The sequence below is a fragment of the Moschus berezovskii genome, chromosome 3 (assembly GCF_049115385.1).
Source record: "Moschus berezovskii isolate FMDL1 chromosome 3, NW_MosBer_1.0, whole genome shotgun sequence".
NCBI classification, from domain to species: domain Eukaryota; kingdom Metazoa; phylum Chordata; class Mammalia; order Artiodactyla; family Moschidae; genus Moschus; species Moschus berezovskii.
The window spans coordinates 83,981,836-84,053,924 of NC_142462.1; the positions used below are offsets into that span (position 1 = coordinate 83,981,836).

The window sequence follows — 72,089 nt, forward strand, 5'->3', positions numbered from 1 at the left end:
ATTCTTGCCTGGAGAATTACATCGACAGAAGAGTCTGACAAGACTGAAGCACAGAACACACCTATAAGTTACTAACAGTTGCAAGATTCCTTCCCCACAGAACGCAATGAAGTTCTTATAGAACTCAGATCCTGACCGTCGGGTTCCAAATTGTAAAACAGCTCTGGAAGCTTTTGCTAGACATTACTCAGCTGGTCAATGAATTAACGTTTTTTTTCCCCCCAGTTGAGTTTCTGAGTTTTTCACGCGTTAGTTTTTACCGTCTGTGGGAGTTTTTTTTTTTTTTCCCACTCTGCTTCGCCAAGAGTGAAGACTGAGGTAACTTGCGGTTTCCTCAGCATAAGAACTCCTCCGAGGCAGCCCAGGTTCCAGTGCCATCCTATTCAAAATATTCCTGAGACACCCACTTCGCACCCGACTGTCCCTTGTTCCACTGCCTCTCGACCCTTCCTCAGCGTTTTATTCAGCCCGCCGCCAAACGCCACCTTTCCACTTCCTCACGGGGCGGGGGCCGCGGGGCACTGCGCATGCGCATGTTTCAGAGCGCGCCTTGCGGCAAGAAAGGCTGTCGGGCGCGAGGGGGCGGGGCGAAAGCGTGCGAACACAAAATAGCCGCGGTGGTCGGCGGTGACGTAAAAAGGCAGCGCCGTACTTCTGTGAGTACAGCTTCCGCGGGAGGGAATACTCGCCCTTCGCAGGCATGGTGCGCTGCAGTTGGGTGCTGTTCAGAAAGGTCCGTGACTAGTACCCCCTCAGCCTGATGTGTGAGGCCAGGTGCCTCTAACCCCACCTGAGGGTGCAGGTTTTTCTCTTTCCTCCTTCCCCACGTATTTCTTCCTGGGGGCCTCTTTCTTGCTTTTTTTCTTAGTCCTTTTCGCCTCTGGAGAACTCAGGCTTGGCCTGTAATGAGAAGGGCGTGATCACCGATCTTTGTTAGTAAGGTTGTTTGGCACAGGGTTTGAGATTTTTCAGGGGATAGTGTGCACGTGATATGGAGGACTGGGATGTCGTTTAATCACGCGATATGGTATAGGTGGAGTGTAGGTTTGACTTTTTCTTTTGACTCAAATATGTATTTTCCTTCTTTTAAGTAGTAATATCCATAACTTGTTTTTACATATTTTTTATTTGAGTGCATTGTTATTAATAACTTTCTAAAGACGATTTTTATCGGTAAACGAAAATAGGTAACTGACTTGCCTTCTTGGGAGAAACTAAGAGTTTTGTGCAGTGTGGGTTTTAGAATCGATTTTGTAAACAATTGTAGTTGCTTTCAGATTTAAAAACCACTGTAAGATCCTTACTAGCAATGTTTTTTGAAACCTACTGGCATCGTAGTTTGATCATTACTTTATTACTAAGGACGAGATTGGGATATTCCTTTTAAGTTTGGGTTCTAAATCTTTGATAAATCTAGAGCAATAAAAAATTGTCACATATTGTAAGGAACTTTAAGAACAGTTTTATTTTTGTCGGAGGAAAGGCGTGGTTAGTGAAGTTTTACTTTATTCAGCTATTTTACAGAAAATAGATGGTCAGAAGAAGAGAGACTTGTGAACATAGTAGTTGGGCGTGTGTATAGGGTAACAAATCCTTAAGCAAAAAAAATAAAAAAGAAGAACGACTACATTTTTTGCTGGTTATATTATTAAAGGATACTTGTGTAACTACTGTCACAGCAGTCACTGTCAGTCCATGTTTTTTTGCAAGGAAATCTACCTCTTCACTTACCTGTGATGCATTTCTGATCTAGCCGTACTGAACCAAAGAGTGAGTTCTTAAGCTCTCAGAGAAAAATGCTCTGGCTCACTCTTAAGTTCAGTTTTATATATTCCTTCCACCCTTACTATACTGTTTCATGACTATATTTCCATACTCAAGTGAAAACCTGTTCTTTGAAACTTTGCTGTGTAACTTTCACTGCAATCTCAAGTCTAGACTGAGATTTACCACTGTCACCAAAGGAGCTTTTGATAAATGTGCTGGTTTGTGCTGGTCTCATCCCCTTCTCCAAAGAATATCAGAATGGTCAGTTAAGTGTATGTAATTTGAAAAAAGTCCCCAGATGTTTTTGACACTTAAAACTATATACTAAATGACTAAAAGATGGGAAAATTATGAATTTAAGAAATTACTCTGTAAGGAATTTTGATAGCCCAGGTGGCTAAGACACAGGATCAGACCAGTAGGAAGTTCTAAATCAAGTGAGGGAAACAGAGAAAAACCCTAGATGCAGTGTAGGATTTCTAGAGGCCTAATGTTCTTGCCTGGAGAATCCCAGGGACGGGGGAACCTGGTGGCTTCCGTCTATGGGGTCACACAGAGTCGGACACGACTGAAGTGACTCAGCAGCAGCAGCAGCAATGGGGTGGGAGGAGAAGAGGACGACAGAGAATGAGATGGCTGGATGGCATCACCAACTCGATGGATATGAGTTTGAGTGAACTCTGGGAGTTGGTGATGGACAGGGAGGCCGGGCGTGCTGTGATTCATGGGGTTGCAAAGAGTCGGACATGACTGAGCCACTGAACTAAACTGAACTGAATGGCCACCTACTCCAGTATTCTTGCCTGGTGAATCCCATGGGCAGAGGAGCCTGGTGGGCTGTAGTCCATAGGGTCACAAAGAGTCAGACATGACTGAAATGACTGCACAATGTGTATATATATATATGTATGTATATAATAATATATAATTAAAATTACTGCGTGCCCAGCTAAGCCAGTGGTAAATGTTAAGTTGAGAAATTAAGAAATACATCAGAAAATAGGATATTTGGATGGGTTTATGATAGAAAAGAAAAAATGACATTGTAAATAGATGAAACAGCATGAGCAGAATGTCATGGAGAAGTGACAGGACGTTGTGTAGTATAAAGAGGAGGAAGCCTTTATAGGAGGGGTTGAGTGAAAGGAAATGAAACTGGAAGGGTAGGTTAAGAGCTTTGACTAGCACAGAGAATTTTAGACTATTTTGTAAACAGAAAACTATGAATGGTTTTTGAGTAAGGGAGAAATATGTTTAGAGGTCAGATCAATTTTCAGAAAAGTAGCTCTGGCAGTGAGACAGAATATGTGTTGAGGAAGGAATGACTAAATGCTGAAAGACCAGTTAGCAGCTAATGTTAATGGTCAAGATACTAGAGCATGTAGTTGTGCCATAAAGGAAAAATAGTAGAGCTTCAGGGAGAGAAACAGGTATAAGATTCCCATATGTAGCCTCAATGAGTAGAGAAGCTTTAGTTTCATTATTTGAGAAAACATTGGAGGAACAGAATTTACCTAGGGAGAAGTTTGATTTTGTTTTACAACGTGAAAGGTGACTGTTATCCTTTCAGTACCTAAGATACATATTTGAGGGATTTCAAGTATAAAATGCAGATCTTGTTTCAGTTGCTTTAGACTATTAAGCTTACATCTGGTGGAAATGTCCAACTCATTGGAATGGAGAATATCACCTGGGTGATAGTTACTAGTACAGATGGAGAAAGTACAGGGGAGAAAGTCTGTTGAAAAGTGGGCCAGTATCAGACCTTCAGGTTAGGAAGGACAGCAGTTGATAATGAAAAACATAGAGTTAATATGGGAAAGTGAGATCAGACAGGAGGTAGACTAAGCAAAAACAGTAAATGTGACATACAGAAAAACCTTTTATATTTTTAGGAGTTTTAGTGGCATCAAAGAACTAGAAAGGAGTTCAAAATTGGTAAGCACTTATGATATCAGTTCAGTTCAGTTCAGTCACTCAGTCGTATCCAACCCATCGCGACCCCGTGGACTGCAGCACGCCAGGCCACCCTGTCCATTATCAACTCCCGGAATTTACTCAAACTCATGTCCATCAAGTTGGTGATGCCATCCAACCATCTCATCCTCTGTCATCCCCTTCTCCCACCTTCAATCTTTCCCAGCATTAGGGTCTTTTCAAATGAGTCAGTTCTTCAAATGGCCAAAGTATTGGAGCTTCAGCATCAGTCCTTCCAATGAATATTCAGGACTGATTTCCTTTAGGATGGACTGATTGGATCTCCTTGCAGTCCAAGAGACTCTCAAGAGATTGGTGTACAAATGTTCTTTTTTCTCTTTCTTTATTAGTATGGAAACTTCATTGATAACCTGAGACTCTTCACCAAGGGAGGAAGTGGTGGAATGGGCTACCCTCGTTTTGGTGGAGAAGGTGGAAAAGGTGGTGACGTCTGGGTTGTAGCCCATAACAAAATGACTTTAAAACAACTTAAGGATAAATATCCTCAGAAACGGTTTGTGGCTGGAGAAGGAGCAAACAGTCGGTAAGTATTTACTAAATGACTTTGATTTTATGAAATTAATTCCTTCCAGAAGAAGAAAAAGTTAAAAGATAAAAATTTATCTGGAATTTGAAGTAAATAATAGCCTGAATTTGTAACTGAGCAAAAATCTACAATTTTTGTCTCTAGTTAAAACAAAAGATAATTATTAAGGTGGTTCTGAAATTTTTAAACTTTTGTCCTTTGCTTCCACTGCTTATATTCTTTCACACTTCTGTTACAGAAACAGAAAATGATCTGAATCTCCACTGTTTTCTTCTGAGATTATCTTTGACAATCTTTCTAGAATGTTAACTGGCTACTCCACCCGACTGCAGTGCTTAAGATTTAGAGACTGTTTGCGGCTACGTCTCTTGAATGTTTTTCTTTTGTCTCTGTTTTGATTTTCTCTCTGTGAAAGCAAGATCTTTCCTTTGTTTTTTTGTTATTGTCTCTTATTTTCTGTGGGACATATTATGTTGGCCTTAAGAATATGAGGATTTTTTTCTTTCACTGTAAAGAAAATGAAGAAAAAAACTCTTAAACCTTCCATCAAAATGCAGACTATGATTCCTCAGGCCTCTATCACTCTGCTGTTATTTTTTAGAAGGTGTTTGTATAAAGCTTAGGCTTTCTGTTCCTTTTTTCTTTTCCCTTCCCAAGCAAGTGTTTGGGTATATGTATATATATTTTAAAAAATAATTTTATTTATTTATTTATAGCTATGCTGGGCCTTGGTTACTGCATCGGCTTTTCTCTAGTAGCAGTGAGTGGGGGCCACTGTCCAGTTGAGGTGCACGGGCTTCTCATCGCAGTTGCTGGTCTCGTTGCAGAGCATGGGCTCTGGAACATGTGGACCCGGTAGTTGTGGTTCCCAGGCTCTAGGGCACAGGCTCAGTAGTTGTGGAGCTTGGGCTCAGCTGCTCCGTGGCATGGGGACTCTTCCTGGACTAAGGATTGAAACCATGTCTCCTGCATTGGCAGGCAGATTCTTTACCACTGAGCCACCAAGGAAGCCCCTGTTTGGGTACATTAATTTGTCACAATTGTAGACGATGGAATGTGGCACTTGGTTGGGGGATGGGTGTAAGCAAAGGATAAGGGCCGGTACACAGGCTAAACACCCTGCAACACAGAGGAACTCCCCGCCGCAACCACAACAGCAAATATTCCTGCCGCAAATATCCAGCAGTCCTCTACTTGTAAAGAAATCCTTGGAGAAACCCCTTAAATTTCTTTTGAGCATTTTGTTTTATGAATAGTCTTTATAGGGCAAATTTTGACATTCGTATATTAGAATTTAGTAATCAATTTAAAGATCAGAGTGTTGTTTTACATGCAGTTTACATCCTAAAGTAAAATTTTTCACCATTTTATAATTTCTTTTGAAAAGTAAGGTTGCTATAATTCCAAACTTATTCTCTTTAGATAATTGGTGAGCTAAAGATGGTGTATAACATTAAATGTTAAGAAAGATTTAAAAAGAACATTTACTGTGCTTGTGTGCTGCAATTTTAAAAGATTAATAAGAGCCAACTTGATGAAGGGGAGGAAGAAGCATTACAGGAAAGCTAACAACACGAACAACGTGAAAGACCTAGAGATAGAAGACAAGTACCAATAAAAGACACTGAAAGAAGGCCAGTGTGGCTGGTATGCAGAAAACACAGAATGCAGTGGAAGATGAGACGAGAAAGATTCAGAGCTTCATCATTTCTAAAATCCTGTGGTATTCTCCAGATTGTCTTCAGTCTCAGTCATCTCCTCCAATCCATTCTTTATCCAGTTATCTCTCCAGTGCTTTTTCTATAGCATCAGATTTGTTAATGTGACTTGCCTATTTAAAATCCTTCAGTGTTCCCCATCACTCTAAGATAATATTCAAACTCTTTAACATAGCATATCAGGCTGTTTGATCTGGCCTACAGTGTCTTCCGCCCCACTTCTACTATGCTTATGCTCAAAATAGCTTATTTCACCAAATACCTGCTGCTGCTGCTGCTGCTAAGTCACTTCAGTCGTGTCCGACTCTGTGCGACCCCACAAACGGCAGCACACCAGGCTCCGCCGTCCCTGGGATGTTCCCTTCTAATCGTGTGTGTGTGTATTTTTTTCTTTCACTTTCCTGCCTTCATTATCCAGCAAAAATCTTCCTCCCCTTCCAAGTCTTGGTTCAAGCACCACTTCCAAAATGTTGGTAACTGAGCAAGATTTTAATTGTAGATATCTAATAATGTCTACTGAAAGACTGCTTTTGTTCATCATGAAATCTAATCTCAGTAAATTGGTTTATGCTTGCTTAACTATGAAAATGATCAAATACCATTTCAGTTATTTAAAAAACTGTTTACAAAATTGTTTTGAAATTTAAGTGGCAAATGTTTTTAATAAAATATCTTAATAGAATATTCACTATCAGTAACAAGAATGAAAAGTGAGTCTTGTCTTTACATTTAAAAATTGCAGCATAATTCCAGTAAGAGAGATATTCTATTTAAATCTTTCTTTAATATATTTAAAATTCATTCATTTTTGTCAATCCAGTTCAATCAGTTGATGCTATTGAGTATCTACTTTGTGCCAGTAACTATACTAGATGTCTAGGATAAAATGATGATCTAAACTGTCGTGTTCCCTGCTACCTTGGAACCTAACAGTAGTCTAGGATGAGAGCAAACATCTATGAAATAAATGAACAGTAGTAAATTTTCACTGTGACAAGTGTTGTGATTGAGAGCCTGCACATGAAAATGGGTATGGCAGTTCTGACCTAATTAGGGAAATTAGAAATAAATAGATTTTTTAAAAGGGCAAGTACTTATAATTTTTTAACCAGAAATAACCATTATCAACCTTTTAATGACTTTTCTAAGACTTTTCTGTGTAATTAAACTGTGTAATTAAACTCTGTATATAATAATTGGGGATATAAAAACAGGAGCACAAAATTTAGTAACCTTCTCATTTAACTTTTTTTTCCCATCCTAGAAAATTGTTAAGAATGCCTGAATAGTCTGATAGTATTGGAAATAGCATAAATTACTTTGTCATTCATCTATTAATTATTAATTTTTTTTTACTGTTACTATCACAATGCAATATGTGTCTTTGTGCATATAATAGTTCACATGGCTGTTCACTTACTTTTTTTTTTTGATAAATTCTCAGAAGTGGAATTACTAGTTAGAAGTTTGTACCACTTTATCCTCTCTTGAGCAGTTTAAGAATAGCCATATGAGCCTCCTGTAATTAAAGTACTCTCATTTGAGGGGATTTTTTAAAAATACCTTGTTATTCAGCAATGGATTTTTCACGTTTATTTGTGTTGATGCAATGATCTCTTTCAAATATACTTTATTTTAGCTTATTATCAGTTAAAATGACTTTTGGTAATTAGCTTGGTAACTTAAATCATCACTTAATATTTTTATTGAGATATAATAGCCTAAAATGCAAATAAGTATTTTATTTTTTCTTCATTATTTGACCACTTAACATTTGCATTAGAAGAACTGGTTGCTAATCTTCTTTGTGTACCATTAAGTTTGCTTGAAGCATCAACCATTTAATCTGGCAGGTTTTCTTTATGTTAATTTAACTTTATTTTTTTGTAGAGTTAGTGCACTGAAAGGCTCCAAAGGGAAAGACTGTGAAATTCCTGTCCCTGTGGGTGTTTCAGTAACTGATGACAATGGTAACGTTATAGGTAAGTGTACCGTCGCTTCTTATATTGTGAGTGATGATGCTCTCCTCTGCTTAGTCGTGTCCAGCTCTTTGCAACCCATAGACTGTATTCTGCCAGGCTCCTCTGTCCACGGAATTTCCCAGGCAAGAATACTGGAGTGGGTTGCCATTTCCTTCTCCAGGGGATCTTCCCCACCCAGGGATCTAACCCAAGTCTCTTACATCTCCTGCACTGGCAACCTGATTCTTTATCATTGCACCACCTGGGAAGCCCATAAAATTGTGAGAAATGTGCACATTTTCAAAAATTGAGAGCTGTAAGGAATAGCACCTCTCGAGTTTCAGGATTTTTTTTTTAAAATCGTTAAGTATTTTAGTTGCTAGTTTGTAAAACAGCTTTTAAAATCATTATATAAAAGTTGTTGAGAATTAGCCACTATATTTAAAATTATTTTAAAGACAAGAATATTTACTTGGTTTTGAAAAAAATAACTAGCCTTTTTCCATCCACTAGCAAAGGTGTTTTTCCAGGGTCAGGCTTTTAATAGAAACTTGATTCTGTTATTAAGCGCTTTAGATTTGTAAATTAGACTTTCCTGGCTTCTGTTTCTGAAAGAAGAGTGCCATTAGTGATTAGCTCCACTTGTTAACCTTTGCATTAAATATCTTCATCTCTCTTTTTAAGGAGAACTCAATAAGGAGAAAGACAGAATTTTGGTAGCTGAAGGAGGTCTTGGGGGTAAATTACTTACTAATTTCTTACCATTGAAAGGCCAGAAGCGAGTAATTCACCTTGATCTAAAACTTATAGCTGATATAGGCCTGGTGGGGTAAGTATCATTCATATTTTTATTTTTATACTTACTGAGAGAGAATTCATGAATAGGAAATAAATATTAATGGTAATGTGGAGGCTGCATTATTTATTTGTGGAATGTGTGTGTTGTTTGTGTACTTTAAGAATATGCTGCTAACTGTAGTAGTTTTCATATTGCCAACATAGAGAGTTTCATAGTTACTCTTCATTTGTTAAGTTCAGTTCACTTGAGTCACTCAGTTGTGTCTGACTCTTTGCAACCCCATGGACTGCAGCACACCAGGCCTCCTTGTCCATCACCAACTCCTGGAGTTTACTCATACTCATATCCATTGAGTCGGTAATGCCATCCAACCACCTCATCCTCTGTCGTCCCCTTCTCCTCCTGCCTTCAATCTTTCCCAGCATCGGGGTCTTTTCAAATGAGTCAGTTCTTTGCATCAGGTGGCCAAAGTACTAGAGTTTCAGTTTGAACATCAGCCCTTCCAATGAATATTCAGGACTGATTTCCTTTAGGATGGACTGGTTGGATCTCCTTGCTGTCCAAGGGACTCTCAAAAGTCTTCTCCAACACCACAGTTCAAAGCATCAATTCTTCAGCACTCAGCTCTCTTTATAGTCCAACTCTCATATCCATACATGACTACTGGAAAAACCATAGCCTTGCCTAGATGGACCTTTGTTGGCAAAGTAATGTCTCTGCTTTTTAATATGCTATCTAGGTTGGGCATAACTTTCTTCCAAGAAGTAAGCGTCTTTTAATTTCATGGCTGCAATCAGCATCTGCAGTGTATTTGGAGCCCAGAAAAATAAAGTCTGATACTGTTTCCCCATCTGTTTGCCATGAAGTGATGGGACTGGATGCCATGATCTTAGTTTTCTGAATGCTAGGCGTTAAGGCAACTTTTTCACTCTCCTCTTTCACTTTCATCAAGAGACTCTTTAGTTCTTCTTCACTTTCTGCCATAAGGGTGGAGTCATCTGCATATCTGAGGTTATTGATATTTCTCCTGGCAATCTTGATTCCAGCTTGTGCTTCCTCCAGCCTGGTGTTTCTCATGATGTACTCTGCATATAAGTTAAATAAGCAAGGTGACAATATACATCCTTGATGTACACCTTTTCCTATTTAGAACCAGTCTGTTGTCCAGTTCTAACTGTTGCTTCCTGACCTGCATACAGGTTTCTCAAGAGGCAGGTCAGGTGGTCTGATATTCCCATCTCTTTCAGAATTTTCCACAGTTTATTGTGATCCACACAGTCAAAGGCTTTGGCATAGTCACTAAAGCAGAAATAGATGTTTTTTCTGGAACTCTCTTGCTTTTTCCATGATCTAGCGGATATTGGCAATTTGATCTCTGGTTCCTCTGCCTTTTCTAAAACCAGCTTGAATATCTGGAATTTCACAGTTCACGTATTGCTGAAGCCTGGCTTGGAGAATTTTGAGCATTACTTTGCTAGCCTGTGAGATGAGTGCAATTGTGTGGTAGTTTGAGCATTCTTTGGCATTGCCTTTCTTTGGGATTAGAATGAAAACTGACCTTTTGTAGTCCTGTGGCCACTGCTGAGTTTTCCAAATTTGCTGGCATATTGAATGCAGCACTTTTACAGCATCATCTGTCAGGATTTGAAATAGCTCAACTGGAATTCCATCACCTCCACTAACTGTTCGTAGTGATGCTTCCTAAGGCCACTTGACTTCACATTCCAAGATATCTGGCTCTAGGTGAGGGATCACATCATCATGATAATATGGGTCATGAAGATCTTTTTTGTACAGTTCTGTGTATTCTTGCCACCTTTTTTTAATATCTTCTGCTTCTGTTAGGTCCCTACCATTTCTGTCCTTTATTGTGGCCATCTTTGCATGAAATGCTCCCTTGGTATCTCTGATCTTCTTGGAGGAGATCTCTAGTCTTTCCTAGTCTATTGTTTTACTCTATTTCTTTGCACTGATCACTGAGGAGGGCTTTCTTATCTCTCCTTGCTGTTCTTTGGAACTCTGCATTCAGATGCTTATATCTTTCCTTTTTCCCTTTGCTTTTTACTTCTCTTCTTTTCACAGCTATTTGTAAGGCCTCCTCAGACAACCATTTTGCTTTTTTGCATTTCCTTTTCTTGGGAATGATCTTGGTCCCTGTCTCCTGTACAGTGTCACGAACCTCCGTCCAGAGTTCATCAGGCACTCTATCTCTTAGATCTAGTCCCTTAAATCTAATTCTCACTTCCACTGTATAATCATAAGGGATCTGATTTAGGTCATACCTGAATACTCTAATGGTTTTCCCTACTTTCTTCAATTTAAGTCTGAATTTGGCAATGAGGAGTTCATGATCTGAGCCACAGTCAGCTCCTGGTCTTGTTTTTGCTGACTGTATAGAGCTTCTCCACCTTTGACTGCAAAGAATATAACCAGTCTGATTATAGTGTTGACCATCTGGTGATGTCCATGTGTAGAGTCTTCACTTGTGTTGTTGGAAGAGGGTGTTTGCTATGACCAGTGTGTTCTCTTGGGAAAACTCTTATCAACCTTTGCCCTGCTTCATTCTGTTCTCCAAAGCCAAATGTGTCTCTTATTCCAGGTGTTTTCTTGGCTTCCTACATTTGTATTCGAGTCCCCTATAATGAAAAAGGCATCTTTTTTGGGTGTTGGTTCTAGAAGGTCTTGTAGGTCTTCCTAGAACCATTCAATTCAGCTTCTTCAGCATTACTGGTCGGGGCATAGACTTGGATTACTGTGATATTGAATGGTTTGCCTTGGAAACGAACAGAGATCATTCTGTCGTTTTTGAGATTGCATCTGGGTACTGCATTCTGGACTCTTGTTTACCATGATGGCTACTCCATTTCTTCTAAGGGATTCTTGCCCACAGTAGTCGATATAATGGTCATCTGAGTTAAATTCACCCATTCCAGTCCATTTTAGTTTACTGATTCCTAAAATGTCAACGTTCACTCTTGCCATCTCCTGTTTGACCACTTCCAATTAACCTTGATTCATGGACCTAACATTCCAGGTTCCTATGCAGTATTTCTCTTTACAGCATAGGACCTTGCTTCTGTTACCAGTCACATCCACAACTGGTGGTTGTTTTTGCTTTGGCTCCATCCCTTCATTCTTTCTGGAGTTATCTCTCCACGACTCTTTGCGACCCCATGGACTGTAGTCTGCCAGGCTCCTCAGTCCGTGGAATTTTCCAGGCAAGAGTACTGAAGTGGGTTGCCATTTCCTTCTCCAGGGAATTTTCCCAACCCAAGGATTGAACTGTGTCTCCTGCATTGCAGGCAGACACTTTACCATCTGAGCCACCAGGGAAGCCCACGGGGTTCCCAGATGGCGCTAGTGATAAAGAACCTGCCTGCCAATGCAGGAGACAAAAGAGACACGGGTTCGATACCTGGGTTGGGAAGATCCTCTGGAGAAGGAAATGGCAACCCATTCCAGTATTCTTGCCTGGAGAATCCCATGGACAGAGGAGCCTGATAGGCTGCAGTCCAAGGGGTCACAAAGAATCAGACATGACTGAAGTGACTTAGCACTAGCACTGATCTCCAGTATCATATTGGGCACCTACCGACCTGGGGAGTTCAAGTTTCAGTGTCCTGTCTTTGTGCAGAAAAATCAGTCAAATGCAGTAGTATAAGAGGGTAAAAGAATGTTACCGGATATTAGGAATAAAATTAGAAATCCAAACAAATCACATCTTAAAAAGTACATAGAAGAAAGAAAGAGTAGGGGGAAAATGACTAAGATATTCTTACAAGTTTTAATAGAGGTATTGAAGTGTCATCAATCAGATGTCTAAAGACTGGTACAGATAATCTCAGCCATTAGCTTTACACACTGTTGAGCACCACGTTGGATCTTGTAATGACCATTCCCCTGTCCTCTCTCTGTTTGGGAACTGTCCATTCTCAATACTGCAGACCTTACAGTGGTATTCTCTTTCACCAGCCTCCACCTTCATCAAACAGTGCTATTTAGCTGTAGGGTTTGCAGTGCTGGCCCTCATAGCTCAGTCGGTAAAGAATCTGCCTGCAATGCAGGAGACCCGGGTTCGATTCCTGGGTTATGAAGATCCCCTGGAGAAGGAAATGGCAACCCATTCCAGTATTCATGCCTGGAGAATCCTATGGACAGAGGAGCCTGGCAGGCTACAGTCCATGGTGTCGCAAGAGTCGGACACGACTTAGCGACTAAACTACAACTAAACTGCTTGCAGTGCTGGCACCAACTGGAGGGAGATGGACAGCAAGGTAGAAGGGAGATAAAGGAAGGGAAATGCTCAGCTTTGCGTGTCTCCTCTCCCTCTGTCTTCCCCTCCCAGGCTTCACTGCAGCCTTCCACAACAGTCAGATGGAAGGCCTAAGGAAAAGGGAGCAGAAGCTGCTGCTCTGTCCAGCTGCCGCTTCCATTCCTTGCCTTCCCATAGTTTCTCACCTCTTTTCATCTTCCTCTTCTCACATCTCACTGCTTCTTCTCACACTCTTCACTCTGAACTCCTCACCTCTTTCCGTGCCTATCTAAATCTTACCAGCAGGGGCTTAGAGTTCACAGAAGCCTCATACCTGCTGAAGTTGTACAGAGAAAGATGAGATCTTGGCATTAAAACTTGCTATTCACATTTAATTTTTTCAATAAAACATAGTTATGAGGGTAATGAGTCATAGGTTCTGTAGTACTATTGGGATGGGCAAAACGTTTGGTTTTTTCCATAAGATGTTAGGTTGTGAAAGAACTTTTTGGCCAACCCAATGTATATTTTTCAGAACTTTATGGACTGGATAGGATTTTGTGGATAAGACTGAGAATCCAGCCATTCACTTTCTCGTTTTCTGGAAAAATATATTTCAGTTTCCGTAGAGATACCCTTACAGCCTAAGAACATACCAAGGTTGAGTAGTGAATAAAAGTGGGCTGTGGCAGACTCAAGTGAGACTGTTTGTGTTAGAATCTCAAATCTTCTGAAGGCCGGCTGGATGATCTTGAATACAAAATATCTCTAAGCCTTTGTTTTCTCTTTAATAGAGGATGGCAATAGTCCTGCTTTAAAAATGTTATTGCTGAGTAAGATTGCATTTGCAGCATAACAGATATCTTGCATTTATGAATGCTCAATGAGTGAATGGTACCTGCGATCATTATCATCATCATATATTGTCAACTTATTAGAGACCACATATAGTGAAATAACTAAGCTTTTCAGAAGTGGACTTCGTATTAGTTAATATTAAACATCATGATTCTAGAGCACCATGTTTAACATGTTTGCTAGTGTTTTTAATTAGGTAACTATTCTTAAAAAGTTACCTAATGTGAATATCAGCATAAGCAGATACCCCTTAACCTTTCAGCCAGCTTCAGGAATGAACTGAGCCTTGAAAGCAAGTTATCATGTAACTAGTATACTTGTACTGCTGTGGTTAGATCTGATCTTTGCATGGGTTGGACTTCAGCCTGTAAAATCTTCATTAGATAACTTTCAAGAAAAATCTATTATTGGTTCTTCAATCATTAGCTTCCTTTTTCTTCTTATATTTTGATCTCTTTGGAAATAGTTGCATTTTTCTGTGCTTAATATTGTTATGAAAATAAAGCAAGTCCAGCTAGTGACAGTCGTGGCAAAAATGATTGCAGTTTGCTTTTCAAAAAGTTACAAGAGCCTGGGTATAATAGGATATAAGAAAATACTGTTTTTCCAGGGGAAATGAGTCAAGCAATCCTGTGTAATTTTATTCTAAATTTATTATAGAAATATTTTAATAAGGAAGATTGTTTAAAGAACTTCATTAACAGCTTAACATTTTTTATAGAATTCCAAGTTAATATTTGTAGAATATTATACTATTATTCCAAATGAAAATTTGGCAGTTTTGAGAAAAGATCATGATTTGAATGAAAGCTGTGAAGACAGGAATAACATTTTTCCTGTTGGTTGCTGTATTTCTCATGCCTAGTATATTGCCCGACCAAAGTTAATGCTCAATATTTGTTGGATGATTTTTTAAATTGAGATACACTTGACATGTAACATTAGTTTCACATGTACAGTGTAATGCTTTGATATGTGTATATGTTGATCACCACTGTAAGTCTAGTTAGCATCTGTCACCACATGTAGTTAAAAAATTATTTTCCTTGTGTTGAGAATTTTTAAAATTTACTCTTAGCAACTTTCAAATAGTACTGATTATTAATTATAATCACTGTGCTGTACATTATATCTCCATGACTTAATTATTTTACAAGTGGATTTTTTCTTTTTTTTTGGTTGCACCACACAGCTTGTAGGATCATAGTTCCCCAACCAGGGACTGAACCCGGGCCCTTGGCATTGAAAAGCACAGAGTTCTAACCTGGTTAGACCGTGGTTAACCAGGAAATTCCCTACAATTGGAGGCTTTACTTTTTCACCCCTTTACCCGTCTTACACCCTCCTCCCCCTACACATGTATTCTGTATGCTTTCATCCGTTAATGGACACCTTAGATCGCATTCACATCTTGGTTATTGTAAATAGTGTTTCAGTGAACATAGGGGTGCATGTGTCTTTTCAGGTTAGTGTTTTGGGATTTTTTTTGATAAATATCCAGAAGTGAAACTGCTGGATCATATGGTAGTTCTATTTTTAATTTTTTAAGGAACCTCCATACTGTTTTTCATAGTGACTGTACAATTTACATTCCCACTGGTTGAATTAATTTAATGAAAATATCTGAATGATTTTAGGAAATTACTTTTTAATTGGCCCGCATTCTTAGTACTTTCTTTCATCCATTGGGGGCTTTTCTTGAGGGATATTTAGCAATAAAATAAAAACCTTTAAAATAGCCAGATATTTTAATGTAATATTTCCTTATCTAGAAATTTACCTCAAGGAATAAAGGTATATGTAAAGGTTCAAAGATATTCACATCAGTGTTTAAATTCTTTTTAAAAAAAAAGTTCGACAAGAAACTAGTGCTCATTTGTATAAAGAAAAAGATGTCTGTTAATTGTACTGCGTAATGTTAAGGTGACTTAATGTTGATATTATGTCTTTCTACCTGTATGCACATTTTTTGCAATGTTATTTATAGGAGTAAAAAAATTTGAGACCACCTAAATGCCTAATAATGAGAAATTAGGTAAGTAAATTGCAGTGTACCCTTGAAATGCATTCACCTTATATAATTCAGTTTAAAAAGGAGGCCAACCAACTATAAGTAGCCTTGTAGTGAAGAAAGGAATCAAAGCTGAATCTAATCAGATATCTACCAATTTATGGGAATATGTTAAAGGGCATCATGTGTGTCAGCAGAAAAAAACAGACTGGAAAAGAAACTACGGGACAAATGACCCAATTTCTTTAAAAATAAAATTGCAAAGGGGAGACAAGTTTGAAAAGGGAGCCTGTACTAAGAGAAATTTAAAAGATACGTCAACTAGTTGTAATGCCTAGACCTTATTTAGGTTTTTACTTAAATCAACTTTTAAAAAGTTATTAAGAATGTATTAATATTTGTTGAAGCTAGATGATAGCTAAATCAGGTTCATTACTTTGCTAGTGAAATGTCCATATGAAATGGTTTTTTTAAAAAAATCCACAAAACAATATAATAAATATTTTGTGAATGTTGGCTAGAGATAGTGAGTTGCAGGTATTTTTATTAATTTCTTTTTGTTTTTCTAGAGGTTTCTTTTGTTTTTCTATATATATTTTTTAACATTACTTGATTTTCAATAATAAAACATCTTCAGTGTTCACCATACATTTATCTTTACCTTTTTTATAATATATTTTGTTCCTCAAGTTTTTCAAGATTATAAATTTATATTCTGCTTTTAATTCCAGCAATATTCAAGAAGTCTGTTTTTTGAAATGTTAGGAATTCAGAGATAAGTATTAAAAATGCTGTTATTTGTTGTGATGTATTAATATGAATTTATTTTCTTGTTTCAGATTCCCAAATGCTGGAAAATCCTCTTTGCTAAGTAAGATTTCTCATGCAAAACCTGCAATTGCAGATTATGCATGTAAGTACAATTTTTTTAGTGTTTGGAGGTATCTTTTAAAGACTAATTTTTCTTTTGAGTATGAATAAACTATAACTGGGGTAGCCTTAGTTTGAAAATTCTTGGCAGACAGAACATATGGATTTCCCATTGATCTTTGAAACCTCTGTAGCTCTCAGCAAAGTTCCTAGTACTTCTTAGATACTTTGTCGCATTTATTTCTCTGTTGCATAATCATTTGTTTGGTTTAGTTATTATTTTATGAGTATTATCAAATACTGTGATAAATGCTAGGAAGGCAGAGATCAGTACTTTTATTCATTAAGCAAGTATTTATTTCCAGGAACTACAGTAAGTTCTGGAGTTATAAAGATTGGTAAACAGAAGTGAATACAGTTACTAATGAATATAAGAGGATATAATACAGTTTTTTGAAAGAGTGTAGGTGACAGCTTTAGATTTCTTTGGGGAAGCGTGATGGTGGGGCTGAGATATGAACAGTAAATATGAGTTAACTGGTAATAGACAATGGAGGTCAGAGTCTTTTTAGTCAAAGGAAGTAGTGTGTACACAAGGACTTCATGGTGGCAGGGCGTAGATTTGTTTGTCTAAAGAACATGTTGTAAGGGAATGAAGGAATCAAGCTGAGGCTAGAGATACAGGTGGAGATCTGTGATATAGGCCATAGAGGCTGTATTTTGTCTTTATAGCTTTAGAAGAGGTTATAGCTTTTTAACAAAGGATAAAAATGATTAATTTGCTTTTCAAAAATATCTCTTTGCATATAATGTACAAAATGGTTTAATATAGGACGTAAGTGGATTTGGAAAGAATTTAGTAGAACTATTGCAGTAGCAGATAAGGGATAATGGAAGCTTAGACTAATAACGGGCTTCCTGGGTGACTCAGTTGTAAAGAATCTGCCTTCAATGCACAGGCCTCAGGAGAACCGGGTTCAATCCCTGTGTCAGGAAGATCTCTTGGAGTTGGGCGTGGCAACCCACTCCAATATTCTTGCCTGGAGAGTCCCACAGACGAGAGCCTGGTGGACTATAGTCCATAGCATCACAAAGAGCTGGACACAAGCAAGTGAATGAATATAATAGGATCTCTACCTTCATTAAACAAAATGGCACAGAATGACATTAACAGGGAAAGTGAAAGTGAAAGTCATTCAGTAGTGTCCGACTCTTTGCAATGTGATGGACTATACAGTCCATAGAATTTTCCAGGCCAGAATACTGGGGTGGGTATCCTTTCCTTTCTCCAAGGGATCTTCCTAACCCAGGGATCAAACCCAGGTCTCCCACTTCTCAGGAGGATTCTTTACAGCTGAGCCACAAGGGAAGCCCAAGAATACTGGAGTGGGTAGCCTATCCCTTCTCCAGTGGATCTTCCCAACCCAGGAATCAAACTGGGGTCTCCTGCAGGCAGATTCTTTACCAACTGAGCTATCAGGGAAACTATTGAAAATAAAATCATGGAAAATAAAATCAAACAATTCTAGGGTTAGATTCTGATAAAGTAGAGTTAATTTTGTACTAACTGCTATAAATCTCTTGGCCAGTATTTTTTGTTATAAAATAGGGGATCTTTGAGAAGGAAAGAAGAAAAGCAAAAAAGTCGTAGAAGGATACTACTGTTGGATTGATGAAGTTTGAGGATAATTGAATGAGAAAGGACTAATAGATTTCACATGTAGCCCAAATGATAGAAACCTAAATTCTGCCCCCTGCCCTCAACACCTTTGCCATGCTCTTAAAGTTTGAGAGGGACTTTGAGGCCCACTAATTAGATTAGACCTATGCTTTGGCAGATTGTAAAAATCTATATTTGTCCTTTTCCAAAATAATTATACCTTTAATTTCAGCAAATGAGAACATAATCTGAATTAGGTTGTTCACAGAAAGGAAATATTATTTATTTTATACATAACACTAGGATAGTTTTGAGAGTACAGTGCTTTATTCTTGCCTTAATTTACTTTTCTTTTTTTAGTTACAACAATAAAGCCTGAACTTGGAAAAATTATGTATAGTGATTTCAAACAGGTGGGTATTTTTTTTTAACTTTTTTCTTTTAAAAATATTTATTTATTTGGCTGCTCTGGCATCCTTAGTTGCAGAATATGGGATTTAGTTCCCCTGACCAAGGATTGAACCTGGGCCCCCTGCATTGGGAGCGCAGAGTCTTAATCACTGGACCACCAGAGAAGTCCCATAGGTGGCTATTTTTAAAATAAGACTCTTGGTTAGAAATGAAAGTACTTGGCTTATTGCTTAGACTTTATAACATTTGACAGTTTCTGTGGTGTTGGAAAAAGTAGCAGGATTTTGTTTTTAGTAATTGAAGTCATAATCAAATCAATTCTGCTGAGCACTATCAGAGTAAAATATTGTATAAGAATAATTCTTCCAAAGTTTGGATACAGTTTGTAATTATACCATTGATTGTATCTTAGTCTCCTTGATCTGTTTGTTCTCATTGCAATTCCATATTTTATTGCCATACTTGATTATTGATTTTCATTTCCTAAAAACATATTCTAAAGTTCATGGATGTAATTTTATCCCACTTTACTGTTTAAAAAAATTTTTTTTAATTGAGATTTTGGTCTTAGCTAGCTATTAAAATTTATTTTTCCTTGGTAAGGAAGAACTATAGTTTTTTTTTGAGTAATTAGAATAAAAACAAAAAATGGAAAATAATAAAATTTAAAAATATGTAACGTATGATCAGCAGTTGCATTCCTTAGTGTTTACCCAGATTAACTGAAAACTTAGATCTGCTCAAAAGCCCACACACAGATGTTTATAGCTGCTATGTTCATAATTGCTAAAACTTGGAGGCAACCAAGATGTCCTTCTGTAGATGAATGGATAAATAAGCTATGTACATATTGAAAATTGAATGTCATTCAGCACTAAAAATAAATAAACTATCAAGCCATGAAAGGACACAGAGGAACCTCCAGTGCTTATTACTAAGTGAAAGAAGCCAGTCTGTAAAAGCTACATCCTGTATGATTTCAACTATATGATGTTCTGGGAAAAAGGCAAAACTGTGGAAATAGAGATCAGTGGTTACCAAGGATTAGGAGGAAAGAAAGGTTAAATAGGTAGAAAGGTTGAATGGGCAGCATACAGAGGATTTTTAAGGGCAGTGAAACTATTCTGTATGATATTGTAATGGTAGATACATGTCATAAATTTGTCAAAACCCATAGAATGTATGAAACCTGGATGACAAACCATAATGTAAAATAAGGACTTGAAGTGATGATGTATCAGTGTAGTTTCATATAATCCAATGACATAATTCAAAAGATATCAAAGATGTATATTCATTATAATAGGGGCATAACAGTTAAAAAAAATTTTAAAGCTTTAACAATTACATAGAATATTAAATAATAAGTAAAATTATAAGTGCAGGATAATATGAATTTAGAGAACATTATTGGTAATTTTTAAGGGAAATCAATAAAAAACCTCTGAAGAAAATTTCAGAACACGAGACCTCTATATGTACTTTGCTTTGTCACATAGCTACAACTTTCTTTAAAACTGAAAAATTTAACCACACAAGCAATGTGTGTAGAGCAGTGTTTTTCATCCCTTACTGTACATCAGAATCATCTGACTAGCTTAAGAACAACAGTGATAAATCAAGCTTGGGCCCCAGTGATTTGAAACCAAATCCCTGGAGATAGGGCTTGAGGATCTGTAGTTTATAGCAATTCCTTAGATGATTATGATATATGGTGAGGTTTGAAAACCACAAGTGTTGAATAATGGTTAATGACTCTAATAATGGTTAATAGTCCTAAATAGTATATAGGGACACTGTTCCCCTTACTTTTTAAGAATGGTTAAATCCTGGTAGAATATGAACAGTAAAGGAATAGTGGTACCAAACAACCATTTACATATAGAATAAAACACTTTACAGTGCTTACATCCTAAGTCAATGTCTGCTGAATTAATATCCTTGTTTACTTTTAAGAATTTAAAAACTTGAAATTCTTTGAAAAGTTCATATTGAACAGTATAATTTATGGAATTCTAAAGAGAATTTTTATTAATAAATGTTAAGCTAAGCCCTAGAATTCTTGGATTGTTAAAGTAAAAATGGGACTCTAATTTCTGATAGCAAAAGATTTTGATTCTTAATACATTTGTTATCAAAGTATCTTGGGTTTATTAGAGATGCAGTAATTCAGTGGTAATCACAAATTAGAAACTTTATAATTGAAATATGAAAATTGTTGGATGTCATTAGATTTGTGGTTTTCACTTTTTATTATTAAACCATTTAATTTTGTATTAGATATCAGTAGCTGATCTTCCTGGTTTAATAGAAGGAGCACATATGAACAAAGGAATGGGCCACAAATTCCTCAAGCATATAGAAAGAACTAAACAACTGCTTTTTGTTGTAAGTCATATGCCTGTCAATGTAATGCTTAAAAGAATTTGACAATCAATGAATTTAGTTTTCCTAGACATTTGTATAATAACATTTAAAGATAAAGTAGTAGCATATATTAATCCACTAAATCTGTTCAGATAGGAGTCAAATTTATTTATAATATGGGGATGGAAATGGAAATGGCAACATTTACTGTATCAGATGAAAGTTTGGCCATATTTGTCAGGCTTTATTCCTTAGGATTTTCTGTGTACTACTAAATTACACAGCATTACTTTCCTATTTCATGAGATTATCTTTATTAGTATAAGTTGTTTTATCTGTACTAGTTTCTCATTAATGATTGTGATATTATAAGAATAATTACAGTGATCTTAAAATATCAATTTCTCTCATTTCAAATTACTAAATTACCAAAAGAGTATAGATTGAGAAATTATAGCTTGAATGAGTGAAACTTTTCAAAACAGAATTGTATAGCTGTCATTCTTACATTAAAGGCAATCTTTTTTCCTTTTTTTTTTTCAGGTTGATATTTCTGGATTTCAGCTTTCTTCCCAAACTCATTACAGAACTGCTTTTGAAACCATAATACTGCTTTCAAAAGTAGGTTTTTCTATGTGGTCTAGTATGTAGAGACATAGGATTGTATGAAATAACATATGACAATTAGAATAAATATCTTCTACCTCTACTTTTTGAAACTTTGGTGTCAGTTAAAGAATTATCTAAACTTTCTGTCTCCAGTTCCTTAATATTCATCCACTTCTCAAACGGTTGTAATCAATAAAACCTTCCTGGATTCCAAATCCCTATTATATAAATTCTTAGACCAACTCTTGCTTAACTAAATTCCTACTTCTTAGACTATTTCCCAGTCTACTTTTTAGGCACTCTGATACCCAGATAGTTTGGTTGTACTTTAGATTAGATATCTAAATATGCCTATTAGATATCTTTGATTGGATGTCCCATTAACTTCTCAACTTTGTGTAGACCTGAACTTGGACTTCCCTAGTTGCTCAGTGGTAAAGAATTCACCTGCAAGGCAGGAGACCCAGGTTCGATCCCTGAGTCGGGAAGATCCCCTGGAGGAGGCTGTGGTTACCCACTCCAGTATTCTTGTCTGGAGAATCCCATGCGCTGAGGAGCCTGATGGTCAGCTGTCTGTGGAGTCTCAAAGATTCAGACACAACTGAAGTGTCTGAGCACGCACACAGAACTGAACTTCTTTCTTTTTTTTTTTTAAAGTTTTCCAGCCTCCCTCAGAATCTTATTGAATATGTAAGCCAGAAACCTGGGTGGTAGTGATTCTGACTTTCTTACCACCTGTATCAAGCCCTGTCAGTTTTATGCCCTAAATTTCTCTGAAATGCAGCTATTTGTCTTCACCCTCACTGTTGTAATCGTCAGCCTCTCTTACTAGCTGGTCTCCCTGCTTCTAGTCTCACTTCTTTTCAGGCCATGTTTTATAGGCAGCTACCAGTACTCTTGCCTAGAAAATCCCATGGACGGAGGAGCCTGGTAGGCTGCAGTCCATGGGGTCGCTACGAGTCAGACATGACTGAGCGACTTCACTTTCACTTTTCACTTTCACACATTGGAGAAAGAAATAGCAACCCACTCCAGTGTTCTTGCCTGGAGAATCCCAGGGACGGGGGAGCCTGGTAGGCTGCAGTCCATGAGGTCGCTATGAGTCAGACATGACTGAGCGACTTCACTTTCACTTTTCACTTTCACACATTGGAGAAAGAAATAGCAACCCACTCCAGTGTTCTTGCCTGGAGAATCCAAGGGACGGGGGAGCCTGGTGGGCTGCCATCTGTGGGGTCACACAGAGTCGGACACGACTGAAGTGACTTAGCAGCAGCAGAATGATCTTTGTTAAAGAACCAAGCAGATGTTTGTTTCCTGCTCTGATGGTCCCCCATAGCAATGGGTTAGGTTGAAGTCTAACCTGAACATGGTATATGAGGCAAAGTTGGGTTCCTACCAAGCATTGTATCTCTGTTGTTCCTGCACCCTCTCCCGCTTCCCCAAGCAACACCCTGTACATTCTCTATACAGCCATATGATTTCTCTCTAACACAACATGATGTCTTTTACCTTAATGACTTTTATATCCTATTTCCTAGCTACGTTTTTGCCTATTATTGATAATGCTGTGAACATTTGTGTACAGGTTTTCTTGTGGGTATGTTTTCCTTTCTTTTGGGGATATATATATATATATTTATATATATACATATATATATATCTATCTCAGGGTGAAATTACTGGATAATAAGGTAAATCTAACATTTTGAGGAACTGCCAAACTATTTCCAAAGAGAATGCAGCATTGAATTACTTTACAGTCTTACTAGCAATGTATGAAGGTTCCAGTTTTTCCACATTAATATCAACATTCATTATTACCTTTTTTTACTTTGACATTCCTAGTAGGAATAAAGTAGTATTTCATTGTGGTTATGATTTGCATTTCTCACGTGACTAATGGTGTTGAGCATCTTTTTATGTGCTTATTAGCTATTTGTATGTGTTTGGAGAAATGTCTATTCAGATTGGTTGCCCATTTTTAAATTGGGCTATCTTTTAATTGTTGAGTTGTAAGAGATTTTTATAATTTAGATACAAGTCCCTTATTGGTTATATGATTTGCAAATATTTTCTCCTATTCTTTCAGTTGTCTTTTAACTTTCTTTCAGTTGCCTTTTGAAGTATGGAATTTAAAACTGATGGAGTCCCTTGTGTCTATTCTTTCTTTTATTCTTTTAGTGTCAGATACTAATTAATCCATGGTAACAAAGATTTACTTCTAAGCATACTTACTTTTTCCAGGAATAATACAGGCGTAGGATTAATTGTCATTATTTAGTTCTGAATTTTATCTTAATAGAAGTGTGCTTAATAGAAGTGTGCTTAATAGAAGTGTGCTTAATAGAAGCCCAAATATCTGTATTTGTCTCCAGGCACAAAATCACTTACTGATTTCAGAGGTGTGAATGGGCCCTAGAATACCCAGGCCTATAAAGTATACAAAGACATTACTAAATAGGTATTATAATACAGTTATTTGGTTTTTCTCTTTTGATTTAAAGGAGTTAGAGTTGTACAAAGAGGAACTTCAGACAAAACCTGCACTCTTAGCAGTAAATAAAATGGACTTGCCAGATGCACAGGATAAATTCCATGTACTGATGAACCAACTCCAGAATCCTAAAGGTAAACCCGTTCATTCATTTACTGCCAGTTTAATGAATATCTATTTCTGCGTTATTGACTATGCCAAAGCCTTTGACTGTGTGGATCACAATTAACTCTGGAAAATTCTGAAAGAGATGGGCATACCAGACCAACTGACCTGCCTCTTGAGAAACCTGTATGCACGTCAGGAAGCAACAGTTAGAACTGGACATGGAACAACAGACTGGTTCCAAATGAAAAGGAGTACGCCAAGGTTGTATCTTGTCACCCTGCTTATTTAACTTCTACGCGGAGTACATCATGAGAAACGCTGGACTGGAGGAAGCACAAGCTGGAATCAAGATTGCCAGGAGAAATATCAATAACCTCAGATATGCAAATGACACCACCCTTATGGCAGAAAGTGAAGAAGAACTAAAGAGTCTCTTGATGAAAGTGAAAGAGGAGAGTGAAAAAGTTGGCTTAAAGCTCAACATTCAGAAAACTAAAATCATGGCATCCAGTCCCATCACTTCATGGCAAATAGATGGGGAAACAGTGGCTGACTTTATTTTTCTGGGCTCCAAAATCACTGCAGATGGTGACTGCATTCATGAAATTAAAAGACGCTTACTCCTTGGAAAGAAAGTTATAACCAACCTAGACAGCATATTAAGAAGCAGAGACATTACTTTGCCAACAAAGGTCCGTCTAGTCAAGGCTATGGTTTTTCCAGTGGTTATGTATGGATGTGAGAGTTGGACTATAAAGAAAGCTGAGCGCTGAAGAATTGATGCTTTTGAACTGTGGTGCTGGAGAAGACTTTTGAGAGTCCCTTGGACTGGCAAGGAGATCCAACCAGTCCATCCTAAAGGAGATCAGTCCTGGGTGTTCATTGGAAGGATTGATGTTGAAACTGAAACTCAGTACTTTGGCCACCTGATGCGAAGAACTGACTCATTTGAAAAGACCCTGATGCTGGGAAAGATTGAGGGCAGGAAGAGACGGGGATGACAGAGGATGAGATGTTTGAATGGCATCATCTACTCAATGGACATGAGTTTGGGTCCGGGAGTTGATGATGGACATGAGGCCTGGCGTGCTGCGGTTCACGGAGTCGCAAGGAGTCGGACTCAACTGAGCAAGTGAACTGCACTAATGAATACCAGTATTTGCAGAGACTTTTAGGTGTACTATAATCAGTGGGGGAAAAAACTGAAACCTGTTCCTCTTTAAAAAAAAGAAAGTGTGTTTGAAGAAAGAACACATACCATATGAAACTTTTAAATGTGATATGGACAATGTGTTATAGGACATAGAAGGGAAGAAAGATTAATTTGAGATGAAAAGTTCAGCATCATCAAGAAGGAAAACTTAAACTGGGCTCTTAAAGAGTTAATGGGATTTGGATCAGAAGAGGAAAAAGTCAGCATATATCTATGAAGTCTTTTCACTTTTAACTTATTTCACAAGTTCTAGAACTTCATTCCCCTAGTACATTATGAATTTAAAAACAGGGCTAGTAGTTCTAGAGAGATATGTGTCTTTGCACTGCCAGATCTATAATCTCTGGAGAGTATTAAGCTTCTAAAAAGAACTTGAGTTGTTTGTATGTGTGACACAGAATAATAGATGCTGTTACTTCTAAAAGATTTGTGTGAAATTGGTCCCTAAGTGGGCCACTTTGTATAAAAGAATTTAAAGGGATTCTCCATAGTTTTGAATATTGACCTTTGCAGAACACACTCTACCATATAGAGATGATGCTTTCATTTTTCTGAGTCTAGTAGAGGACCTTTTGCACAAATGAGAAAAGCAGGATGGAAGGTAAGTGGTTAACATGTTTTTGAATAGACTGGATCATGGAGAAAGCAAGAGAGTTCTAGAAAAACATCTATTTCTGCTTCATTGACTATGCCAAAGCCTTTGACTGTGTGGATCACAATAAACTGTGGAAAATTCTGAAAGAGATGGGAATCCCAGACCACCTGACCTGCCTCTTGAGAAACCTGTATGCAGGTCAGGAAGCAGCAGTCAGAACTGTACATGGAACAACAAACTGGTTCCAAGTAGGAAAAGGAGTATGTCAGGTTGTATATTGTCACCCTGCTTATTTAACTTATACGCAGAGTACATCATGAGGAACGCTGGGCTGGAAGAAGCACAAGCTGGAATCAAGATTGCTGGGAGAAATATCAATAACCTCAGATATGCAGATGACACCACCCGTATGGCAGAAAGTGAAGAGGAACTCAAAAGCCTCTTGATGAAAGTGAAAGAGGAGAGTGAAAAGGTTGGCTTGAGGCTCAACATTCAGAAAACGAAGATCATGGCATCTGGTCCCATCACTTCATGGGAAATATATGGAAAAACAGTGGAAACAGTGTCAGACTTTATTTTTGGGGGCTCCAAAATCACTGCAGATGCTGATTGCAGCCATGAATTTAAAAGAAACTTACTCCTTGGAAGGAAAGTTATGACCAACCTAGATAGTATATTAAAAAGCAGAGACATTACTTTGCCAACAAAGGTCCATCTAGTCAAGGCTATGGTTTTTCCAGTGGTCATGTATGGATGTGAGAGTTGGACTGTGAAGAAAGCTGCTCGCCGAAGAATTGATGCTTTTGAACTGTGGTGTTAGAGAAGACTCTTGAGAGTCCCTTGGACTGCAAGGAGATCCAACCAGTCCATTCTAAAGGAGATCAATCCTGGGTGTTCATTGGAAGGAGTGATGCTAAAGCTGAAACTCCAATACTTTGGCCACCTCATGCAATGAGTTGACTCACTGGAAAAGACTCTGATGCTGGGAAGGATTGGGGGCGGGAGGAGACAGGGACAACAGAATGAGATGGCTGGATGGCATCACCGACTCGATGGACATGAGTTTGAGTGAACTCCGGGAGTTGGTGATGGACAGGGAGGCCTGGCGTGCTGTGATTCATGGGGTCACAAAGAGTCGGACATGACTGAGCTACTGAACTGAACTGAACTGAACCTGTTTTTATCCTTGAGATAAAAATTGAGGAAAATAAATTATAATGTACTAGGACTATCAGACAGCACCAGAAGATCCTCTCTCTTCTTGTAAAAATCCTTATATATATATATATATATATATATATAGGGCCTGCCCTTGAGTTAATAAGTTACTTTGGGGGTATAAATATGCCTCAAAATATTTATATATAATAATGTCTTTATTCCTTAATGTCATATGTTTTATGAGGTCATTAGATCTGTTCACTGGTTGATCTTGCAGAAAAGGGAATTTTCAGAAGAGGTACCAGAGATGGGGGTAACTCAGGAGTTTGTAGCTATTTTGGCCTATCATAAAAAGAATATAGTCACCTCAGTGATAATTTCCAAATTAACCTCTCTTTTCCTTGGGGGTAAATGAATCCCAGAAACCAAGCTTTGTATTGATTTGGTTAATCTCTTCTAGCCAGCCTTTCCAGGTGTTGATCCATCCCATCAGTATGCCATCCTCCCTTCTGTTGCCTTGGTAGCAGAGAAGAAGCAGAAGTTACCTAACGGTTGTCAGCCCCAGTGGAGTGAAATATTGGATTCATCTGAAATGATCTCTCCTTGAACTGTTCTCAATTTTAGTATGGCTCCTAGTACCGGTGATGATAAGTCTCTGCATTTGGACAGTTAAAGGCCATCTGTGTGCTGAAGCCAACTAGAATATCCCAAGTCACAAATGATTTTATTTTTATAGAAAAGTTCTCTCAGAGAGTCTGTGTTGCCTTACTTTATTGAAATGCCCCAAAACAAAATTTATTGCTTTCATCTTGTGTGATTTATCTTTTGATTGGAGGGTTGTGTGCTCAGTCATGTCCAGTTCTTTGTAACCCCATGGACCATAATCCGCCAGACTCCTCTGTCCATAGAATTTTTCCAGGCAAGAATACTAGAGTAGGTTGCCATTTCTTACTTCAGGGTATCTTTCTAAGTCAGGGATTGAATCTGCGTCTCCTGCCTCTCCTGCATTGGCAGGCAATTTTTTTACCATTGCGCCATTACCTGGGAGCTTATACTTCATTCAGTTTAAAATATATTCATGTAACAAATATTTACTGAGCACCACTCATGTGCCAAGAACCTTACCATTGTCTTTAGTAAAAACCAAAAGTGCTAAGAGCTTATTAGAGAAGTGAAAAAGAAAAACTGCTAAGTTTTTGGTTCACAAATGAAACCTCTAGCATAGTTTTGACTTATTTTCAAAGACAATGAAAATCAGCTTATATTTATGTTGTTTCAGAATTTTTGCATTTATTTGAAAAAAACATGATTCCAGAGAGGACTGTGGAATTCCAACACATCATCCCCATCTCTGCAGTTACTGGAGAAGGAATCGATGAACTAAAGAACTATATAAGGAAATCTCTGGATGAACATGCCAACCAGGAAAATGATGCATATCATAAGAAGCAGTTGCTTAATCTACATATTTCCAATACAATATCTTATAGTGAGCCACCATCAAAGAATGCTGTTTCTAGTCCTAGAATGGATGTAACTTAAATTATGAAAAGTGATACTGAAATTGTGTTCATTTGAAAGCTCTTTGACAAACATTTTTTAGAATGTTGGTTGTTACTAACCTGCTGTATATACCATCATTCAAGAACCATATTTTTAAAGATGTTTTGTAGTTAAGTTTGTCAACAGATAAAAAAATAACCAAGGGTTAAAAATGACAGTTTATAATGTTATGGCCATCCACCTGTAATAACATCCTATAGTATTCTATCTGTACGTCTCTAGTGAGATAATTTTTAAGATTATAAAAAAGGGTTCCTTACGAGCAACTAGATTTTATTTGTTTGTTTTTGAGTTTGTCATTACCTGGCTCTCCTAAATTTGTAATAGTTCTTTTTTTTTTTTTGAACAACCTCAAACTCCTGAATTTGAACATATTCACTGATAATAAAGATCACTGATAATCAGCAGATAGATCTTTGCAGTTTTAGCTTTTGGAATTTTTTCTTTCTTAAGTATGAATATTATTTTCCTGCTTTGGAACACACTAATGTATATCTCATTTTCTGTCTGTTACCATATTTTAGTAAGGAGAATAAATAGGAAGTACAGTATTAAGCAATATTATCAATCATCAATATATTCTCAGGAGATTGTAATTTCTAAACTTCTTGACTTTCAAAAATACTTAAAATTAGACATTTTCTTGTAATGTATTTTATTATAAAATATACATATTAATTATAAAAAATAAAATTTAAACAGTGCAAAAGCATATATAGTAAAAAAGTTCCCATCTTTTTGCATCAGGCTTTCCAGTTCTCAGAGAAAACCGCATGTTCCTACAGGATTTTTTTAATGCATGTATCTTTTTGCCTAAATGAGTTCATTATATTAACTTTTCCAAAGTTTTTTTGTTTGTATTTACAAAATAATAGCAAGTTAAAGAGCTTCTATAAAGTATTCTTCAGTGCTCCTATTAAACTGTTAGGAATTGTTTTGGAATTTAAGGCTAAGAGAAGCCTTGAAAAGTAGAAGTATAGGTTGTGCAGTTTTGTCTAACTCTTCGCAACTCCATGGACTAGCCCACCAGACTCCTCTGTCCATGGGGTTTTCCAGGCAAAAATACTGGAGTGGGTTGCCATGCCCTCCTCCAGGAGATCTTCCTGACCCACGGATTGAACCTGGGTCTCCTGCATCGCAGGCAGATTCTTTACCGTCTGAGCCACCAGAGAAACCTTCAGTTCAGTTGCTCGGTTATGTCCGACTCTGCGACACCATCGACTGCAGCACGCCAGGCCTCCCTGTCATCACCAACTCCTGGAGGTTACTCAAACTCATGTCCATTGAGTCGGTGGTGCCATCCAACCATCTCATCCTCTGTCATCCTCTTCTCCCGCCTTCAATCTTTTCCAGCATCAGGGTCTTTTCAAATGAGAAAATGGGAACCCTTAACAAATATTAAATAAAAATGTCCATATCATTCTACTTAAATTTCTTCTGATACGACAATGTGAGTGACTTCTTACAGGTGTTATTTCACTTTTATTTGTGTTCTGTTTTCTATTCTCCACTCCTACCTCCCATCCCAGTCCCCAGATCACTGGCTTTTCTTGTATTTGTTTTCATGCATGGTATTTATTGAGTTTCTCCCTTGTGTCAAGCACTCTGCAGGGCACTGCGTGTACAGTGTTGAGGAGAATAGACAGGACCTGCTGCCCTCAAGGATCTCGCATTCAACAGCAGAAGCAGCTAGAGATTAGAGCACTTTACAGAAAAGTAAGAGTTAGGAAAGCATTTGGAATTTGAACATCTCTACTGATTGTAGTGTCCAGGTTTCATACTGGGTATGTTTTACATTTATGACTTGAGTCTCATTTTTCTCTTTTTCTATTATTTCTACTTTTTCTACTTCTGTTATTTCCTAAGTATAAACAAGTAGCAGTATGTGAGGACAGTTTCATTGGGTGAATTTTTGACACCATAATCTTGCTTTTTTGCTGTAACAAAGGGTAGCAGATGTGTGTGGAGGACTAAGAGGAACTGTGGCTTATTCTGTCTGTATTACCTAGGTTACTACTCTACGACTAACTGAAACATTTTATGTAACTCACTAAAATGTTCCATTATTTTTATTTTCTTACCAAAAGTGTACCCTCTATGGCTTTTTTTGATGGTGATTTTTTACTCTAAAAGAAGAAAATCTGAATTCCTTTTTCATTTTATAAAAAATAATTTTAAACACTTATTTATTTTGAAATAAAAATTTTAACTGCCATTTATTTTGTCCTTAAGCAAGACTTTTTCATTTTCATCTTTCAAAATAAATACTTTTGGATCCTTAATTGCTATAGTACTGAACAGCCAGGGTATCAATACACTATGTATAACAAATTTTTACCAAGTCCCAGTAGTTCATGCAGAGCTTGCTACGTCACATAGATTTACCATCATGAATCACAAATTTATACTACCAGACACTGTCAAGTATTAAGTATACTATACTGTGAGGTTGGAAAGATTTTACCTATGAGAAGAAAAAATTCAGAAACTTACTATGTTGTTCTTTTTATAATATATATCCATAATATTCTTATCATAGCAAAATGACCTTTATGTTAAATTACTGTTTTCTTTTAAGTAATAAATATTTATTATTCAGGGGGAAAAAAAGTCTGCTTTCATAATGGGAAAAATTAGATCAGGGGTATTTTATTTCAGGCTTTATCCAGTTTTCAGACACATGGAGTATTTCCAAGTTTCTAGAGGTTTACAAAGTTCTGATAAGATTTCAGTTAATAAAGGTAAGTTCCATCTAGAAATCTGAAATACAATTTGTAATATACCTTTGGGGCTTACATGACAGCTCAGTGGTAAAGAATCCTCTTTCAGTGTAGGAGATGCGGGTTGGATCCCTGATCAGGAAGATCCTCTGAGGAGAAAATGGCAACCCACTCCACTAATCCCAGAAAATCCCATGGACAGAGGAGCCTGGCAGGATACAGGCCATAGGGTCATAAAAGAGTTGAATGCAACTGAGTGACTAAGGGACAACAATGTACCATTAAGGTACATTAAAAATAATGTTTCAAAGCAACTGCATTTAAGTATAGTTACAAGCTATAGCTTAAAAAACAAAATGAAAATGAGCAATAATATGAACAGTAAAACTTATACAAAAGACACTTAAATTTTAAAAATATGGCAGCATTTTTTTTTGAAGACCAAATTGTTGGATAGTAAGTACTTGAGTGTTTTGTTTTTTTAACTTTTTATGAGTCTAAAGTATTTTATAATTAAACATAGCTTGCCTTGCAAAAGTTTATACCTTGGGAATTAAGATACAAATGTTGATAAAGGTTTGCAGACAGCATGCTACAGTCTTTCAGTTCAGTCAGTTCAGTCACTCAGTCGTGTCCGACTCTGCAACCCCATGAATCACAGCACGCCAGGCCTCCCTGTCCATCACCAACTCCCGCAGTTCACTCAAACTCCTGTCCATTGAGTCGGTGATGCCATCCAGCCATCTCATTCTCTGTCTTCCCCGTCTCCTCCCACCCCCAATCCCTCCTAGCATCAGACTCTTTTCCATTGAGTCAGCTCGTCACATGAGGTGGCCAAAGTATTGGAGTTTCAGCTTTAGCATCAGTCCTTCCAATGAACACCCGGGATTGATCTCCTCCAGAATGGACTGGTTGGATCTCCTTGCAGTCCAAGGGACTCTCAAGAGTTGCAGAGTTTAATAATGAAAAGTACCCATTTTTTTTTCTTAAAGAGCTATTTCAGAGAAGCACTGGATTTGTTTTCTGTTTTGTGACTGGAAGTGGCAAAAGAGGGAACATATCAGAGGAATCTCTTTGGTTTTGAATGGGTGTCACAAGCCAGCTGAAGGAAAAGCCAAATCAAATAAGTGATAGGAATGAGAAAAGGAGAAAAAAGAAAAATATGTAGTTGGAAAGTTGGAGTATTTTCTTGTAGAGTAAAAGGTGGGCTCAGTGCCTCAGCTGGATGAAAAACCAGTGGCAATTTCAACTATCTTTTCAGCCCATAACTAACCACTAATTTTAGGCAGTTCTAATTTTAAAAGTTTTGTTTCTCGTTATTTGATAGTAGCTTAATTAATTGTTGGGTACTTTGACAACTTCAGAGGAAATAATGTCCTTTGTGTGTATTATTAATGTGTTCATAATAGAATCAAATCCTTTGGGATACCCAGATACCAAGCTATGTGAAGTATAGCTATTATCTGAAACATGTCCCTTTCTTTGAAATACTTGGAATTTGAAGAACAGGGTATGCAAGTAATAAATAATTCTGGAGCACTATATGGCAAGGCAGTTTTTTCCTATTTATTTTATAAACTTGAGTGCATTGAAAGGTGAAAGCAAAGGACAAGAGCCTCCTTTGTTCATGACACATATTTCAATATATTTTTCTGAAATTGTCAATATCTTCTGACCAGTGCCTTCATTTTCTTATTTGTTATCAAATATTGTTATTGGTATTATTTCTATATAAAAAGGCTTTAGGAAGGCTATGGTATAATTTTCTTAAGAAAAAGGATATTATTATAAAGCTAAAACATACTTTCAGTTTTATTTGTATATGGTTAGATACAAATTGGGGAGATTGAAAATATTTTGTCAGGAGCAGACATTGAGTAAAAGGTTAGGGCTGTGGATGGATTTGAAACACAATTATATGACAGAATAAATAAAAGCCCCTGAATACAAAAAAGTCCCTGGTCTACCAAGTTCTAATGGGGGGAAATAAGAGTACTGTGTAATAATGGAGCCTCAGTTTTAAAAATAAATCTTTCTGTGAACTGGTACCACTGTCAGGGTCAAGAGAACTTGTAAGAACAATATTGAGCACACATCGCCTTTCCTATAAAAACATGACCCAGAAAACTCACCTGCTTTGTTGTTCAGTTGCTCAGTTGTGTCTGACTGTGACCCCATGGACTGTAGCCAGACTTCCCTGTCCTTACCTCCTCCTTACCTTCCCTACCTCCTGGAATTTGCCCAACTCATGTCCGTTGAGTCAGTGATGCCATCCAGCCATCTCATTCTCTGTCGTTCCCTTCTCCTCTTGCCCTCAGTCTTTCCCAGCATCAGGGTCTTTTCCAGTGAGTTGGCTTTTCACATCAGGTGGCCAAAGTATGGAGTTTCAGCATCAGTCCTTCCAATGAATATTCAGGATTGATTTCCTTTAGGATTGACTGGTTTGATCTTACTGTCCAAGGGACTCTCAAGAGTCTTCTCTAGCACCACAGTTGGAAAGCATCAGTTATTTGGTGCTCAGCCTTCTTTATGATCCAACTCTCATATCCATACATGACCACTGGAAAATCCATAGCTTTGACTATATAGACCTTTGTCAGCAAAATAATGTCTCTGCTTTTTAATACGCTGTCTAGGATTGTCATGGCTTTTCTTCAAAGGAGCAAGTGTCTTTTAATTTCGTGGCTGCAGTCACTGTCCGCAGTGAATTTGGAGCCCCCAAAAAAATAAAGTCAGCCACTGTTTCCACTGTTTCCCCATCTTTTGAAGTGATGGGACCCATTAATGTCATAATACCAAATTTGTAACACATTCATCAAATGTTTAACATACAGGTTTCTTTTTAAAAACTGGGTTAAAAATATGCATGGTGAAAGATTTAAAACAGCTTAATATGCAGATGACACCACCCTTATGGCAGAAAGTGAAGAGGAACTCAAAAGCCTCTTGATGAAAGAGGAGAGTGAAAAGGTTGGCTTGAAGCTCAACATTCAGAAAACAAAGATCATGGCATCTGGTCCCATCACTTCATGGGAAATAGATGGGGAAACAGTGGAAACAGTGTCAGACTTTATTTTTAGGGGCTCCAAAATGACTGCGGATGCTGATTGCAGCCATGAAATTAAAAGACGTTTACTCCTTGGAAGGAAAGTTATGACCAACCTAGATAGTATATTAAAAAGCAGAGACATTACTTTGCCAACCAAGGTCCATCTAGTCAAGGCTATGGTTTTTCCAGTGGTCATGTATGGATGTGAGAGTTGGACTGTGAAGAAAGCTGATCACCAAAGAATTGATGCTTTTGAACTGTGGTGTTGGAGAAGACTCTTGAGAGTCCCTTGTACTGCAAGGAGATCCAACCAGTCCATTCTAAAGGAGATCAGTCCTGGGTGTTCATTGGAAGGACTGATGCTAAAGCTGAAACTCCAATACTTTGGCCACCTCATGCAACGAGTTGACTCACTGGAAAAGACTCTGATGCTGGGAAGGATTGGGGGTGGGAGAGAAGGTGACGACAGAGAATGAGATGGCTGGATGGCATCACCGACTCGATGGACATGAGTTTGAGTGAACTGCGGGAGTTGGTGATGGACAGGGAGGCCTGGCGTGCTGTGATTCATGGGGTCGCAAAGAGTCAGACACGACTGAGCGACTGAACTGAAAGCAATTCCGGGAAAAAGCCTTCAATTAATTATTGTACTTTAAGACTATTGTGTTGTACAAATCCCCTACCCTCCTGGCTCCCTCCCCTCTTCACTAGTAACTTTATTAAAGAAGATCGGGAACAAGTGTTGTCATTCTATGTGATAGTAGACTACACTTTCCTAACAGGTTTGTTTTTTTTTTTTCATGTGTTGATCACTCAGTTGTGTCTGACTCCTTCTGACCCCATGAACTATACGTAGCTTGCCAGCCTCCTCTGGACTGTATATAGCTTGCCAGCCTCCTCCATCCATGGACTTTTCCAGGCAGGCGTACTGGAGTGGGAAGCCAATCCCCTCTCCAGGGAATCATCCCAATCCAGGTATCAAACCTGGGTCTCCTTCATTGCAGGCAGATTCTTTACCATCTGAGCCACCAGGGAAGCAACGTCTTTATTGGGCCTTAATAAACAGATGCCCCTGTTCACTTCCTTAACAGTTTTTTTTTTAATATAAATTTGTATTTATTTTTGGCCATGCTGGGTCTTCATTGCTGTGTGGGTTTTTCTCTAGTTGTGGCGAGTGGGGGCTACTCTCTAGTTGCAGTGCATGGGCTTCGCATTGCAGTGGCTTCTCTTGTTGTGGCATACAGGCTTAGTTGCTCCATGGCATGTGAAATCTTCCCCGGTTAGGGACTGAACCCGTTCTCCAGCACTGACAGGTGGTGAGCCACCAGAGAAATCCTCCCCTAACAGTTTTTAAATGTGACATCTCACTGTGTGATTTATCCAAAACCTTCTTCCCTTATTTCTTGTATTACTTTGCTAAAGCAATCATAACAAAGCATCACAGACTGGGGACTTAAAGAACAGAAATTTATAGTCTCAGAGTTCTAGAAGCTAGAAGTTGGAGATCAAGGTGCCATTAGGATTGACGCCTTCAGAAAGCTGTGAGAGGGGATAGGTTTCATGCCACTCACCTAACTTACAGTGGTTAGCTGGCAGCCTTTGGCACTCCTTGGCCTGTAGAAGCATCACCCCAATTTCTGTCCTCATCTTTGCATGGCATTCTGTGTGTGAGGTTGCCTCCAGAATTTCCCTTTTCCTAACAAACCAGCCATATGGATTAAGGCTAATACTGATGAGCTCTTTTTAACTTGATTACTTGAGTAAAGACTTTACCTTCAAGTAACATTACATCCTAATGTATGCTGGGGGAGTTAGGACCTCAGCAGATGAATTTTTGAGGGACATGTTCAACCCACATTTCCCTACTTCTCTTTCTGTACTTTTCAATAAGTATAAATGTACTTTACAAGTATAAATGTACTTCCCAACTATATTTGCCAACTTCCCAATTATAGATAATGTTGTCATTTTTTATAGTCTCCTCTGAAAACTAGTATATGATTTTTTTCATTAATCTAAATTTGCTGGATTTTAGTCATAGATTTGGAGAAATACTATGGTGAGATACAACATGCATGGAAAAGGAACAGTATGTACTAATTATAACTAGTTTACAATTGGAGGTTGAACTATGCTGTTTAGGGAAGATACAAATATTCAGAGAAGGGGCGAGTTAGGTAGGATTTGAGTGGGCCAAGAGGATAGTACAAGGACATTCCAAGTTCAGGAATAGCTTCACTGAGCATTTAGAGTTAAGGAAATGGCAACCCACTCCAGTATCCTTGCCTGGAAAATCCCCATGGACAGAGGAGTCTGGTCCATCTACAGTTGATGGGATTGCAAAGAGTCGGACATGACTGAGCAAATTCACTTTCACTTTCAAGATCTGAGAGGCAGAAATCCAAAAATTGGAGATTGTCTTGATTCTGGAGAATTGACTAGTGACAGCTACCTTTTGGGAAGATCTACCACTTAAATTCCTCTTGACCTTAGGCAAATTAACTTTTCTGCATCTCAGTTTCTTTGTCACTGGAAGGGACCCCCTTTCCTGCAACAAATGTACATTGTATTAGAACACTCAGTACATTCTCCTTTTCCATTCTTCCCCAAGTCCTATTCCTTTGAGGCTGGAAACTACAAGTTTAAGATGGTAGCTGAGTGGGGTATAAGGTTTGATTCCTCCCAAGGATCCATGCATCTTGGAAGGAAATTTCTAAAAATCATGACGGTATTCTAACGTCCTTCCTCATTCCTACTCAGAAACACTGGCTAAGAACCCAGAGCTCCAAGGAAGTCTTTTTTTCCTAATTTCCAGACCTATATAATCTGTTGGACCTTTGCCAACATGGTACTTGGGGGTTATTCTTACAAATATCATTCTTAAATATTTTTTACAATGTTTCTTTTTGAATAAGAAAATAATCACTTTTCAAAAGCGACTTTATCTTCAAGATAGAGATGTTTGCCTAACTGGTAAATGACACGTTACATAGGTATACATATTATTGTAACTAGGTGGAGCTTCCATTTTTAAGCTGAGTATATGATAAGTTTTTGTTAAAATGTGCCTTAACTGCCTAATACTTCAAAAGAAAATGATTCTTTGGGGGAAAGGCAAAGTTAATGCTTATGGTATCTCATCCAAGTTCATGGTAGGGACTGCACTCTTGGATTAATAACACCCTGATATACAGACTACTGCCTCAAAGCCATAAACATGGTGATGACCTCTTAGTTAAAGAAAAATGTAGGCGTTATGTCTAAGCGTTCCGTTTCTGAAGTCTGTGCTATTCGAGTCACAAAATCTCTTCAATTCCTTTTTCATTTTATTTTTGATATGGGACTTAGCTGACTAGTGTGTGGCCACCTTTAGGTCTCAAATCTAATGCTATAAATATGTATAAATATACAAAACAATGTCTAAATACAAAGCCCAAATACATGGCTATAGTGACTGCTCTGGAACATTTTTGCTTATTTTCAAAGGTTGAGAACTTAACCTACAGGTTTTCAGGGCAATTAGAATTTCTACATGGGGATGAGACTCTGCTTGTGAATTGTCATCTTTGGTTATTTTCAGAATACATTTAGCGTGTATGACCAGAGTGGCATTTTTCTGATAGAATATAAATTAAAAACTGGTTGACATTCACAAACAATAATATTTTGTGAATATATTTTGGACCCTTAAATATAAAATAACTGAAAATACAGCAATATTGTTACATGTGGTTATATGCTAACTTTATTTGAAACAGATAAGTATGGTATACATTAAAAAAAAAAAATACTCAGTAGAACACAGGCTTCTAGAGAGCTCTAGTGACCTCATTCCAGCCTTCAAATCGTTTGGAAGAAATGTAGGGATGTAGTGTCTATATTTAATTATCAATATTGAAATTATTGAATTATTAATTTCTTAAACCTATTTAAGGAAACTGCAAGGAAACACAAATCCTATTATCTTTCAGGAAAAGATCATTGCAGCTTAATTTTCTATTTGTTGGGTCAGAATTGCCTATATTATTTGGGCCCTGTGTAGAATGTATAATCATGTATCTTAGGAAGTTTAAAAAAAAATCTTTGTGTCAGGGGGTTAACATTGCCAAAGAGCTTTAATTTTTTTCCTCTTGAACAAAACTCACTCATCCATGCTTAGGCAGTTTTCTCCGCAACATCCAGCACCATTGATTCTATTATGCCTAAATATCTTTTTAATGGCAAAAAAATTATGTTGACATATCAGTATATTATATTGTTTACAGAGTTTGTGAGTCTTCCTGCTAAGTTGCTTCAGTCGTGTTCCATTTTTTGTGACTCTATGGACTCTAGCCCACCAATCTCCTCTGTCCACGGGATTCTCCAGGCAAGAACGCTGGAGTGGGTTACCATTTCCTCTTCCAGGAAATCTTCCCCACCCACAGATCCAACTCGCATCTCTCACACCTCCTGCATTGGCTGGCAGATTCTTTATTACTAGCATCACCTGTGAAGCCTATTACAAACTTCCAGTTCAGTTCAGTTGCTCAGTCATGTCCAACTCTTTGCAACCACATGAATCACAGCACGCCAGGCCTCCCTGTCCATCACCAACCCCCGGAGTTCACTCAAACTCACCTCCATCCAGTCGGTAATGCTGTCCAGCCATCTCATTCTCCGTCGTCCCCTTCTCCTCCTGCCCCCAATCCCTCCCAGCATCAGAGTGTTTTCCAGTGAGGCAACTCTTCGCATGAGGTGGCCAAAGTATTGGAGCTTCAGCTTTAGCATCACTCCTTCCAGTGAACACCCAGGACTGATCTTTAGAATGGACTGGTTGGATCTCCTTGCAGTACAAGGGACTCTCAAGAGTCTTCTCCAACACCACAGTTCAAAAGCATCAATTCTTCGGTGCTCAGCTTTCTTCACAGTCCAACTCTTATATCCATACATGACCACTGGAAAAACCATAGCCTTGACTAGACAGAACTTGGTTGGCAAAGTAATGTCTCTGCTTTTTAATATGCTATCTAGGTTGGTCATAACTTTCCTTATAAGGAGTAAGCGTCTTTTAATTTCATGGCTGCAGTCAGCATCCACAGTGATTTTGGAGCCCCCCAAAATAAAGTCTGACACTGTTTCCCCATCTATTTCCCATGAAATGATGGGACCAGATACCATGATCTTAGTTTTCTGAATGTTGAGCTTCAAGCCAAATTTTTCACTCTCCTCTTTCACTTTCATCAAGAGGCTTTTTAGTTCCTCTTCACTTTCTGCCATAAGGGTGGTGTCATCTGCATAACTGAGGTTATTGGTATTTCTCCCGGCATTCCTGATTTCAGCCTGTTTTTCTTCCAGCCCAGCGTGCCTCATGATGTACTCTGCATATAAGGGTGACAATATACAACCTTGACTTACTCTTTTTCCTATTTGGAACTAGTCTGTTGTTCCATGTCCAGTTTTAACTGTTGCTTCCTGATCTGCATACAGGTTTCTCAAGAGGCAGGTCAGGTGGTCTGGTATTCCCATCTCTTTCAAAAGTTTCTGTTTGTTGTGATCCACACAGTCAAAGGCTTTGGCATAGTCAATGAAGCAGAAATAGATGTTTTTCTGGATGTTTTTAGGAACAGATTTTATGGTCTCAATCCTTGTATCTCCTCATATCTAGAGAAGCACTAAATCCCTTCATGGTGATAGCAGATCCACATGACTAACAAAAACCCTTTTGTAAAATGAGTGTGTCATGGTATTGAACTCCACCTTCACCAAATATATTGACTTTCCCTCACTGTCGCTTTGGAGCAGTCTCAGAGCTATCTGAGATGCTGCCTCCTGGTCTGCAGTCCTCATTTTGCCCCAAATAAAACTTAACTCACAACTCTCAAGTTGTACATCTTATTTAGTTGACAGTGTTCTTTAAACATCATGTGTTTAGCCCAGTTTTTTCAAACAATTTTCAAAGCATAATCCAACGTGGTGCTACAGTGCTGAGGTACTGGTACAAACGTCTGAGCCATGGGAGGTTCTAAAGCTCCCCTACCATAGAGCAGTGTGTATTTAAGCAATAACTTAACAGTTTAAGAGACTTGTCAGGGGAGTGTAATCGCCTCGGTTCTGTCTTGTCACAACAAAAATTTGCAGCAACGAACGTTAAAGTATGCTACAGCCCTCAGACCGTGTTACAGCACTCAGAGAGCAACTTCACTTAAGATCATGTTATAGTTCTTGGACAGATCAGTGTTACAGCGCAGTTTTATTTAGAAAATAAAAGGAAAATATATCCGCCAGGCATGAGGGCATGCTGAGCCAAAAGACGCGGAGAGAGCGAGCAAGCATGCGCACGCGCAGGACAGACCCCACCCCACCCCCACCCCCGCCCCACCGCCCTTTGGCTCCTCTTTTTATGTTTTTTCCTTCCCCTGGGAACTTCCCTATGTATGTTGGGCTAGCCAGGAGTGCTGTTTGTTTTATCCAAAGTCCTCACTCCAGTCCTCGGACCCTCATTTGTTCTATTTTCGTGGGCTTTTCCCTTCCTTGTCTTTTAGCCACCACCATTCTGGACTCCTTTTTCCTATTCTAACTACCTAACAAGACTGATTTTATTTCCTATGTTCTAAAACAGAATTGGAAATAACACAAAGCTCAACCTGTGAAAACTCAGAGGCACTTCCGGTACCTGCGGCTTAGAACTACCTCACTTCCGGCAGAGTTCGCGTCATCCCGAGTGCGCGAGCGGAAAGCCCGCCTACTCTCCGCGGGCGCGTCAGGCCCATGTGGGCTGAACCCAGTACCGCGGTGGCGTTTCCCGCGGGCGGATTAAGACGGCTCTCTCCCGAGTCTGCTGCGGACGGGCTCTCCGCGCTTGCCACGTCCAGCCATGAAGTTTCGGGCGAAGATCGTGGATACGGCCTGTCTAAACCACTTCACGCGTGAGTAGGGGCCGCGTCACCCCTGGCGGCGGGGAGGATGGCAGGGAGCAGGGCGCGCGGCCGGGCCCCGCGAAGCGGCTGGCGCGCTGCACCGGCTGGCCAGCAGGAGCTTGACGCGGGCGCAGGTGCCGAGGGTTGTTTCTGAACTTTGATTCCTTTTGCGTGGCTTTTCTTAACCCGGCCAGTGGCTTCACGGACAACTTTATCTGGCGCAGACCGCCCTTCCCAGCCAGGCTCCGTGGCCCCCCCTCCCCAGCCATGTCTGTCCTAGCCCCGACCCCTGCAGCACTGGGCGTCCCCGAGTGGACGTGGGAGGGAGGAACGCGGTCAGTAGGCGCCAGTTAACCCCCGAGTCTCGGTTTCCTTATTCCAGGTTGTTGGGAGGCCGGCTTGACCCCAGCGGCATTAAAAGCCTCCCGGTAGGTAGGAGTGGAAACGTTGATTTTCCCACTGGGAAGCTCACTGTGCGCAACTGGTAATTCTGCGTGGTAAATTGGTGTTTTGGATACTTAACGTACTTTTTAGTTAATTCTTTACTGGAACCTTTCGCTATAGGAGTTAGTAGCATGATAGCCAAGCTTGCCAAAACCTGCACTCTGCGCATCAGCCCGGATAAGTTGAACTTCGTCCTCTCTGACAAAGTGGCCAATGGAGGGGTGAGCATGTGGTGTGAGCTGGAACAGGTGAGTGGAGGCTCCTGAGAGGCCTGCAGCCCTCCCCCTGTCCGCCAACCCCCGCCGAATTCCACTGGAAAGGGCACAGTTGTCCCCCGCCTTTTCCTTCCCTTAGGAGGACTTCTTCAGCGAATTTCAAATGGAAGGTGTCTCCGCAGAAAACAATGAGATTTATTTAGAGCTCACATCGGAAAATTTATCTCGGGCCTTGAAAACTGCCCAGAATGCCAGAACTTTGAAAATTAAGCTGACTAATAAACACTTTCCCTGCCTTACAGTTTCTATCGAGCTGGTGAGTAGTAAGCTACCATTTCTGAAACTTCCCAGAAGGAATTCGAAGTAGTTATGTAAGCCTTGGCTTTCTACAGGAGAAGCTAATTGGTTTTATTAAAATGAGAGATCGGCACATCACTGTTTTTTCATTGGAGTTGGGTCCTCCTCATACTTAAATAGTATTGTGATCTCATAATATTCAGTGAGGATGCTGCTCTTCCTATGAAATAACTCTTCTTGCATCTTTCTTTTCAAATCTGTGTATCCAGCACGTCTGTTTCTTTTAGTGGTATTTTCATCTAGTCTAAAAACCATTTTTGCCTTCGAAAAGTTTGTGTGTCCCTCCCTTATCCCCTCACTTCTGCTGCTAACACCTTTTGTTTTCAAGGAATACGTTTATCTTCCACCCTGCTACCAGCTTAATTTAATGCACAGGTCTCTTCAGAACAAATGTACCCCACAGGGTCTCACTGCTTACAGAATGAGGTTGACATTTCTCATGTGCTGTCCAAAGCCCTTCAAGTGTGGCTCAACCCACTGTAGAGCCACTTATCTGCCCTGAGTGGGTCTCCAGGTGTGTCCCATTCTTTCCCAACTCCCAGGCTTTTTTGAGGTTGGATCTTTTACTTGGAGTCTGTGTTCTTTTCCCTTGTTGAAGCCTTTTTTTCCTCTAGTGCCCAGCACCAATGCTGCCTCCTTCCCATCCTTCCCTTATCCTGGCAACCTCTCCTTTATCCGTTCTGTGCACTTTATATTTTCTGTGAGTATTATGTTCAGTTTTATGCTCTTTATGGAGGAGGATTTCTCAACTGTATTTTTTAATTGAACTGTAGTTGTTATACCGTGTTGGGTTGTTAATATATGCCTTACAGCAAAGTGATTGAGTTATACTTATATAAGTGTTCTTATTTTAATATTCTTTTCCATTCTGGTTTATCTCAGGATATTGAATACAGTTCCCTGTGCTATGCAGTAGGACCTTGTTGTTATTCATTTTATATGTAATGGTTTCCATCTGCTAATCTCAAACTCCTAGCATCTTAAGGCTGTTTCTGGCAGCCTTCTCCAGTCCTCTCTTTAGGTCTGATCTCCGAAGCTTGAGCTTCAGCACACAGCTTCTGTCCATATGGGTGGACGTGTGTCTGAGGCTGGGGAGTGTGGGGAAAGTGGCATCACCGGTCTGTGCAGGGCTGTCTTCATGCTGCCTTCTGTAAACTGTCTAACTGTACTCTCCGCCAAGGCTCCCCAGCTCACCTCCCTGCTGGTCTCCCTGCCTTCCTGTGGGGGGACATTCAGGGTGTGGGAACTTTTCTTCCTCACAGCTCTCTGCCTGGGGTGTAGGCCCCATACTGATTCCTTTCTAGTTCTGTTTGTTGTTGTTGTTACATAAAGATTTTCTTGTCCTTTCTGAAGCCTGAGGTCTTCTGCCATGTTTCAGTAGATGTTCTGTGAGAATCATTCCATGTCTAGATATATTTTTGATGTGTTTGTGGGAGGAGTGAGCTCCACGTCCTACTCCTCCACCGTCCTAATCACTAGCTTCTTTAACTTCGTTTTTCTAAGCTCTGTTAATACTTGTTGAATGGACATTGGTTACTGAATTGAGAACACTTAGGTTTGGTATCAGCAGTTTTTGTCTTTCATTTCTTTATCTTTTAAGTATTGATGTGTTTTAATTCTTCTCTTAGCAGTTATCTGTGTCAAGCAGTAGTCGTGTTGTGACACATGACATCCCCGTGAAGGTTATTCCTAGAAAACTATGGAAGGACTTACAAGAGCCGACGATCCCAGATGCTGACGTGAGTGATGCCCGGTGTCACCACGTCTTAAATGGTGTGATTTGGATTCTCTGACTTTAAAGTCTTGCTGTAGGTTTTATTTGAAACTTGTATAGTACCTGAAAAGAGATAATCATATTTAAAAGATAGCCCAGGAACAAAAAATTGGAATGTTTCCACTTATTTGTTAGCATCAATCATCTTAAAGTAGTGTTATATATAAGACCACACTCTTTACAGTTAGGAGAAAGTCTTACCCTCTAATGGCACTTGAGTAAAGCTGAAGTAGCATTTTGGAAGGCAATGGCAAGCCACTCCAGTGTTCTATCCTGGAGAATCCCAGGGACGGGGGAGCCTGGTGGGCTTCCGTCTATGGGGTCACACAGAGTCGGACACGACTGAAGTGACTTAGCAGCAGCAGCAGCATTTTGGATGACCTTTGCATCTATCAGGAGTAATGGCCCTAGGCACCAATTTGGGCTTCACAGAACGTGGTTTTTTTTCTTTGTCTTGTTAGGAGTATGTCCAAGGTGTATGTAATAGCCAGAAGGAGAGGCTGCTTTAATTCTCCTGATAGGAATCCCAGAGCCACCGGAAAGAAAGATGATGACAAAGGGTCCTTTGCCTCTTGTCATAATTTATTGAAGAAGAGACCATGAAATAGAGTATGGAATATTTACTTGGCTTTTAGTAGATGTCTCCGCTGGGAAAAAGCCAGCATTGTACCCAGCACTGTTGTAACCCAGTCCGGGCACTGGTACAGAGTCTGGCCCCCAGTGTTTTTACACAGAGTAGTAGCCTGCCCCCAAGTCTGGGTGTGAACCCCTCGGAGGATGGCCTCCACTGGTGCTGATTCTTACTCCCCTTGGGTGTGTATGGGGGCATCTCAGCAGCAGGGCTACAGATCTGGAACGAGAGAATGGCCTCATGGACATGGATGCCGAGCTCACCGAAGGCAGGTGTGAGTGAAGCTGTAGAATTATTTTTCTTTTTTATATTTTTAAGAAAGAACTTTATTCAGACGATTTAAAAATAAGATTGCAGAGCTTTTAAGAGTATACACATTCCAAACATAGGTAATGAGCATTTGTCAATACTTGATTATGTTAATATTTTAATACTACTGATCTTTCTCATTTGCTTTGTAGGTTAGTATTTATTTACCAGTCTTGAAGACTATGAAGAGCGTTGTGGAGAAGATGAAAAACATCAGCAATCACCTTGTAAGTTCTGACTTCTTTGAAAAGAGCTCCCAAGTGTGTAGTTTTGGCTGCGTGTCCTCGGAGGAGCCTTGTCTGGTGGGGACTTGATGCCCTCCATTCATCCTGTAGTGTCTGTGTGGGGTGTCCCTCACCTCCCGGCTCTGGGGGCTTGGCTTCTTGTTGATAGCCTGTGGTTTTACAGGTAAAACCTGCCCTGGATCTTCTCAGCTCTCCTCTCTGATATTTGGCCTAGTCTCTCACATTTATGATATTAGCAGCAGCAGCAACAATACATTCAGTGGTTCTAACTTTCTTTCCATATGTTTTGGACAGCATATTATGTATTTTATCTGATAGTATACATATTTTTTTATGATCACTGATGCTGGCAGTGAGTGGAATGTCCTATCTACTTGCCAAATGTCTCTATGAGTCCAAGACAAGGATCCCCCAGGACGCGTTCCTCTTCCTGGAAGCAGCTCTTAGGCCAGGTAGAGGGGCATGTTTACTTCCTGTTTACTTTTGTGACGTTTACGCTCAGTGTCAGTGAAACACTGAATGTGACAGTGACAGGAAGTTGTGAACAACTGTCCTTCACTCCTGAGGTTCTCCTGAATTCTTCAGTCACCCCTGAAACGCACTTGATTATGTCCCTAGGTGTTTTAGACACGACTGTCCACCTGATGAAACTTTCGCTCTTTAGCGTCTGCAGACTGGTTACCTGCCACATGGCTGTCCCCTGCCTGCAGAACTGCTCTGGACCCTTGTCCATCCCCACAGCACTGGTGTTCTCCAAGCCTGTCTCTGCCACTTCACGCTTGGCTGTTTCTTTCCCATCGTCCCCTGGAAAGCACTTAGCCCTTCTCACTGCTCATGGAAATTCCAGACTCTCCCACTGCCGTGGATGTAAGCCCCTCCTCTGCCAAGCTGCTCTGTTCACTGCTATGTGATAAGTTGTCTGCTAACATCTGGGAACCACTCCTGAACTGGCTGCTTCCTGAAAAGGGAAACTGTCTTAACCATCTCTGCATGACAGCCACTCACTGTGGGGTTGCCACTCAGCAGGCAGATTATAGGTGTTAGCGCACAGACCTGGAATGAAATTTAGCTTCAGGAGATCTTTGGCATTAGCAAAGTTTTCTGAAGCCTAGAAAATGTTTACGGACTGTGTTATTTCTGCAGTTGTGCTCACTTGAGAGTAATTTCCTTTCATGACTTACTCTGTAGATTTCACGTCAAGTTTACGATAACTTCCCATGAAGCAGTGTGTGCCGTGCAGACATGAGTGTTCTCCTGTGCCTGTCCTGATGTTGATCCAGTTGTCAGGCTGGAGGCTTCTTTTGGGGATATCCCGGAGCCCTTGAGAGGCCCAGGAGAGAAAAGGCAGGACAGTTAATTCAAGGACCTGGTTATTTGTTCTTTGTGTCCAGTGGAAATGAGTTGTCAAAGTAGCTTAGATTAAATCATCAGAAATTTAAAAAAATCATCAGAGGTGTTTTTCTCTTCCCTGGAGTGTTTAAAAACAAGGATTTTGTGCAGTGGCTACTGCACTGTGAAATACTAAATGGAAAGTGATCAAGCATATGGAAAATTGGGGTAGCCAAGGGCATAACAATATTAACTTGAGTAACCAGAATTCTCTGTCTGAAGATGACAGGCGAGAGAATCAAGGAAAATTAGTAGGACTCAACATATTGAAAACATCTCCAGTCAGAGGCCCAGAAGCCCTTGTTGAGGCACCTTCCTTACTTCCTTTAGTTAGAGACGTGGCCAGTGGGGGTGGGTCATACGTGTGACTCGGGTGAGAGCAGAAGAAGCAGGCATTGACTGCCAAGAGTCTCCATCAGGTTTTAGGCATTGGGATCCCCTTCAGAATGGAAGTTCTAGTTCAGGAGGTCTGCAGTGGGGTCTGGGACTGACTTCTGACAAGCATGCAGCGATGCTGTTTCTGTGGTGGTGCTCCATGGTCAGAGCGGTGCTGTGTTACACCTTACGTGTTGTCTCGGCTTCACAGAAGCAGACTTGGGGCAGGGGGCATCATGATACGCTGGCAGAGCTGAGTCCTTGGAGCCACCCCCGACCCTGACTAAGTGGTGCACCTGGTGGAAAGTATCATCCAGCATAACAGTCACAGGGGCTCTGTTACTTTTTATCAGTTGAGATAATTTATGTTAGATTCCCAATGCGTCTCATCTTTAAGCCATGAATGGTCAGTAGTTATCATTAAGGAAATCTCTGGAAGAAGTCAGATCTCATCCACATCCTTAAGAGCAGAGTATGTTGATGTGGGTAATTCTATAGATAACATTCACAAAACAAACACGGTGAGCAGTGTTTGGAGGGTCACTGGTGAATTCCTTCAGTAAATTTTGTTTGAGTGCTGCCCTGCACCAGGCACTGTGCTTGGAGAGAGGGATCTAGCATTTGATTACTCAGATTTTAGGAATTTGAAGTGAATCTAGGACATTGCAAGCTGCTTTCCTGAATAAATCTTTATAAAACTTGTTTTTCAAAAGCAGGGAACATTTACAGGTAGATACTAAGAGCGTGCTTATTTGAAACAGATGGATCTGTGTTATGTGTTAGCCTTACAGAGTCCCTGTACACTGTATATTCACAAGTCCAGAATATGCACAAGGATTGTTTTACGTATTTTTTTTTTAGGCAGGTATTTTTTCGGGATAATAGAGTGGGCTTAGAAACATCACGTATTTCTGGGAAGTGAAACGATAAGGTTGACGATAAATTCTTCCCATTTAGAGGTACGCATACTAGATAATGCAACAATGATGTTTGGAGGCTGTTTCCTATATCAAGTCAAAGCCTTAGTAAATTGAAAACATCTTTTTTGTTTTGTTGCTCAAATGAGAAATAGAGTTCACTAGTTTTAAGGAGCAAGAATGAAAACTACTAAGTAGTATTCCTAAGTAAATCTGAGATTTAGTTGTGGCCAAGCCCTCTGGAACAGGGTGTCCTCCACTCGTCCTGGGGCTTCTTCCCTCTTGCTGTACCTCTGCAGTGGCCCCCTAGTGAAATGACCACCTTTGTCTGCAGGAGCTCGGTGGTAGTTTTATATTGTTGGTTGAACAAAATGTTGACTTGCACACTGCTGCATGGGCTTTCCAAAGACCTTCCAGACTTTAGAGATGGCCAGATATTGATGTCAAAAGGCAAAATGTAGTGTGCTTTGGCCAAATGGCCAAAACCTTAAGCCGTATCATGGTACCTGTTTCTTTCTCTGAACTTCATTTCTAGATTTTGTATAGTTTAGCGACCCTGTTGGTTGGTGCAGGGCAGAGCGTAAAATGAAAGGGCCCCTCTGATCTTGAGGGAAGTCATGGGCACTGTTGGGGCAGGGATGGGCCGAGGATGGGCCACAGCGATCAGTCACCAAGCCCAGTTGTCCTCTGTCTGAGTGCAGAAAACACGGCAGCCACAGGGCACCACAGCTTGGTGGAGTCCAGACACCTGATGGCGTCTCTAGGTCTTTCTGAATCTGGAAATCTCACTTCCCAATGTCTGAGATTATTCTTTATATAAATGGTTATATTCTCCTAATATTCTGAAGCCTTTCTGGTTATGTTGAGTTGTGATAGATAGTTTGGTCCATTTGTAGAAATAATGCAGTTAGCGAGCTTATCACTTCACATTCTCTTCTGGTTCTCCTTGCTCTGTTTTACCGGAGTTGCACAATGTCTGCATTGTCAGAGCTGCTGGCAAGGTCCCCCCAGCCTCACCTGTTTTCAGAGCTTCCTACTGTGCTCTGCATGCAGAGGGGCTGCTCTCTGGAGACTTTTTAAGTCCCTGTGCTCAGGCCTTGTCTTCTCTCTGTTGCTGATGCCTTGTGGGGTTTGGTGCTGTCTGAAGTGTTCCAGGATTTGTGGGATTACTTTGTCACCTGGTTTGTTGGAAGCTGATGTCCACTTTTTTTTCCCTTTTGCTTTTCTTGAGACTGTAAAATACTCAATTTGCAGATTATTGAAGCAAACCTAAATGGAGAATTGAACTTGAAAATAGAAACTGAGCTAGTGTGTGTTACAACTCACTTTAAAGATCTTGGAAATCCTCCATTAGGTAAGTCCTGGTGGGTTATATTTTGCATGTGATAAATTGTTCAGATGACAAACCATACTGAGGTCTCTAGATGGAAAAGAATTGAACTTCGGGTGACTGTGTTTCAGGCTCAGGAAGGGAAGACATAGTGGGGTTGGGTCACTTGTTACTGCACTGTGGTGGGAAGGTGAACCTCCTGAACGTGAGAAGCTGAAGAGTGGGCCTGAGGGCTTCCTTGTTCCTCATCTGGAAAACCTAGGCTTGGGCTCAGCAACATCCAAGAACCCTTCTGTCTCTTCACTTGCTGTGCCTTCTACCAAAAACTACAGTTTCTCACCTGGGTGGAGTCAGAAATGTAGATGATACTTTTTATTTTCTCCTTTTTTGTGTGTGTGTTAAAAAAGTAATTTTTAAAAAAAAATTATTCGAGTATAGTTGACTCTACAATGTTGTGTTGGTTTCAGGTGTATGGCACAGTGATTCAGTTATACATATATATGTGTCTATTCTTTTTCAAATACTTTTCCCATATCAGTTATTACAGACTCTTGGGTATAGTTCCCAGTTTTGTTTAATAGGTCCTTATTTATTTTATATATAGTGGTGTATATATATATACACATTGATCCTAAACTTCTAATTTATCCTTCCCTTTCAATAACCATAAGTTTGTTTTCTAAATCTGTGAGTCTGTTTCTGTTTTGTAAGTAAGCTCATTTGTATCAATGTTTTAGATTCCACATACCAGGCTATCATACGGTATTTGTCTTTCTCTGACTTCGTTTGATGATCTCTAGGTCCATCCATGTTACTACAGATGACATTCTTTTTTATACCCACACATCTTTATCCACTCCTCTGTTGTTAGACATTTAGGTTGCTTCCATATCTTGGCTGTCATAAACAGTGCTGGAATGGACATTGGGTTGGTTGAGTAGATTGGCTCAGGAATTAGAGTCGTCTGCTGCAGAGCTCACAGTGGTGGGCAGGCTGTGGGAGGGAGGTCTAACAGGGAGCAATGCAGAGGCCCTGGGAAGGTACTCTGCGAAAACCAAGTCACCCATGTGTTCTGAAGTAGGTCTGATAAGACTCCTTCCACTTTTAGAATTAAAATTACTAACTACCAGTTTGTTTATTAGAGATACATTGTAACTTAGCATTGCAAGAGAATTTTACTTCATAGTGAAGGGCATGCCTTGGAGCAAAGTGAAATCCATGTTAATAAAGCTTTGACAGTAGTTATATGAAGTGACTTGTTTTTGTGTTGCTCATTTTGTTTATTTTAGTAAATTACAAAGAGGGTCTTTGATACCTTCCCAGAGTTGAAAGGACGTTTTCTTCCCTTTCATTCCACTTTATAATGAGAGGGCTTGATTTAGCTGTATATGGTCTTGTTTTGGGGATGGTTTTTTGGCCCTACCGTAGGCCATTTGGGATCTTAGTTCGCCAACTGTCAACAGTGAAAACATTGAGTCCTAACCACAGGACTGCCAGGGAATTCCCATCGCACAGTATTTTAAAGTCAATACTTAGTAAATGCTTGCTTGGTGAGTGATCTCATTTATATTATGCAGTGTTTCTGTAGGTTCTCAAGTCAGTGGTCAACTAAACCATTTATTTATGTAAACAGTCATCGTGCAATCTCTCACTTCCCTGTTTCAGTGGAAGATAATTGTGTCTTAAAATGTTCCTGTCGTTTTAGCTTCCAAAAATGCTTCTCAAGATAGAAACTCAGAACAAATGGCTGAAGTGCACATAGACATTAGGAAGCTCCTGCAGTTCCTTGCTGGACAACAAGTAAATCCTACAAAGGCCACTTGCAGTAAGTTTGCATTTTGATTTGTTTTTCATATTTCAAGCACTGTAATCAACTGTAGTCTTACACATTGTGTACAGTCTCATAAATGCAGAGACGGCTCGGTCATTGGTGGACTCCAGTTTCCTGAGTGGTCCCTGGAAGATGGGTCTGGACTGCCTCACCTTGTGTCATCCATGAGTCTGCATCCACAGAGAAGCTGCATATGAGCAGAGGCGCCTGGCCCCATCTTGCTGTGTTATTCTAACCTTATGTGTGCAGGGTCTCTGTCTCCCTTGGGCTTGGATTTAAGTTTCCATCTCAAAGCATTTCTTTCTTTCCTGTGTCAGCCTGACCTGTTCCAGTTGTCCCGTGTCTTGTCATCTCTGCTGCCTGCTGACTTAATAGTGGCTTTTAATGGTGCTCTTGATTCTGGTTGGCCTTGTCTTTCTCGTTTTCACGTTTTTTCACCCTTCAGTCCTTGATTACAGATGAGGAAAGACTCACTTGCTGAGAATTTTTCAAGGATATGTCTGTTTCCTTGCTATTGAGATCACAGCAATTGAAAGAAAACTGGATCCTTGGTTGGAGGTGACACCTCTTTATTTGTGAATTCCCAGTCTGAGCACCCAGCCACCAGTGAACAGAGCTGAAAAGGGTGACCCAGGAATATAGGATGCCTAATAATTGTCAGATAGTCAGCACTGTAGAGAACGAGTAGGAGATTCCCAAAGGTTCTCCAGTGAAGGAGGAGAGGCCACTGGAAGGGAGTGGCATTAATGCATGAGGACTGCACTGGTGGTGCGGGTACAGAAGGAATGCAGAAAACCACGGCAGGGAAGGAGCAGTGAGAGCTGCTGAGTCGTGGGGCAAGGGCCGGGTCTGCCTGTGCTGCGTCTAAAGAAGTTATGGTGTGGACGCCCCTGAGGCTGAGAATGGGGATGCAGTGCTTCAGCATGCGGTCCTCCCAGTTTAAGACAGTGCTTCTCAAACTGTCTGCATGCACAGGGCCCCTTGGGGACCTGGCCGAGTGCAGATGCCTCTTCAGAGCTCTGGCTTGGGCCATCGAGGCTGGGTGATGCCCAGTTGTGGGTCCTTGGAAGCCATTCCTCCTGTCATTGTAGGGGAAGTGTAGGGAGTGGGGGTTGTGACCCTAGCTGCCCTGCAGGGAGGGGGACCAGAAGATTATGACAGCCAGAATTAAGTTTCTCACACTTTCTTTCTTACCCCAAACCTTTTCTGCCAGTGGTTCTGGCTTTGTGGCATCATCCTCCAGGTGCTTGCTCCCTTCCCATCTCTGGGCGGTGGTGGGAGCGCTTTCCCCAGCATCCTCAGTCTCCACTGCCACCTGTGTGTCCAGCACCTCTCCTGATGAGTGTCATTCTGCTGGTCCCTTGTGTCCCTTCCCGACTTGCCATTCTCTTGAGATTGGTCTCAGCAGCCTGCCATGTGCTTTTTGTCTGCCTTTCTTCTGCCACCTGGCTTGATCTGGCTTCAGCTAGCTTTCCTTTGGTGTGGCGTGCCCCACTGCCCCTGTAACTTCTGCCCTCGGTGATACGGCCCTGGCAGCTGGGCTGCTTTCATGCTGTGGCAACACCTCTTCCGCTTGGTTGGCTTCTGTTTTGGGTCTTAGACCCAGTGCCTCATTGCTCATCCTAGGCTCATGATGGCTGCCCTTGCAAACTGCCTCCCGCTCTTTGGTAAGACCCTATGTGCTTGCCTCTTCTCAGCACGTGCCGGGGACTTGCTGGTGAGAAACTGCTTTTTCCTGGAAGGACGTTGACTTGGGTACATGTGGTTTCTGGGAAATTTGCCCTGTGGCTTGTTGCCCCAGAGACCTTGACCTCTTCCTTGGTGGAAAGTGAGCTGGCCTGAGTCAGGCCCCTTGTTTGGCATCAGCTGGGATGGTGGAGACTGGTCACCTCGGGAGGGCCTGGGTGCTCCAGGAGAGGCTTGGGGGAGAAGCTGCTGCAGTGCTTAGGGGTGAGAGTGTGTGCAGAATTGGTCTTTACAGTAAAGGATTTCCTTTCTCCTTAGATATTGTGAAGGACAAGATTGTTCACTTTGACCTGCTCCATGAAGACGTTTCCCTGCAGTATTTCATCCCAGCGTTGTCATAGCCCTGCCTTGTGGGCTCGGGAGCTCAGGGACCTTGGTTGGACCCACAGCAGTGGAATCCTTTTTTTTAACTTTTTTATTACTTCTAGAATATTTTCAATAGAAATTGAATTAATGAGTTAATGAAACACAGTTGGATAAACATTTCTTCATATTACTTCTTTGTTCTGTCTGCCTTGTTTTGCTTTGAAGATGTTGAAAGAAAAGTTAAAATTTATTTATTCAGACTTTAAACTTTTCTAATTGAAGTCGTGAAAATCCTCCTGTAGTTTGAATTTGTGTAGTAATCAAAATTGGCAAAAAAATAATGTTTGCCAAGCCTAGCACTTTTCCTCAAGGCATTGTTTGCTCAGCATATTGTTGTGGGAACAGACTTGAAGCAATTAGGTTTCTGTGTACTTGGAGCCCAAGAAGGAGGGGTTGGCCCTCTTGCCACCTCCATCCTGTAGAGGGTCCCAGGGGGTCTGGGTACACAGCACGTATGGTCTCATTGTGATGCCCATGAAGATTTTAGTCGGTTCTTTTGTTGCCATCAGGAGGATGCGTGGGCAGGGCCTGGCCATGTCAGAGCAGCACAGACATTTTGAGTCTTCACAGTGTGGCTTCTATATTTGGCAGAGTAGGTTCAGTGGTAGGCCCTGGGCCACACAGCTAGTGGCAGGGATAGTATCTGAACACAGGAATTCTTGTCGCCCTTTCCCTCACTTCTGCTGTAAGACCAGAGTAAAGAATGATACATTCCAAAGGTAAGTCACCAACCATTTGAGGCATCTGGAAAGAACATCTTAGTTTAAATCTGATGTGGTAAAGTAGGTTTACATGCAGTTTTTAAAATGTCAGAAAGCCAGATATAATCTCCCTCAGCTTGTATAGTGTTTATTTAAGTAAACTTGAATAGTTTTAAGGAGGTCTGGGTATGGCCAAAGGGGTCTTCCTTGGAGTTGAGAAACAGGGTCCCTTTCTGATTCTCAGACAGACTTGCTGCTTCATGTTTACCTTGGCCTCTGCCTCCCACAGAGCTGTCGACTGAGGACAGTCCTTCTTCCTACACTGGAGGGGCTAGTAGACGTGGTGATTTAGGGAAACATGGCCCTGCTTTTCACCCAGGGCAGAATTTCACTAAGTCAGGAAATAGCGGCTTAGTCTGTTTAAAGGAAAGAGTATAGTTTGAGAAATTAACTTAAACAGCGTTCTGGGAGTTAGAGACACACTTTGGCTGACTGGGTGTGTGGAGAGCTGTCCTGGGTAGTTGTGCTCAGGCCTGTGTTGCTTTGGGAAACATGTCTGGAGCTAAGTTTGGGGGCCATCCTGTGCTGGGTCAGGGATGTCTAAGAATCCAGGTGCCTTGTCATCCTCTGTGCAGGGACCGCTTGTCCACTGTGATCCCCAGGGCCTGGTGGAGGCAGTCTGGAATGTGACTTTGACTTAGTCCTAGGCTGGCATTCTGGCTCTGTCCCAGGAGCTAGATTTTTCTGCAGTGCGTTTCCCATGATAGCAGTAACCTTTTTCAGAACACAGGCTTCCATCTTGCATGTTTTCAGGGCCTACAGAGCTTCCCCTTGGCAGGAAGGGGACCCCTGAGAGGTCACATACATTGTGGATTGGTCTGCAGCGCATCCCACATGGAGAGTGGATGCAGTTTGAACAGCATGAATGATGATCACAGATCTGCCGCACATATACAGTAAACATTACAGCAAGTGTCGCTGTAATACTGCTTAAGGAAGACGCAGTCACACTGCTCCCAATCCTCCACTACAGTTTCACAACACATTCTTACCATGCTTGCATTAAAAACAAACATAGGTGTTCTTCTTTTATAGGCAATGCCTCAGTTTATATACAGTATGTTGAAAATGCAGAATGGAATGATTACTGAAGGAATCTGTCAACACAGGGAACTTGTACAAAATGTAGGTGGTTCTTCTTATGCACAGACATCTCACGTCAACATCGAAACGTGTACCCAAATTCCACCCAACCTGCTGGCATGTTAAGATAGTTGATAATGTCTGCCATGTTCACCCACAAAGATCACGTCTTTTGAAGTGCAAATGCAGTGATAGGAGCAATAAAACTGGCCATCTTCTGGTACATTCCTAATTACTGTGAAGGTCAAATCAAAATCTGTGGGTGGTCTCACGACCCTTGCATATTAAATAGCATGTTCACCCCTTGGTATTCTATAATCACTCATGGAAGTTGGATCTCTTATGTTAAATATGAGGACACAAGAGAGAAGTTACTTTATATGAAGACCTAAATACGTTGTTTCCATTATACTAATCATTTGTATCAGGTATTATACACACTGAGTTATATTATTGTACACTCTATACATTGAGTTGGGAAATTGACCATATGTTCTCAGATTTTCCCTGTGTGATGACTATATCCTATGACCAGTCTTGGGGGGCTAACTTGACAACTGCTTTAAGGAACAGTGGCTCCCTATCCTCCTTGTCCCCATCCATATGCAGATCCTGTTGCTGTATGCAGATCTGTCTGCCACCGTCTGAGAAACCACCTATGTTCAAACCTCTTGGAATCCTTGAGGGGTTTGATTTCATAGGTAAGGTCATCCAGCTTCTTAATACCTTGGAGACCCTCTTAACTTGTGTCCACAGTGACCATGGAAAGAGGAATCTCATCCAGGTAGCCAAGGTAATAACAGTCCATCTGTGAGGCCTCTTGTTCATCCTGAGTTGTCATCGGCAGATATCTGCACCAAAAGACTCTCTTAGGCTGCAGTGGATAATGTGCCCCTCGCTCCCAAAACACTGGCTATAGGAGAAACAGCCTGGTACCTGAATGTCCTTACCTCTGTGTAGCTCCTTCCTGGCTGTCACCATCTCTGAAGAGATGTGGCACCATGAAGGTCAGCCTTGAGGATACTTGACGAGCCAGCACTGACTGCCCAGGATTCAAGCAGCCCGCAGGCTGCCCCCAGGGTGACCTGGCCATCTACCAGCCTTGGGGCCCTGCTCAGGGACATCTGCCAATGAGAAGGATCCCAGAGTAGCCAGGTCTATACCGTCTGCTATGTCTCCTTCCTACCAAGGAGAGAGTGACAGAGAAAAAGAGGTCCCTGGGTGGGTCTCCTAATGGGATTAGGTAACAGTCACAGGGTCTGGATGTGATCTCAGCCAGGGGTGAGGTATGAGAGCGAGAGGGCTCTGTCCATAAATGCTACCATGGAACTGAAGGCTTACTGCATCAGCATTTAGAGTAGGATTAATGTTTCCCCAGTTCTGTAAAACCCTTCAGAGTCCACCACTGATGCTCTTTTATTACCTGATTTTATTTTCCCTGCCCCAGCGGGTGAGAAGAGACGCTGCTCCTGACCTTGGGAGAGTTTCAGGGAGTATTGCCTCTGGTCCTTTTCTGCAGTTCTTCCTAGGCTGTGGTAGGTTCTTCCATGCAAGTGCTGAACCCTCTCAGCTGAAGACACAAGGGGCCTGTCTCTTGGTGCCCAATGTGAGAGAACAAATATTTCAGATATTTTTAACCACTTTTGTACACAGTTCCACCCTTGGGTTTGGAAGACCCCTGGAGAAGGGATAGGCTACCCACTCCAGTTTTCTTGCCTGGAGAATTCCATGGACAGAGTAGCCTGGTGGGCTACAGTTCATGGGGGTGTTGCAAAGAGTTGGACATGACTGAAGCAACTTAGCATGCAGCACCTCTGCTGGAGGAGGGGAATTGTGGTCTTGCAGTTACTGGAAGTGTAACAGTCCTCAGGGTCGCAATGAGTCGGTTACAACTAAGCGACTAATACTTTCCACCACTTAAACTGAATGTTATCATAGATGAACTTCCAAGGCAGGACATTTACTCCTTGCCTTCTGCCCGCTGTTCGTATTCCTCCTCATCCTAACTGGGGCTACTCATCCCCAATGGACTTAACATGTTGGTTAATTTTCTTTACCCTGTGATAGTGTGAGAGTTAGACACTCTTTCAGTTCTACATTGGGGTTTTCACAGAGCATAGAAGGAGTATAATTGATCCATAGAAATCTAATGATATTTTCCTTTCCCCTTTGTTCTCTGCAGTCCTGGGGTTTCACTGTAAGTGCCCATTTTACTGCTCTCTCAGATGAACTCCCTTTGACCTTTTGAATGTTAATTCCATTCTTGTTATTTGTACCCTGTACAACACAATACACCATGTTTCCCTTCAACTCACCATTTAATTGTGCATCCACACACGACTTTTATTTGTGTGCTTCTCGATCTTCCATCTTCTATCTGGGCCTATTTTTGTTTTACTGGAAAATAAACTATTTCCTACGGTGCTGGCAACTGACAATGGACTCTTTTTTTCATAAGGTGTTTTACATTAAAGTGCTTTTCTTAGCATGAACCACTGTTTAAGGTCCAATCTGCAATACTTTGGCCACCTCATGCGACGAGTTGACTCACTGGAAAAGACTCTGATGCTGGGAAAGGTTGGGGGCGGGAGGGGAAGGGGACGACAGAGAATGAGATGGCTGGATGGCATCACCGACTCTGTGGACATGAGTTTGAGTGAACTCCGGGAGTTGGTGATAGACAGGGAGGCCTGGCGTGCTGTGATTCATGGGGTCGTGGAGAGTCGGACACGACTGAGTGACTGAACTGATATGTGCAGAGCACTATGGACTTGCACTAATTCCCCCTCAGAATCCAGAGGCCTCAGTCCCTTCAGGATGAGAAGTCTGACTTTAGTGCATATCATAACCCACTTTCAGAGAATCAGACTTTTCTCTCAGAAATGGGGTGACGGGATGAGGCCATGTGTCTGAGACTTAGGGTTGTTCCCTCTTCCCAGGTATCTGGACTGAGGACCATGTTTTTCAGTGGCTTGAGGGAGAGGTGGTCTCCTTAGAGAAGCCAAATACAAATTCCCAATTTCATAACAATATTCCCTATGGTAGCTGTTCTTTCACTCAGGGAAGGGGCTAGAGGGTTCAATGTGCCTGCACTCGGGCACACATTATAGCCCAACCTATACTGAGTCCTGCAGCAACATCTTCAGGGACAAGCAAGAAGCAAGTGCTGTCACAACTATGCAGTGTCCAGGCCAGGAATGCAGGCATGTACAACTGTGCCTAAGACACTGCAGTCCTAATGCATGACAGAAACCTTACAGGGGGGGATATGTGGGCTGAGAGTAGCAATCAGGGCTCCCTAGGAGACCTCAGGCTCTACAGAGGGAGATCAGGGCTACCAAACACAAGGCTGATCACAGGAGCAGGCATAAATGGAGGTTCAAGGCTGTTCCCTGTCAGGGCCTGGGGCTTCCTCTCCTTACAAACGTATCCCCAGCCCATTTCTGCCTCATGATTATGCTTAACTCAAAAAACCTGTGAATTAGAAGGATGTGCTGCCATAGGAGGAAAACACTCTTCCATGCACAGAAGACAGAGAGTCCCTTACTTCTGAACTGAAGTGAAGTGAAAAGTGAAAGTCGCTCAGTTGTGTCCAACTCTTGCGACCCCATGGACTGTATAATCAGTGGAATTCTCCAGGACAAAATACTGGAGTGGGTAGCCTTTCCCTTCTCCAGGGGATCTTCCCAACCCAGGGATCAAACCCAGGTTTCCCACATTGCGGGCAGATTCTTTACCAGCTGAGCCACACAGGAAGCCCAAGAATATTGGAGTGGGTAGCCTATCCCTTCTCCAGTGGATCTTCCTGACCCAGGAATTGAACTGGGGTCTCCTGCATTGCAGGTGGGTTCTTTATCAACTGAACTATCAGGGAAGCCCTACTTCTGAAGTAAGTCAGCTAACTCCATAGAAGAGGCTCTGTGGGCAACAACCAAGCTGGACAGCTCAGAGCATGAGCTGGCCAGCAAGCAGCACCTCACAGCACACGGTGGACATCAGCCTGCACAGGCACCACACACCCATAGCAGAAAAAAGACCTTGGTGGTAGTGGCTCTTATCTTGATGCTACACCCATAGCACATAGCAGTTGACACCAAGGCAATGCAGAGAGACCTCCACCCCCACCCAAGCTCCACTGAGAAGTTGAGTCTGATGGTGTCCATACACACAGCAAGGGGCTCTGAGAAGCTGAGCACCTCTGCTTTTGAGGTGTCTGTTGAGAGCAGGGCAGGCCTCTCAAGAACATCAGAAATGATATACCATATTAACCAATTGAATAATAAAAACCATATGATCATCCAATAGATACAGCAAAGTTTTTGACAAAATTCAAAACCCATTTATGATAAAACTTCAGAAAGTGGAGATAGAGTGAATTTACCTCAACATAATAATAAAGGCCATATATAGCAAACCCACAGCAAACACCATTTGCAATACTAAAAAACTGAAAGAATTTCCTTTAAGATTAGGAGGAAGCCAAGGATGTCCACTCTCAATACCTTTATTCAGTTTAGTTTTGGAAGTCCTAGCCATGGCAGTCAGACAAGAAAAAAGAAAGGAAAAGAAGAAGTATAAGTGTCACTCTTTGCAGATGACATGATACATACATAGATACATGCATGCTAAAGATATTGCCAGAAAGCTACTGGAGCTCATTAATTTTGGTAAAGTTGTAGGATACAAAGTTAATACACATAAATCTTTTGTATTGCTATACATTAGCAACAAAAGATCAAAAATTGAAATCAAGGAAACAATCCCATTTACCATTGCAACAAAAAGAATAAAATACCTAGGAATAAGCTTACCTAAGGAGGCAAAAGACCTGTACTCAGAAGACTAAGATGCTGATGATAGAAATTAAAGATGACAAACAGATGGAGAGATAATACCATGTTCTTGGATTAAAAGAATCAATATTGTGAAAATGACTATACTACCCAACACAATCTACAGTTTCAAAGCAATCCCTATCAAATTACCAATGGCGTTTTTCACAGTTGTTGTTTATTCACTAGGTTGTGTTAGAACAAAAATTTTGCAGTTATGTGGAAATGCTGCTGCTGCTGCTGCTGCTAAGTCACTTCAGTCGTGTCCGACTCTGTGTGACCCCATAGACGGAAGCCCACCAGGCTCCCCCTTCCCTGGGGTTCTCCAGGCAAGAACACTGGAGTGGGTTGCCATTTCCTTCTCCAATGTGTGAAAGTGAAAAGTGAAAGTAAAGTCGCTCAGTGGTGTCTGACCCTTAGCGACCCCACAGACTGCAGCCTACCAGGCTCCTCCATCCATGGGATTTTCTAGGCAAGAGTACTGGAGTGGCTTGCCATTGCCTTCTCCGATGTGGAAATGCAAAAGACCCCAAACAGTCAAAGCAATCCTGAGAAAGAAAAGATGGGAGGAACCAGACTCTCTGACTTCAAACTATACTACAAAACAACAGTCATCACGACAGTGTGGTACTGACCCAAAAACAGAAATATAGATCAATGGAATGTGATAGAAAGCCCAGAAATAAACCCACATGCCTGTGGTCAATTAATCTAACAGCGGTGGAAAGACAATGGAGAAAAAACAGTCTCTTCAAAAAATGGTACTGGGAAAACGGAACAGCTACATGTAAAAGAATGAAACTAGAATATTCCCTAACATGATACACCAAAACAAACTCAAAATGAGTTAAAAACCTAAATGTAAGGCTGAACACTGTAAAATTCTTAGAAGAAAACAGGCAGAACACTGACACAAATGACAGCAGTATCTTTTCTGACCCACCTTCCGTTGTTCAGTTGCCCAGTTGTGTCTGACTCTTTGTGACCCCATGGACTGCAGCACCCCAGCCAGCCCTCCCTGTCCCTCACCATCTCCCAAAGTTTGCTCAAGTTTATGTCCATTGCATCAGTGATGCCATCCAGCCATCTCATCCTCTGACCCTTCTTCTGCCCTCAATCTTTCCCAGCATCAGGGACTTTTCCAATGAATTGGCTGTTTGCACCAGATGACCAAAATATCCTAGAGCAATGCAAATAAAAACAAAAATAAATGGGATCTAATTAAACTTAAAAGCTTTTGTACTTCAAAGGAAACCGTAAAACAAAAAGACAACCCTCAGAATGGAAAAAAATATTTGTGAATGAAGCAACTGACAAGGGAATAATTTCCAAAATATACAGACAACTCAAGTAGCTCAGTATCAAAAAACAACCAAATCAAAAAATGGGCAGAAGATCTAAATAGACGTTTCTCCAAAGAAGACAAACAGATGGCCAAAAAAACATGAAAAGATGCTCAACATCACTAATGAGAATTGCAAATCAAAACTACAATGAGGTATCACCTCACACAAGTCAGAATGGCCATCATCAAAAAGTCTACAAACAGTAAATGCTGGAGAGGTGTGGAGAGAAGGGAACTCTCTTATACTGTTGGTGGCAGTGTAAGTTAGCATACCCACTATGGAGAGCAGTGTGAAGGTTCCTTAAAAGACTGAAAATAGAGCTACCATAATGACCCAGCAATCCCACTCCTAGGTATATTCCCAGAGAAAATCATAATTCAAAGATATATGCACCCCAGTATTGGTTTCAGTACTGTTTACAATAGCCATCACATGGGAACAACCTAAATGTTTATCAACAGAGAAAGGGGCAGAGTCTTAGAAAAGTTCAATCTTCCAAGCCTGAACCAAGAAGAAATGGAAATTATGAACAACCCAATTACAAGCACTGAAATTGAAGCTGTGATCAAAAATCTCCCAAAAAACAAAAGCCCAGGACCAGATGGCTTCACAGGAGGATTCTATAAAATATTTAGAGAAGAGCTAATGCCTATCCTTGTAAAACTCTTTCAAAAAAACTGCAGAGGAAGGAACATTTCCAAACTCATTCTACAAGGCCACCATCACCCTGAAACCAAAACCAGACAAAGACAGCACAGGAAAGGAAAACTACAGGCCAACATCACTGATGAACACAGATGAAGAAATCCTCAACAAAATTTTAGCAAACAGAATTCAGCAACACATTAAAAAGCTCATATGCCATGATCGAGTTGAGTTTATTCCAGGAATGCAAGGATTCTTCAGTATACGAAAATCAATCAATGTGATACACCGTATTAACAAGTTGAAAGATAAAAACCATATGATAATCTCAAGAGATGCAGAAAAACCTTTGACAAAATTCAGCACCCATTTATGATTAAAACTCTTCAAAAAAAATGGGCACAGAAGAAGCCTCCCTCAACATAGTAAAGGCCATGTATGATAAGCCTACAGCAAACATTATTCTCAATGGTGAAAAAGTGAAACACTCCCCCTAAGATCAGAAACAAGACAAGGGTGTCCACTTTCACCATTATTATTCAACATAGTTTTGGAAGTCCTAGCTACAGCAATCAGAGAAGAAAAAGAAATAAAGGGAATCCAGATTGGAAAAGAAGTAGTAAAGCTCTCACTGTTTGCAGATGACATGATACTGTACATAGAAAACCCTAAAGATACTATAGAAAATTACTAGAGCTAATCAGTGAAGTTAGCAAAGTTGCAGGATATAAAATCAATACACAGAAATCACTTACATTTCTATAGCAAACACCCTCTTCCAACAACACAAGAGAAGACTCTACACATGGACATCACCAGATGGTCAACACCGAAATCAGATTGATTATATTCTTTGCAGCCAAAGATGGAGAAGCTGTATACAGTTAGCAAAAACAAGACCAGGAGCTGACTGTGGCTCAGATCATGAACTCCTTATTGCCAAATTCAGACTGAAATTGAAGAAAGTAGGGAAAACCACTAGACCATTCAGGTATGACCTAAATCAAATCCCATATGATTATACAGTGGAAGTGAGGAATAGATTTAAGGGACAAGATCTGATAGATAGAGTGCCTGATGAACTCTGGACGGAGGTTCGTGACATTGTAAAGGAGACGGACCAAGACCATCCCCATGGAAAAGAAATGCAAAAAAACAAAATGGCTGTCTGAGGAGGCCTTACAAATAGCTGTGAAAAGAAGAGAAGCGAAAAGCAAAGGAGAAAAGAAAGATATAAGCATCTGAATGCAGAGTTCCAAAGAATAGCAAGGAGAGATAAGAAAGCCTTCCTCAGTGATCAATGCAAAGAAATAGAGAAAAACAACAGAATAGGAAAAACGAGATCTCTTCAAGAAAATTAGAGATTCCAAGGGAACATTTCATGCAAAGATGGGCTCAATAAAGGACAGAAATGGTATGGACCTAACAAGCAGAAGATATTAAGAAGAGGTGGCAAGAATACACAGAAGAACTGTACAAAAAAGATCTTCACGATGAAGATAGTCACGATAACGTGATCACTGACCTAGAGCCAGACATCTTGGAATGTGAAGTCAAGTGGGCCTTAGAAAGCATCACTACGAACAAAGCTAGTGGTGGTGATGGAATTCCAGTTGAACAATTTCAAATCTTGAAAGATGATGCTGTGAAAGTGCTGCACTCAATATGCCAGCAAATTTGGAAAACTCAGCAGTGGCCACAGGACTGGAAAAGGTCAGTCTTCATTCCAATCCCAAAGAAAGGGAATGACAAAGAATGCTCAAACTACCGCACAATTGCACTCATCTCACACGCTAGTAAAGACATGCTCAAAATTCTCCAAGCCAGGCTTCAGCAATATGTGAACCGTGAACTCCCAGATGTTCAAGCAGGTTTTAGAAAAGGCAGAGGCACCAGAGATCAAATTGCCAACATCCGCTGGATCATGGAGAAAACAAGAGAGTTCCAGAAAAACATCTATTTCTGCTTCATTGACTATGCCAAAGCCTTTGACTGTGTGGATCACAGTAAACTGTGGAAAATTCTGAAAGAGATGGGAATACCAGACCACCTGACCTGCCTCTTGAGAAACCTGTATGCAGGTCAGGAAGCAACAGTCAGAACTGTACATGGAACAACAGACTGGTTCCAAATAGGAAAAGGAGTACGTCAAGGCTGTATATTGTCACCTTGCTTATTTAACTTATATGCAGAGTACATCATGAGGAACGCTGGGATGGAGGAAGCACAAGCTGGAATCAAGATTGCCGGGAGAAATATCAATAACCTCAGATATGCAGATGACACCACTCTTATGGCAGAAAGTGAAGAGGAACTCAAGAGCCTCTTGATGAAAGTGAAAGAGGAGAGTGAAAAGGTTGGCTTGAAGCTCAACATTCAGAAAACAAAGATCATGTCATCTGGTCCCATCACTTCATGGGAAATAGATGGAAAAACAGTGGAAACAGTGTCAGACTTTGTTTTTTTTGGGCTCCAAAATCACTGCAGATGCTGACTGCAGCCATGAAATTAAAAGACACTTACTCCTTGGAAGGAAAGTTATGATCAACCTTGATAATACATTAAAAAGCAGAGACATTACTTTGCCAACCAAGGTCCGTCTAGTAAAGGCTATGGTTTTTCCAGTGGTCATGTATGGATGTGAGAGTTGGACTGTGAAGAAAGCTGATCACCAAAGAATTGATGCTTTTGAACTGTGGTGTTGGAGAAGACTCTTGAGAGTCCCTTGTACCGCAAGGAGATCCAACCAGTCCATTCTAAGGGAGATTGATCCTGGGTGTTCATTGGAAGGACTGATGCTAAAGCTGAAACTGCAATACTTTGGCCACCTCATGCGACGAGTTGACTCACTGGAAAAGACTCTGATGCTGGGAAGGGTTGGGGGCGGGAGGAGAAGGGGACGGCAGAGAATGAGATGGCTGGATGGCATCACCGACTCTGTGGACATGAGTTTGAGTGAACTGCGGGAGTTGGTGATGGACAGGGAGGCCTGGCGTGCTGTGATTCATGGGGTCGCGGAGAGTTGGACACGACTGAGCGACTGAACTGAACTGAACTGAACTGAACAATGAAAAATCAGAAAGAGAAGGAATCAACCCCATTCACCATTGCAACAAAAAAATATAAAATATCTAGGAATAAACTTACCTAAGAAGACAAAAGAACTGTACACAGAATATTATAAGACTGATGAAAGGAATAAAAGATGACAAACAAATGAGAGATATTCCATGTTTCTGAGTAAGAAAAGTCAATATTGTGAAAATGACTATACTACCAAGCAATCTACAGATTCAGTGTGCTCCCTGTCAAATTACTAATAGCATTTTTCACAGAACTAGAACAAAACATTTCAGAATTCATATGGAAACACAAAAGACCCCAAATAGCCAAACCAGTCTTGAGAAAGAAGAATGGAGCTAGAGGATACAACCTTCCTGACTTCAGACTATACTATAAAGCCACAGTCATCAAGACAGTATGGTACTGGCACAAAAACAGAAATATAGACCAATGGAACAAGATAGAAAGCCCAGAAATAAACCCATGCACCTATGGGTACCTTATTTTTGACAAAGGAGGCAAGAATATACAATGGGGCAAAGACAGTTTCTTCATTAAATGGTGCTGGGAAAACTGGACAGCTACATGTAAAAGAATGAAATTAGAACACTTCCTAACACCATACACAAAGGTAAACTCAAAATGAATTAAAGACCTAAATGTAAGACCAGAAACTATAAAACTCTTTAGTTCAGTTCAGTTGCTCAGTCATGTCCGACTCTTTGTGACCCCATGGACTGTGGCATGCCAGGCTTCCTTGTCCATCACCAACTCCCGGAGCTTGCTCCAACTCATGTCCATCGAGTCAGTGATTCCATCGCACCATCTCATCCTCTGTCATCCCTGTCTCCTCCTGCCTTCAATCTTTCCCAGCATCACAAAACTCTTAGAGGAAAACATAGGCAGAACACTCAATGATACAAATCAAAGCAAGATCCTCTATGACCTTTATTTAATGGAAATAAAAACAAAAGTAAACAAGTGGGACCTGATTAAACTCATAAGCTTTTGCACAGCAAAGGAAACTATAAGCAAGGTGAAAAGACAACCCTCAGAATGAGAGGAAATAATAGCAAATGAAAAAACTAACAAAGGATTAATTTCCAAAATATACAAGCAGCTCATACAACTCAATACCAGAAAAGCAAACAATCCAATCAAAAAGTGGGGAAAAGACCTAAACAAACATTTCTCCAAAGAAGACACAGATGGCTAACAAACACATGAAAAGATGCTCAACATTGCTCATTATTAGAGAAATGCAAATCAAAACTACGAGATATCACCTCACACCAGTAAAAACGCCCATCATCAAAAAGTCTACAAACAAATGCTAGAGAGGATGTGGAGAAAATGGAACACTCTGGCACTGTTGGTGGGAATGTCAACTGATCCAGCCACTATGGACGACAATATGGAGATTCCTTAAAAACCTAGGAATAAAACCACCATACAACCCAGCAATCCCACTCCTAGGCATATACCCTGAGGAAACCAAAATTGAAAAAGGCACGTGTATCCCATTGTTCACTGCAGCACTATTTACAATAGCTAGAACATGGAAGCAACTATCGATGGTAGTCCATCAATAGATAAATGGCTAAAGAAGTTGTGGTACATATACACAATGGAATATTACTCAGCCATAAAAAATGAATGCACTTGAGTCAGTTCTGATGAGGTGGTTGAACCTAAAGCCTATTATACAGTGAAGTAAGTCAGAAAGAGAAAGGTAAATATTGTATACTAATGCGAATATACAGAATCTAGAAAAATGGTACTAAGGAATTTGTTTACAGGGCAGCAGTGGAGAAACAGACATAGAGAACAGACTTATGGACGTGGGGAGAGGGGAGGAGAGGGGGAGATGTATGGAGAGAGTAACATGGAAACTTACATTACCATAAGTAAAATAGATAGCCAACGGGAATTTTCTGTATGTATCACGAAATTCAATCAGGGGCTCTGTATCAACCTAGAGAGGTGGGATTGGGAGGGAGACGGGAGAGAGATTCAAAAGGGAGGGGATATATGTATACCTATGGCTGATAAGTGTTGAGGTTTGACAGAAAACAACAAAATTCTGTAAAGCAATTATCCTTCAATTACATAATAAATTTTAAAAAGATGTACATATATACAATGGAATGGGGCTTCCCTCATAGCTCAGTCGGTAAAGACTCTGCCTGCAACACAGGAGATCCAGGTTTAATTCCTGGGTTGGAAAGATGCCCTGGAGAAGGAAATGGCAAACTCACTCCAGTATTCTTGCCTGGAAAATCCTATGGACAGAGAAGCCTGGCAGGTCACAGTCCATGGGGTCATAAGAGTTGGACATAACTTAGCAACTAAACCACCACCACCACAATGGAATATCCCATAGTCATAAAAAAGAGCAAAGCAATGCTATTTGCAGCAACACGGGTGGACCCAGAGATTGTCATACTGAGTTGAAGTCAGACTCAGAAAGAGAAGATGATATCACTTATGCTGCTAAGTCGCTTCAGTCGTGTCCGACTCTGTGCGACCCCACAGACGGCAGCCCACCAGGCTCCGCCATCCCCAGGATTCTCCAGGCAAGAACACTGGAGTGGGTTGCCATTTCCTTCTCCATATATCACTTATATATTGAAACTAAAAAAGGGTACAAATGAACTTACGAAACAGAAGTAGAGTCACAGATGTAAAAAACAAATTTATTGTTAATAGGGCATACGGGGGGAGGAATAAATTGGAAGATTGGAATGGACATATATACACTACTATATAAAAAATAAATGACTAATAAGAACCTACTGTACAGGAAACTGTACCCAATACTCTGTAATGGACTATATGGGAATATAATCTTTAAAAAGACTAGATATGTATGTCTGTATAACTGATTTACTTTGCTCTACACCTGAAACTAACACAGCACTGTAAATCAACTATGCTCCAATAAAATTAAAAGAGAAGCAACCAGTCATTCATTATTTATCTCCTGATGGAGAAGACTTGTCACCCAAGAGCTAACCTACCCCAAACCATCTGGTCTTACTCTGACCCAGATTTTGTGCCAACTTTCAGTTTACAGTGAGAGTACACTCAGTAGGTTCCCATGGGAAAAAGTCTACAGCACAAAGAACCCGTTTTCTCAACAAATAAATTGCAAAGAAACCTAACAGAGATGTAGACGCTACCTATGAGGGTAAGAGACATGAGAAGAAAATAGTTAACATAATTTACATATTAACAAAAAAAATCATATGATCATCTCAAGAGATTTTAAAAAATTATTTGACAAAATTCAACATTTATTCATGGAAAAAAACAACAACAAAAACCAACTCTCCGCAACCTAGTAATTTAGAAGTGAGTTTCCCTAAACTATTGGGTATTTATGAAACTCCACACCTAACCTCACACTTAATGTGAGACAGAGTGCTTTTTAAGATCAGAAACAAGGCAAGGAGCTCCTCTCTTACCACTCCTACTAAATTAAACATCATATTGGCAGTCCGTGCAATAGACAAGAAAGTGAAATTAAAAGCCTAGATATTTGAAAGGAAAAGATATACAATCCGTTGGCAGATGATGTTACCAAATGCAAGTTTAGTGTGCTCGACAGACAGTGAAGCCAAACAAACCAAAATGTGGGAGTTTAGAACAGAGAAAGGTTTATGGCTGTGCTGAGTAAGGAGAACAGTTGGCTAAAGCCCCTCAAACCCAGAACTCCTTAAAGGATTTTACTGAAGTATTTTTAAAGGCCAGGTGAGGGAGGGGACTTTTTGCAAGGTTGAGGCCTGAGAAAACTCTTTTCACATAATGAAATACGGAGAAGACTATGAAATTGACTTCGAGCATAGTTTCCCCACTGTTAACAGGGAGGCCTGCATTTACAGTCCTTGGTTGTGTCCATAGCACCTTGTTTTAATAAATAGGGAAGCAATGGTATTTCAAGGCACTTAAAAGTTTGGGAGCTGAGATGCTGCACCAAAATAGGATATTGCAGTTTATATTTGCTGAAGATACCTAAATTCTTCAATGAAAGGACTTTGTGGCAATCCACAATCAATGGCATCCAATTTCCAACAGTTGTAATACCCTCTCCAGTTCTCCACCATTTCTCTATAGTGTTCATTTGTTTCTTACTACATTTAGAAATCGTAAACATGGAAGAGCTGAAAAATAGAAAGCAGAAAAGTTTCCATAATATTACCATCCAAGGAAACTACATTTTATTGTGTCTGATATCTTCTCCATGTTTTGAACTTTCTGAAATTGGAATGCAAGTTATAATCAATGTGTACATTTAATTTGGTATTCCTTTTTCTTGAAAGTCGTTGTTAAATCAGTGCTCAAACTTTATTTTCACCTACCAAAAATATTCATTTTAAAGTTATTTCAAATAATTTTGAGTTCTGAAGTGCATGATACAAATTCATATTGATTCTAATTGTGGTTTCAGTAGCAGGAAATAAAATAATGTGTTCCAAGTTTTACTTTCTCTGGAGAATATTTGAAACCACTTTCCTGCAACTTTTCTAAGAATACATTGCCTTTGACTCATTAATTTGTTTTTTTTAGTCTTCTAAAAGCAAGGTTAGTCAGTTCAGTCGCTCAGTCGTGTCCGACTCTGCGACCCCTTGAATCACAGCACGCCAGGCCTCCCTGTCCATCACCAACTCCCGGAGTTCACTCAAACTCATGTCCATCAAGTCGGTGATGCCATCCAGCCATCTCATTCTCCATCGTCCCCTTCTCCTCCTGCCCCCAATCCCTCCCAGCATCCGAGTCTTTACCAGTGAGTCAACACGTCGCATGAGGTAGCCAAAGTATTGGAGTTTCAGCTTTAGCATAAGTCCTTCCAATGAACACCCAGAATTATCTCCTTTAGAATGGACTGGTTGGATTTCCTTGCAGTCCAAGGGACTCTCAAGAGTCTTCTCCAGCACCACAGTTCAAAAGCATCAATTCTTCGGCAATCAGCTTTCTTCACAGTCCAGCTCTCACATCCATACATGACCACTGGAAAAACCATAGCCTTTACTAGACGGACTTTTTTTGGCAAAGTAATGTCTCTGCTTTTCAATATACTATCTAGGTTGGTCATAACTTTCCTTCCAAGGAGTAAGCGTCTTTTAATTTCATGGCTGCAATCAGCATCTGCAGTGATTTTGGAGCCCAAAAAAATAAAGTCTGACACTGTTTCCACTATTTCCCCATCTATTTCCCATGAAGTGATGGGACCACATACCATGATCTTAGTTTTCTAAATGTTGAACTTCAAGCCAACTTTTTACTCTCCTCTTTCACTTTCATCAAGAGGCTCTTTATTTCCTCTTCACTTTCTGCCGTAAGGATGGTGTCATCTGCATATCTGAGGTTATTGATATTTCTCCCGGCAATCTTGATTCCAGCTTGTGCTTCTTCCAGTCAGCGTTCCTCATGATGTACTCTGCTTATAAGTTAAATAAGTAGGTGACAATATACAGCCTTAACGTACTCCTTTTCCTATTTGGAACCAGGCTGTTGTTCCATGTCCAGTTCTAACTGTTGCTTCCTGACCTGCATATAGGTTTCTCAAGAGGCAGGTCAGGTGGTCTGGTATTCCCATCTCTTTCAGAATTTTCCACAGTTTATTGTGATCCACACAGTCAAAGGCTTTGGCATAGTCAATAATGCAGAAATAGATGTTTTTCTGGAACTCACTTGCTTTTTCCATGATCCAGCAGATGTTGGCAATTTGATCTCTGGTGCCTTTGCCTTTTCTAAAACCAGCTTGAACATTTGGAAGTTCACGGTTCACGTATTGCTGAAGCCTGGCTTGGAGAATTTTGAGCATGACTTTACTAGCGTGTGAGATGAGTGCAATTGTGCGGTAGTTTGGGCATTCTTTGGCATTGCCTTTCTTTGGGATTGGAATGAAGACTGACCTTTTCCAGTCCTGTGGCCACTGCTGAGTTTTCCAAATTTGCTGGCATATTGAGTGCAGCACTTTCACAGCATCATCTTTCAGGATTTGAAATAGCTCAACTGGAATTCCATCACCTCCACTAGCTTTGTTCATAGTGATGCTTTCTAAGGCCCACTTGACTTCACATTCCAAGATGTCTGGCTCTAGGTAAGTGATCACACCATCATGATTATCTTCGTCTTGAAGATCTTTTTTGTACAGTTCTTCTGTGTATTCTTGCCACCTCTTCTTAATATCTTCTGCTTCTGTTAGGTCCATACCATTTCTGTCCTTTATCGAGCCCATCTTTGCATGAAATAATCCCTTGGTATCTCTAATTTTCTTGAAGAGATCTCTTGTTTTTCCTATTCTGTTGTTTTCCTCTATTTCTTTGCATTGATCACTGAGGAAGACTTTGTTATCTCTCCTTGCTATTCTTTGGAACTCTGCATTCAGATGCTTATATCTTTCCTTTTCTCCTTTTCTTTTTGCATCTCTTCTTTTCACAGCTATTTGTAAGGCCTCCTCAGAAGAAACTGTATTTTACTTATTTATTTTTGGTTGCTCTGGGTCTTCTTTGCTGTGTGGGCCTTCTCTAGTTACCGTGAGTGGGGGCTTTCCTTCGTTGTGGTGTACTGGCTTTTCACTTCAGTGGCTTCTCTTGTGGAGCACAGGCTGTAGGCGTAAGGGCTTCGGTTGTTGCACCACGCAGCCTCAGTAGTTGTGGTTCATGGGCCCTCGAGTGTTGTGGGCTTCAGTAGTTGTCACCCATGGACTTAGTTGCTCCACAGCATGTGGAATCTTCCAGACTAGGGGTCAAACCCATGTTCCCTGCATAGGCAGGCGGGTTCTTATATACTGTACCATCATGCAAATCCTGACT

The 72,089-nt window shown here is 40.4% G+C and overlaps 2 protein-coding genes across 10 annotated transcripts; both read left to right on the forward strand.

Moving 5' to 3' along the window:
* The first annotated feature begins 602 nt into the window (after window positions 1–602).
* On the forward strand, window positions 603–32,365 carry GTPBP10 (GTP binding protein 10). Its single transcript, XM_055421047.2, has 10 exons — window positions 603–733; window positions 4,095–4,288; window positions 7,900–7,991; window positions 8,655–8,799; window positions 16,730–16,803; window positions 18,781–18,833; window positions 21,112–21,219; window positions 21,742–21,819; window positions 24,315–24,438; window positions 28,661–32,365. Exons 1-10 carry the CDS (start codon window positions 701–703, stop codon window positions 28,921–28,923), a joined length of 1,164 nt encoding a protein of 387 aa, XP_055277022.1. The 5' UTR covers window positions 603–700; the 3' UTR covers window positions 28,924–32,365.
* A 9,033-nt stretch (window positions 32,366–41,398) lies between these two features.
* HUS1 (HUS1 checkpoint clamp component) lies at window positions 41,399–53,668 on the forward strand. 9 transcript variants are annotated; one of them, XR_008685260.2, is made up of 9 exons: window positions 41,405–41,618; window positions 42,174–42,301; window positions 42,408–42,584; window positions 44,254–44,364; window positions 45,492–45,566; window positions 49,520–49,619; window positions 51,301–51,420; window positions 51,495–53,181; window positions 53,431–53,668. XR_008685260.2 is itself a non-coding variant. In XM_055421052.2 (9 exons), exons 3-9 carry the CDS (start codon window positions 42,185–42,187, stop codon window positions 53,511–53,513), a joined length of 783 nt encoding a protein of 260 aa, XP_055277027.1. In that variant the 5' UTR covers window positions 41,473–41,618; window positions 41,992–42,037; window positions 42,174–42,184; the 3' UTR covers window positions 53,514–53,668. The 9 variants fall into 9 exon arrangements, 5 of the variants coding, with proteins under 5 accessions (XP_055277029.1, XP_055277025.1, XP_055277028.1 ...); XR_008685261.2 differs by having other exon boundaries at window positions 51,495–53,143; XR_008685262.2 differs by having other exon boundaries at window positions 51,495–51,984.
* Window positions 53,669–72,089: the final 18,421 nt, after the last annotated feature.

Bases quoted from the DNA above. Each gene is read 5' to 3' on its own strand.
- GTPBP10 (XM_055421047.2), top strand. From the start codon at position 701: ATGGTGCGCTGCAGTTGGGTGCTGTTCAGAAAG. The intron at 7,992-8,654 runs GTAAGTGTACCG...TCTCTTTTTAAG, and splicing joins TGACAATGGTAACGTTATAG to GAGAACTCAATAAGGAGAAA. The intron at 21,220-21,741 runs GTAAGTCATATG...TTTTTTTTTCAG, and splicing joins CTAAACAACTGCTTTTTGTT to GTTGATATTTCTGGATTTCA.
- HUS1 (XM_055421049.2), top strand. From the start codon at position 41,567: ATGAAGTTTCGGGCGAAGATCGTGGATACGGCCTGTCTAAACCACTTC. The intron at 42,585-44,253 runs GTGAGTAGTAAG...TTCTTCTCTTAG, and splicing joins TTACAGTTTCTATCGAGCTG to CAGTTATCTGTGTCAAGCAG. The intron at 51,421-53,430 runs GTAAGTTTGCAT...CTTTCTCCTTAG, and splicing joins TCCTACAAAGGCCACTTGCA to ATATTGTGAAGGACAAGATT.